Raw genomic sequence first — 72089 nt, 5'->3', positions numbered from 1 at the left:
TCCACTGTATCTTCTTCTTCCCAATCTTCAAAATCACTTTCTTCTTCAGCTTCAAATAACCCATCTTTATCTTCCTGAGCTGGTTCAGTGGGAATGTCAAAAATATCGAAGTCATCCTGTTCTCCACTGTAGTAGGCATCATCAGCCTTTCCTTTATCTCCAGCAGAAGTATCTTTTTCTTTCCCTTTGGAACTACTCCCTCCTTTCTTCTCCCCCTTAGTTGAGGGATCCTCTACAGACTTTCCTTTGAAACCTCCACCACTTCCAGAGCCTGATCCTCCACCAGACGGTCCTTCAAAATAAGCTCTTTGTTCTTCATTAGGGCAATGAGAATTCTTGATCATGTAATATAAGTGCTTCATGCCTTCATTCAGATGTTCCATGCCCGTCTCTATCTTTAGAAATCTTGAGTTGTCTAGTGAATGATTCATCTCAACGAGGTCTTCAAGAGAAGTCATTCTTGTATGTAGGGAGCAGAAGTTGGATATGTCATCAGCTGATAAGTTTGGAGTGTCCTGAATAGAATTTAGCTTTGGTATTACAGTAGTCTTTAAATCTGAGATGTCATTCCTTATGATTGCAAGCTGATTGTCGACAGAGGTGGAAGAAGAAGACCGTTCAACCACTTGTGCTTTGAATGCTTGAGCTTCAGCTTGACTTTTGGCAAGTTCTTCTTTCAGGGCAGCAATCTGAGCTAACAGGTTGACAGTATCAGTGTCTGTGTGTGCTCTCACCTGAAGTTCACTCGTATTTGGTTCACTCATCTCACGTGCATGTGTTTCTCTCAATATGATTGCTCGTGAGGAGTCTTCCAATTGCTGTTCTTGTGTACCTGCATAAAAAATCACCCTAGCCTCTTCAAGAGAGGTCAGTGGTGGTGCAATGGGAATTCGCGAGTCCCGATCCTCAGTCAATGCTATCAAATCTTTTGGAATAGATGTCTGAATTGCTTCAGGGATAGATTGACCGAGTTGCCCTCCACTTTCTCCAGATAAATCTGCGAGTGGAGAATCCCATAAGGGAGCCAGAGGTGTTTGATCTGGGAGGGGAGAAAATGACTCTATTAAAGATGGCGGAGAGTCATATTTTCCCTCTGAAGCATGTGAATGCTCTTCTGCCGTAACTATGGCAGGCACTGTAACCGACTCGACGTGCACTCCTCGCTGGGTGTCCTGAGTATTATCTGGGGAAGTGTATGGTTCCATTGTGAGTAATGGAATTGTGCTTGACTCAGTACAGGATGCCATGGCCCGATGGTGAATTTCAATAGATGCATCCTGTTGAGAGGATGCCTCTAGTAACTGTTCATTGGCCATTTCAAAGTCCATGTCCTGTTGGGAGGACAAGGATGGGCTTTCAGATGCCTCAGAATAGGTTTTTCTTTTCTTAGGAGGAGGCAGAGCTGAGGGTTCACTCAAATTTGACATTTTACTACTTCCTAATAATCTTCTGGGTAACATTTTTGACAGTGGGGGAGAGGGTGAGATAGAATGAGACTCTGTGTTTGGCTCTATGACCTGGGATTGAAGCTGTGGTTCTACAACTTCATGATCAGCCCTATCAACCACTGAGGGTCTGTTAACAGAAGTAGGAAGAGAGTGAGAGAGAGGAATTACTACCTGTAATGGAAGAGTCTGGGTGGCTTGTACCACTGGAGGTTGAGGTTGCTGTTCATGGCCGGGTAGATTAAAAATAGGTAATGGAATATAATTGGCCATGAAAGCAGATACAAGTACTGGTACTTGCATAAATTTGAAGGTTGTGTCTTGGCGAGTGTAAATCTTTTTGCTAACTGGTGGGGGTTCAGTTACAGCAGAGTTAGCAAAAAGTGATTTGTGTTCAGGGGTGAGTAGATGATCTGCTATGAGCATAAGAAAACGAGCATAGTAACATGATACCCTACGATTTGTCGAATGATCACGTAAAGCAGAAGTTAGACGTCTCAGGAGAATGGGAAAAAGTAGTTTGCCAAAATTGATCCTTTGATTGAAAACAACCGCAAGACCAATATACTGCAGGGTGGAAGTAATGTTATGAAAATTAGATTTTGTGCAGTTGGCAAACACTTTGGAAAGTGTATCGAAGAATATATCCCATTCAGACACCAAATTTGATTTAGAAAGTTTGGTTAAATTGATCACCCCCTGATAGTGAATGGCATTGAAAAAATTTGTGATATCATTTTCAGAGGGTAAATTACAGAAATTGTCTAGTGGAAAATTTAAAGCACGATTGACGACTGTTTCATCAACTACATACTGTGTGTTTGCGATGGTGAATGAAAAAGATTTTGAATCATCGGCCACAGTAGAAGTTGTGCAAATCAGTCTAAGAAGATCGACGTTTAAAATCACATTTGATTTAATAGCAGAGCTAACAATCGAATGATCATTTAAAAATCTAATCCACGGCTTAAATATTTCAACATCACATTTTTCCGGATTAAAATAACCAACTTGATTATGTGCGACAATTTGGAAATTGAGAGCCATTTTTTTAAAGAAAAATAATAAGACACAAGCTTTTCAGAATTTTAAGAATAATATTAAGAAAATTCGAATTAATTAAATTAATTTAATAATTCGAATTAAATTAATTATAATCGAAAAATTTAGACCGAAATGTATCTCGTTAAAATTCTTAACTCACAAGCACAATTTTGATACACCAAAAGACACAAGTAAGAAATTAAAATTAAAATGGAATTTGAAGGGGCAACTTGATTTTAATTTGATTTTTGCGTTTTTTATAATAATTTTTTATATATTTTTTTTTTAAGAAAATTTCAGCAGCACTTCTTTATGTATATACTTGTATGTATATATCACAAAGTGATGATTAAGTGTGCTGAGTAAAAACTCGAGCAAAGAAATGACTCAGATTTTTGGTTTGGTTTTGATCTTGTTCGAGGAGAGAGAAGAGAGTAAAAGAGGAGAGAAAACTGTTAGAAATTCTTTGAAATGAACTGCTATGTTGAAAATGATTCAAAACAAAACACAGCACATGCCTTTATATAACAGCTGGTATGACAATCCGGGATTGTCATACCGATTGTCATACCAGGCAAAAAGAAGGAAATGAAACAAATAAAATAAGTATTAAAAATATAACTGGTATGACAATCTGATAGTCATACCGATTGTCATACCAGTACAAAATAATTCTGATATTAATTTTATTACTGGCATGAAATAGACATAACGGATTTATATTTTCATTTATACTGAAATGATTTTCAGCAAGACAATTTTAATTGTCTTGCCGATAGTCTTTGCAGTATTAAAATAAAATGAATATGTACAGACATCTAATTAAGTACTGAACCTTCATTTCAAAACAGTAAAACTGAAATAAAAACTTATAATTTTTACAGAAACAAAGATAATATATCAGAATTAATTATTTTTATTCCAAAAATAGATTTCTGTTGAATTTTAGCAAATAAAATTCATAGAAAAATATTTTTAGAGGAAATAAAATATTCTGAGATATTTTAAATTAACAAGTAGAGTAAATAACATAGATAAGATAATATATATTACATAGAAATAAGCAAGAAATATGATAAACTGATAAAATAAATTTGCAAATGAATTTTTCATTTATGAAAAATTTATTTGTAAATTCATTCAAGAACAGATTCCAGATATTAATTAAATTAATCACTAAAACTATTTAACATGCCCAATTTACCAACTAATCTGGTAAATGTGGATTCGTCAAGTGGTTTAGTGAAAATATCTGCTATTTGTTCTTCTGTTGGAACAAAAAATAGTTCAACAGTACCATTCATGACGTGCTCTCTAATAAAATGATACCTGATGTCAATGTGCTTTGTCCTCGAGTGCTGCACAGGGTTGTTGGTGATGGCTATTGCACTTGTATTGTCACATAAAATAGGAATCTTGTTCAATACAGAGCCATAGTCTCGTAGTTGATTCCTAATCCACAAGATCTGAGCACAGCAGCTTCCAGCAGCAATATATTCAGCCTCGGCCGTTGAGTTGGAAACTGTTTGCTGTTTCTTGCTGTACCATGAGACTAGCCTGCTTCCTAGGAATTGACAACTTCCTGAGGTGCTTTTCCTATCAACAACACTTCCTGCGTAATCTGAATCTGTATATCCAACAAGGTTAAAACCAGATTCTTTAGGGTACCAAATACCTAGATTTGGTGTTCCCTTAAGATATCTTAAGATTCGTTTAACAGCAACGAGATGAATATCTCTAGGATCCGCTTGGAACCTTGCACATAAACATGTAGCATACATAATATCTGGTCTACTTGCAGTAAGATAGAGTAACGAGCCAATCATACCTCTGTAGCTTGTGACATCTACCTTAATGGAGTTTTCACATGGTCCAAGCTTGACAGCTGTAGTTGATGGAGTTCTTGCTGATGCAGAATCCTCTAGATTGTACTTTTTGAGGAGTTCCTTGAGATACTTGGATTGACAAATAAATGTTCCATCTAACCTTTGATTTAGTTGTAATCCAAGAAAGAACTTCAGCTCTCCCATCATGCTCATTTCAAACTTGCTGTGCATTAACTTAGCAAATCTCTTACAGAGATTATCATTAGTAGACCCAAATATTATATCATCCACATAGACTTGGACTAATATAGTATCATTCTTATGTTTCTTAGAAAAGAGAGTTTTGTCTATGACACCTCTAATAAAGCTATTTTCAATAAGAAATTCAGAGAGAGTGTCATACCATTTTCTTGGTGACTGTTTTAGCCCATAGATAGCCTTGAAAAGAAAGAAGACAAAATCCATATGATCTGGATCTTCAAAACCAGGAGGTTGCTCTACATATACCTCTTCATCCAACTTTCCATTCAGAAAGGCGCTCTTGACATCCATTTGATAAACTTTAAAGTTTGAAAATGCTGCGAATGCCAGAAATATCCTGATGGCCTCAAGTCTAGCCACTGGAGCATAGGTTTCATCATAATCAATACCTTCAGCTTGAGAATACCCTTTAGCTACCAGTCTTGCCTTGTTTCTTGTAACCACACCATCTTCATCTAGTTTATTCCTGAATACCCACCTTGTACCAACAGCTTTCTTGTGTACAGGCCTAGGTACCAGTTTCCAGACTTGTTGACTTTCAAACTGATTGAGTTCATCTTGCATAGCAATCACCCAATCTGGATCAGTTAGTGCTTCTTCAATTTTCTTAGGTTCCATCTCAGAAAGAAATCCTGAGTACAGACACTCATTTTGAGTAGCACGTCTAGTTCTGACTCCAACATCTGGATCACCAATAATCAACTCAAAAGGGTGAGCTTTATTCCAGACTGTCTGTCTTGGAAGATTTGATCTTGATGATTCGCCTTGAAACTCATTGTGATGTTGTGTCCTTCTAGATGATCCTTCAGCATCTCCCCCTGAGTTGTTGCCATGTTGACTTGAAGATTCTCCGTCAGTAGCAGTGGTATCTCCATTGTTTCCAGAGTTTCCATCACTATTACCTTGAGTAATATCAGGATTAACAGGTTCTTCAACAGCAACAACCTCAGGTTCTTGACCATGTTCTGACTCTGAATCTGACATATCATCAAACTTCAGTTTCTCAGAAGGATCTTCAGTTTGGATACTAGGGAGTTTAGTGTCATCAAAAGTAACATTGACACTTTCAGTTACTTTGTGTTGATCAATGATATACACTCTATATGATCTTCTTCCATATCCAACAAAAATACCCTCATATGCCTTTGCCTCGAACTTACCACGACGATCATCTCCATCCTTGAGCACGAAGCATCTGGCACCAAATACATGAAAGTATTTCATAGAAGGTTTCTGTTCATTCAAAATCTCATAAGGAGTTTTCATGAAGTCTTTGTTGATTAGAGTTCGATTCTGAGTATAACATGCAGTATTGACAGCTTCAGCCCAAAAGTACATTGGAAGACCTGATTCATTTAACATCGTTCTTGCAGCTTCAATCAATGTACGATTCTTCCTTTCTACCACTCCATTTTGCTGAGGGGTTCTAGGAGCTGAAAATTGTCTGGTAATCCCTTTGTCTGTACAGAATCCATTTAGAAGTGCATTCTTGAATTCTGTTCCATTATCTGACCTTATTGCTCTAACAGGGACGTTAGAATCTAACTCAATCATCTTGATATGATCAATCACAACTTGTGGTGTTTCATCCTTAGAGTGAAGAAATAAAACCCACGTATACTTGGAATAGTCATCAACTATCACAAGACAGTAACACTTCTTTGACATAGAAAGGATATTAACTGGTCCAAATAAATCCATGTGCAATAATTGCAGAACACCAGTTATGGAAGATGTGTCAGTGCCTTTGTGACTTGCTTTCTTTGACTTTCCTTTCTGGCAAGCCTCACATAGTCCTTCTGGAGAGAATTCCAGCTGAGGCAGACCTCTTACCAGTTCTCTTTTGACAAGAGAATTCATTGTCTTGAAATTGAGATGGGAAAGTCTCTTGTGCCATAGCCAACTCTCATTTGACGATGCTTTTGCATAGAAACAATTGACTTCAAGATTGCTTCCAGAGTTCATGTCAGCTACGAACAGATTTCCTTTCCGTATTCCCATTAAAGAGGGTTTTTCACTTTTCTTGTGCAGAATCTGACACTTCAGCTTGTCGAATAAAACATTGTAGCCGTTGTCACAGAACTGACTAATGCTAAGCAGATTGTGTTCAAGTCCTTACACAAGATATACATTTTCAATGATAACATTTCCAGCTTGCAAACAGCCATATCCCTCCGTTAAACCTTTGCTGTTATCTCCAAAGGTAACCACTGGGCCAGCTTTCTCAACCACATTTGATAGCAGGGCTCTATCTCCGGTCATATGTCTTGACGATCCACTGTCAAGAATCCACACTACCGGTTGTACCTGTTTAATGCCCTGCAATACAAATGGATTAGAACTTCTTCGGAACCCAAGCTTGGCTGGGTCCGGCATACTTGTAAAATTGGCCTTTATCAGGCAAAACAACATTCTTAATTTCACTATTCTCAACATTCTCAATGACTGAACATTTGACCTTTAAAACAGCCTTATCAGATTTATGTTTAGGCTTAGGCACAAATGTCTCCTTTCTAACTTTAGGAGGACTAGCAGTCTTAGACCTATCATGCTTTCTATTATTCACATGCTGACGAGGAGTAGTCTTATCATTAGAAGCATGCTTACCATTAAAATAAGCAAACAACAGATTAAAAGCACAAGACATACAATCAGGAACACCACATGCTTTATGAGAAGGATTAACAATAGGCAACTTATGCATGGTAGACATGGCATTTGTGCTATCCAACTCATGTGTGTCTGAGTTAGTCTCAGTTGCTTTCACAACCTTGACTGGAACTTTTGACACACTTGACTTGGAGACAGTTTTCCCATTAGCATTATCTTCAGCACGAATTTCTTCTTGAATAATAAAAGAGGTCTCATCAAATGGTTCAGCAATTGATTCCTTATAGAGGGGTTCATCAACACCCTTAAGCACATGTGGTACTTCCCTGCCTTTAGCACATACATGAGGAGGGGAGTTTATGCCTAATTTTCCAATAGCAGCATTGTAATCATAACCTATTCCATGTGTTTGATTAACAGCTTGCTTATTGTAAAACTCTTTGGACTTCGAACAAGAATTAAAGTAAGCTTTAACCTTAGCCTCAAGACCAGTGATCTTGTCTTTGAGAATAGTTTCGAGTTGTCTATAACAGTCAACTCTATTCTCTAGAAAAGATACTTGGTCTTTAAGTTTATCTTGATTAATGTGCACAAGTCTTAATTCATTGACCTCTTTCTCAAGGTCTTTGATTTGTTGATTTAACAATTCATTATCACGACGAGCACAATCTAAGTTACCTCTTAGATGATAAACCATTTCAGCATCAGAAAGTTTTACCTCTTTTCTTGACGATGAGGTGCTTGCATCACTAGCCATGAGAGCAAGATTCCCAACTTCTTCATCTTCACTGTCAGTATCATCCCAACTTCTTCCCTTTGCCAGGTACGCCCTTTCAGATTTACTCTTCTGATTAGAATCATAAGAGTTCTTCCTTGCCTGTTTTGGCTTTCTGCATTCTGTGGCAAAGTGTCCCAACTCATTACAGTTGAAGCATCGGATGGTGCTTCGATCAACCATCCCTGTTTTATACCCACCACTGCTGGTGTTAGAGGATGAAGATCCACCTTTCTGGAATCTGTTGTAGTTGGACTTGTACTTGAACTTGGGATTCCTTTTGAATCTGACATTTGAGAATCTCTTGACAATCAGGGCCATTGACTCATCCTCCAATTGCTCCAGTTCTTCCAAGGAATAATAATCATCTCCTGATTGATTGGTAGTAGGAGAATCAAATTCTGCTACTATAACATTGTCTTCAACCTTGGAAGACTGTACCATTCTGTCTGACTGTTGAGATTGTTGTTGATATAGTGGTTGTTGTTGTTGTTGTTCATCAGCTACCAGAGCAGTAGACGTGCTGACCACCCTTCCTTTCCCGTAAACCTCCTTCTGCTGAATCTGCTCCAACTCATAAGTCTTTAACACACCATAGAGCCTTTCCAAAGAAATCTCACTCAGATCTCTTGCTTCTCTTATGGCAGTGATTCTATGTTCGAGATGAGTTGGCAGTGTCAAAAGGAACTTTTTGTTGACCTCCCTGATGGAATAGTATTTACCATTAATATTCAGGTTATTGATCAATGCATTGTACCTCTCAAACACTTCAGTGATTCCTTCTCCTGGATTGGATTTAAAGTATTCATACTCAGAGGTTAGGATTTCTAGTTTGTTCTCCCTAACTTCCTCTGTGCCTTCATTAATAATCTCAATAGTTTCCCAGATATGTTTGGAATCTTTACAATTCATCACATGTCTATTCATTAGGGGATTAAGGGAATCTACTAAGATTAATTGAAGGCTAGCATCCAGGGAAGATTCTTCTATTTCAGCAGGAGAGAAGTCCTCAGGATCCTTCACATAAGTTCTCGCTTTGGTGATCACCACATCATTCTCTATTACCTCTGGTTCAATAACCATAGGTATTTTTGGACCCTTCTTCAACACTTGCAAATATTTGGGATTAGCAACCTGTAAAAACAGTAGCATCTTCTTCTTCCACATCACATAATTTTCTTTATCGAAAAGTGGAATTTTAACGGTTCCAACTTTTTGTGTAGTCATTATGAATTTTTGAGTGAATAAAAATTCAAGAAGTGAAAGAAACACAAAAGTCTAGGATCTAGATTTGTACGTTAATCAGAAGGCTCGGATACCAATTGTTAGGTCCCAATTTGTTTGTAGAAGGGGGGTTGAATGCAAACAATACCGTTTCTTCGAATAAAATGCGGAATAAAATTGTGAAACAAACTTCAAGTTAAATAAAACTTTTATTAAACTTGAAAGGTGTTACAGCTACGGTATCGATTACAAGGGTTTAATCTCAAATCAATTATTACAAATTTAGAATAAATTCGACATGAACTTTTTCTATTTTTGTAATTAAAAGATCAAATGCTAAAAGCGATTTGAGATTAAGCTCTAGGGATTTTAATCCGCTAGATTGATATACAAGAACAAGATAAGTAATTCTAGTGGTTTGGATTTAACATTAACAAGCTAGAATATTTGATCTTGAATAAGCAGATGGAAGATGAAATATTTTTCTTTTGTTCTCTGCTTTTTCTTGTTCTGTGTCTTAATTTTCTTTTGTTCTCTGCTTTTTCTTGTTCTGTGTCTTGCTGCTCTGTATTTGATCAATATTAATATGAGATAGTGTCTTCTGCTTCTTTTAAACAATCACAGCCGAAGTTGTTGAGAACTGGTGTGACAATCCATTTGAGCTTGAATGACTTTCGGTGAGACAATCTAATAGAGCTAGGAAGACAATTAAAATGAACTAGCAAGACTTTCGGTATGACTATTGATTGTCATACCGATTGTCATATTAGTTCAAATGAAATTGTTTTTCTGAATACATAATTGAATTTAATCTAAGTAAAAATTCTATCAAAACAATTAACTGAATTAGTAAGACATTCGGTATGACTATCAATTGTCATACCGATTGTCATACTAGTACAATCAGTTGTCTTTTTAGAATTATCACAGATTTTAATCAATTAATATTCTGAAAATCCTCATTATTAATTCTAAATTAATTAATCAATTTAATTCAATTAATCAATAAATTAATCCTTGCAGAGTTAATTTATTTTCTTAATTAAATTATATGACTTAATTAATTAATAGAGAATTAATACTAACCCTGAGCAGCATCCATTCTTCAGACAATCTTCGAGACTTATGAATCAATTCCGTCACTTCAATGCTGACACTCGATGTACTGTCTGGTTCATGAGTGACTAACTTTCGTGACGTTTCTTCATGTCTTGACTTTGTTGTTCTGATTGAATCCTTGTAATAAATGATACCTTGACGAGATCTCTGTCACTTGATTAATTCCACGATCTTGATTTATATCACTGAGGCATGATCAACTTCTTGAACTTCTTCCAGTGAATCTTCAAGACTGCAGATGAACAATGTTTCTTTATTCTTTGACAGATGTTACTTTGTGAGATCTCTCTGATGCTTGATCCACTATTTACTTATTACATTCTTATTTGAGTTGAGTTAAATACTCGAATAAACGAGTAGGCTATGACATATGCCTTTCAAGAACTGATGGGCAAGAATAGTGGAGAAAATCAGTTACAAGTGATTACGTTGAGGGAGCCAAAAAATTTGGAACTTTTGAATGATAGGCGGGAAAAGGATTATACTGAAGTAGAAACAAATGGGCCTAGTACTGATGGGCTTACTATCATAATTCCGAAAAGACGTAGACTTGAGGACCCCAAAGAAGATGGGCTGGGTGATGAAAATAACACAGACACGGACATGACAGAGGAGGATAATTTAACGAGTTTGATTCCAAAAAACTTGATTATGGCGGGCACTGCTATGCAGTCCCACCCATCATTATGAATACTTTAAGCTGGAACTGCCGAGGGTTGGGCCTCCCTTGGAATATTCAGTTCCTATCGGACGTAGTTCGTCAAGAAAAGCCCATGGTTATATTCTTGTGTGAAACGATAGCTAAGAAATCAAAAATGGAGTGGGTACAGCTGAAGTTAGGGTATCAAGGCTTGTTTGTGGTTGAACCCATAGGTAGAAGCGGGGGTTTAGCTTTACTGTGGAAAGAAAGTGATCAAGTGGAGTTACTGGGTTTCTCTCAGAGTCATATAGATGTGAAAGTAAACATGGAGAATGGAGAGGCATGGCGTTTAACTGGTCTTTATGGTGAGCCCAACAGAGCGTTAAGGAGAAGAACCTGGGACTTAATTCGAAATCTAGCCAGGGACTCAAATTTACCTTGGTGTGTTATAGGGGATGTTAATAATGTGGTGAATGTTAGTGATAAAGTGGGAGGTTCTCAGTATCCTAACAACTTAATAGAGGGGTTCAATGAAGCATTACAAGATGCAGGTCTCATTGATATGGATTTAGTGGGTCATCAATACACATGGGAACGCGGAAGGGACACTGATAGCATGATGGAAGTTCGTTTAGACAGGGCAATGACAAACTCGGACTGGCTAAGTATGTTTCCTATGGCAAAGCTGTATAACTTGGAAGGCTCCTCGAGTGATCATAGTCTCATTTTGTTAATTTCACAAGTTAGTCCAAGTCTGAATACTCAGTTCTGGTTTAAATTCGAAAATGCATGGATGTCTGAGCCAATGTGCGAGGTAATTGTTAGAGATGGCTGGTCAGGGGAGGTGGATAATAACATTTTGCAGAAAATTAAAACGTGCAGTCAGAACTTAGTAGTATGGGGGAAGGAAATAACTGGAAATTTTAGTGAAAGGATCAAGGCGTGTAAGGCAGAGATGAAACAGTTTAGAGGGGGGGAGATGATATGTCCATGAAAAGGTTTAGAGAAGCCAAATCGGAGCTTACAAAAATTCTGCATCAAAGAGAAATTTTCTGGAGGCAGCGATCCAAGCAATTGTGGTTGCAAGCGGGAGACCATAATAGCAAGTATTTTCATAATTTTGCCTCTACCAGAAGGAGAAATAATCACATTAATAAGCTCAAAAATGAAGATGGTCAATGGCTGGAATGGGATAGTGGACTTGCAGAGCTGATATCTAATCATTTCTCCAATCTGTTCACAGCCTCAGAGGTGGATTGGCAGGAGGTAATTAGCTACATTCCTACAACTGTTACGAGGGCTCAAAATGACATGTTATTGCAATCTGTTACGGGGGAGGAGGTGAAACAGGCGCTTTTTCAAATGAACCCGGATAAGGCACCTAGTCCAGACGGAATGACTCCGGGTTTTTATCAGAAATATTGGCATATTGTGAGTCGTGATGTAGTGACTTTGGTAAATAATTTTTTCAACAGTGGTTCGATTTTGGAGGAGTTGAATAGGACAAACGTTGTTCTGATCCCTAAGAAGAAATGCCCAGAAATGGTTGGTGACTTAAGACCAATCTCGTTGTGTAATATTTTAGTTATGGTTGTTACAAAGGTGATCGCAAATAGACTCAAAGAGGTTCTTGATCAGGTAATCTCTGAAAATCAAAGTGCATTTATGTTTGGCCGTCTTATTTTGGATAATGTAATGATAGCATATGAAGTGATGCACATGCTAAAGAGGAAACGAAGGGGGAGGGAGGCTTATATAGCGTTAAAATTGGATATGAGCAAGGCCTACGATCGGATTGAATGGGGCTACCTTAAAGCTATTCTCATCAAGATGGGTTTCGACGAATGGTGGGTTCAGCTGATATTACAAAGTGTCACAACAGTCTCATACACTATAGTCCATGCTCGAAGAGAAGTTGGTCCCATTGTGCCAACTCGCGGGCTTCGCCAAGGTGATTCACTTTCTCCTTATTTATTCATACTGTGCGCAGAAGGACTCTCAGCAATGCTTCACCAATTTGAAAGAAGGAAACTGATTCAGGGGGTTAAAGTGTGCAAGCAGGCGCCAAGTATTACTCATATGTTATTTGCGGATGATTCTTATCTATATTGTAAGGTGGGTGATTGTGAAGCTCAACAGATGATGGATGTTCTTGCAAAATTCGAAGGGGCTTCAGGCCAAAAGGTTAACAGATCAAAATCTTCGATTTTCTTTAGTACGAACACAGATACAGAAAGGAGACAACACGTATGTCATATGTTTCAAATGGAGGAAGCGGGAGAGAACTGCAAGTATCTGGGACTGCCAAATATGATGCAGAGAAGTAAGACAGCGACTTTAGGCTATTTAAAGGATCAAGTGAGGAGAAAAACATCAAGCTGGGATGGCAAAGTCATTTCTAAGGGAGGGAAAGAAGTGCTAGTGAAGGCAGTAATTCAGTCGTTACCAACGTACGCGATGAGCGTTTTCTTGTTTCCTCTAGAAATTATAAAGGACTTTGAAAGAAGCATTGCGAGGTTCTGGTGGAACACGAAGAAGAGTGATAGTAGGAGTATCCATTGGATGAGCTGGGAGCGTTTAAGTTTACATAAGTCTCGAGGGGGAATGGGTTTCAGGGACTTTAGAGATTTTAACATTTCTATGCTTGGGAAGCAGGGATGGCGGTTTATTACAAACCAAAACAGTTTGGTGAGCAAAGTTTTTAAGGCACGACATTTTCCAGAATGTAATTTCCTGGAAGCAGAATTAGTAGCATCTGGGAAGCAAAACACGTAATTTTGGCTGGAATGAGGTGGAAAATTGGATCAGGCAACTCAGTAAACATCATCGGACAACCGTGGTTACTGGACGACAATAATCCCTTTGTTACTTCGAGTTCTCAGGGGCTGGAAAACAGGATAGTCAGTGCTCTAATGGCTATGGACTACAGGGGTTGGGATGAGGAAATCCTAAGGGATATGTTCAATACACGTGACCAACAGTGTATTAGGCGTATAGCTTTGAGTGCTAACACAAATGAGGATGAAATTTACTGGGGTAAAGAGACATCGGGTCATTATACAGTGCGTAGTGCTTACAGAATGCTGCAGGAGCAAAAGAATTTATGGCGTCAAGAAGATCAAATAAGCACTTGGCGAAAGACTTGGAGGATCAAAGCCCCGTCAAAGGTTCTAAACCTCATATGGAGAGCTCTGTCGAATTGTCTGCCTACAATGGTAATGTTAAGGCAAAAGAACGTCAATGCGGACTCATTGTGTCAGGTGTGCAGGCTGGGGGAGGAAACGGTGGAGCATATATTGTGGAAATGCGGGTTTGCAAATCAATGTTGGCAACTAATTATTCCACAGGTGCAGTGTAATGAAGACAGCTCTTTCTTTCAATGGTGGGAAAAAGTTTTGGAAATGTGTGATGCTGAGAAAAGAGCTGAAGTTGTGACAGTTTGTTGGTCGTTATGGAGAGCTAGAAATGAGCTTATTTGGAACAAGAAATATACTCGGTTGAATATAGTAATAGCGAATGCCAAACAATATCTTCTACAATGGAGAATGGCCCAAAAGACTACAGCACAATCCCGTTATCCTTCCTTTGTTAAGGGAGATGGATTGGAAGGATGGGTAGCACCACAGACTGATTTTATGAAGATATCGGTAGACGCAGCAACTTTCTCTGAGTATAATGCTTATGGTTTAGGACTGATAGCGAGGGACGACAAGGGTGAGCTCTTAACAGCGAAATCAAAGTGTAGCTTTGGCATGGTTTCTGCTCATATGGCTGAAGCACTTGCAATAAAGGAGGCTCTTAGTTGGATACAGGATAGAGGATGGAGTAAGGTGGTGGTGGAGTCAGATTGTCTCACAACCATCCAAGCAATCAGAAGCAAGGTGTCAATGAGGTCACCTTTTGGCAATGTTATCCATAGTTGTAGAAATATGTTGGAGAGTTTGAACACAGTGTCACTGTTTTTTGTTAAACGATCTGCTAATATGGCAGCACACCAGTTAGCTCGCATGTCGTATTCTTTTCCAGATCGAGTTTTCGATAGGATGTCTGTTCCTATTGGAGTCAAGAACGTATTGAGAAGTGAATTTTTTCCTTAATAAAATATATTGTTCGTCAAAAAAAACTATGCATTTTGTTAGGAGTTCAAACTATCCAACTTTTTGTTTAGTCCATTTATTTTATGGTGTTAGTTCGGAAGTTTATTACGGCTGTTTTCCAGTTTTATGATCAATGCATTGAATTTTGTTTGCCAAAAAAAACAATAAAAAAAATCTAGAAAGATGGCCAAAATGTAGGAGGGACAAACACGGAGGTATGACAAAAAAATAGGAGTTTTATGTGCCGGTTTGAACAAACTTAGATTATGTTAAATAATTTCCAAAACGAAGATGTTCCTTGCAGACAAACAAAGTCCTAAAGGACCAATGTGTTAGTAACTCAGCAATTTTATAAGTTCCATAAAGCATGCATCTTTTTTTCGTGATACTAAAGATAATGTATAAAAGTAAATTGATTCTGTCTGTTTAGATTACAAATGTTTGAGAAGCATCAGGATTATTCCAACTTGGCTCAACAGCTATACTCTATTTGCAGAATCACAAGCAGCATGTACCATGTAGTATATCAACCTTTCCCCGGTTAACGAGGTACTCTTACTTCTAAGAATATAGCGAGTGCCAACTAGAACCAATCACACAGTACAAAGGCCTATAGAATCTGGGTGCGGCAATTCTATAAAGGTAACCATGATTTCAATGCATATCCCACATGTGACTGGATTAACCGAGTCTACTGAAATGCAGGAATATCAACTTGAATACATACATTTTTCTAATAGAATCATAAACAAGGGTTTCAAGAGTTCACAGCAAGCAGAATCAATCATTTAATTGTAAAGATAGATATATAAGCTTCGACTGACTAGGGATTAAGAACAGAGGAGAACTCAGGTCACGGGCTAATTAAAATTTATGCTCCATCTAGCTGGACAAAGGGGTTTGCAATCTCGTCGGTCCCATCAGTAGGAGAAACCAGCATCACCGCTGTTCCTCTGCAAACCTGCAGCAGGGAATTTTTCTCAGAAAATAAACTTTCTACACAATGTTCTTAAAGTTTAGCTTGCATTTAATTGCAGGCTAATAGGCTATTACATATATATAAATTATAACAAACATTCCAAAGCCCAAAGAACATGCTCCTCAATTTCATTTTGGCCGTCTATTTTGAAAGAAGATAGAAAGATAATCATGTTTTTACAGTCAAGAGACCATAGTATGAAAACTGAAGTATCCCACAATTTTAGAAACCATTTATGTTCATAGCTGGAACATATCCCACAATTGCATATGATTTACGTTCAATCTAGTAAGTGTGGCAACATTTCAGAAACCATGGGAAAAAGCTGACAACTATGTTTTACCGTTCAGTAGCAAGTCTTTAGTCTTCTGCAAAAACAATTTAATTTATTTTGATGCGACTACAAATATCCACTACTTACTATAAGCATTAGAATTACCAAACCCTTGTAACAAACTATGCACTTTGTTAGGAGTTTAAAGTATATTAAAAAACTACAAAAAGAAACCTCACTTTTCTGTGCTCCTGGTAAAAATCTAACAGTCAGCAAATTACACTACCCGGATACAATATAGACTACTTACTGTTGAACACGCACAAGAATAATTTAACATTATATTTCAAACCACGAAAGCATGGTACTCAAGCACTTAATGATAAAGAGTACAAACATATATGATGTATTTATATTAATACAGTGAGAAAAACATACAATCAAGCCTAGGCGCCTGGTCTGATCAGTTGTTTTCAGTGGATCATCTGCATCTGAAGCACATGAATAGAATGTGATTATCTCAAAAAATTAGTTAGACATGTAATCAACTTATACAAATACTATCTGGAATATACAATGATACATAATGATTAAGAAACAAGTTCCCCAAATGACACAATTAATGCCACTAAATAAATTATCATTATTCTGGAGTATCATGGAGAGAGCAACCCTGATACATAGAGAGCACCATTAGTTACTGTTCTGTACTACAAAACAGTAACTAATTGCTTCACATAGTAGAAAATGGAGATCCGAATTTTATGACCTCTCATGCTCTACTATGGAAGAAGTTGCGGGTATGAAGGGCAATGAGTTTGAAATTTTAAACTGCAATGAGTTTCGCAGATTTAACCTGTTTCTAGTTTCCCATAATATTTTTTAAGAAAAATAATTTCGCAAATAAGATAGTTATTTTAAGATTAAAAACAAACTGTTCACCGTACCAAAGAAAAGGAAATAGTTTCAACTGCTTTTGAGTATGGATAATTTCTATTAAAATGGGGAACCATATTTAAGAAAAACATCATTTTTATTGTCCAGAGTTCCCAGATTCGCATGTAGAATTGTAGATTTGACTAACAAAATGCACATACATTTGCATGAAAAATTACTGCATTAACTTTTTACCTCTAAGATACTCTACAGCTTCATCCAACACGAGGTTCAATAATTGATCATATCCTTTAAGTGTTCCTGTCACTGTAAGAAAAATAAAGTAAAGGGGGTTATCATTAGGAAAAGTGAATGCAATTGCACTTCTCAAAATAAAAAAAATTAAATATATAATCAATATCCCGTGAAACCATTTCATAGAAGTTCATTGATATCTTCTTTTTATAAAGCAAATCGCAGTAACAAGGGACCAAGTTTCGCAAACGAATCAGTTACACATCTCCAATGCAATACTAAACTTGGTTCTAAAATTAAAAAAAATGTGTAGATGTTGCTTTAGAACCAAGATGTTGCTATCATTGCCACATATTCATGCAAGTGATAAAATAGAGACAAATAAATAAATAAAGCAATACTTACCAAGTATTTGTCCATTCAAAGTTTAGGTAGTTGAAATATAACTAGATTTAGACTTACTTGGTACCATTTTTAAACTATCCATTAAACTATAAATTCTATTTTAACATCAATAATCACTTTTTGGTTTCATAATATAGCAATAGCTTTACGTATTTTAGTACTAGAATTAAACATGCTCTTATAGTTACATAATCTGTAGTTTTGAGACACATCATTATGTGCAGTATATATTACTCCCCCCGTCCCAACCATTTCTTAACATATTCCTTATTGGGATGTCCCTTACATTTCTTAACATTTCTAGAAATAGTATAATTTTGGTAATTTAAAATTCCAATTCATTTGACTTTTCAAATGTTTACTATTATAACACAGTAGTGCTGTACTTTAAAACACAATTCTACCACTGCATAACAGTCGTCCATTTGCTTTAATATTTTTTAAATCAGTTTCTTGGTCTCCGTGCAAAACACATATGTTAAGAACTCACAGGGACAAGAGAGAATATAGAAATATAGGATCAGTAACAGTAGCCATATACATGTGTGTTGCATACAAAATATTGGTAGCATTAAACTTAATAGTTCTGCATCAATACTAGTGTTGAACTTAATTTATGCCTACCCTTACCGAAGCCATGGCTCTAATGACACCATAACATATTTTTAAGAACCTCTTACTGGAGCTAAAGATCTTGAACATGGTACACGAGTCGCAAGGTTGTAATGGATGAGAAAAAGGCAGATCAACTAAGGGAACTGAAAGAGTTCCGAGTTCATGTAGTGTTAAATTAAGAGTCAGAGAGGTTAGGTAGTCCCACGCACAGGTCAAACAAGTTGTTTGTGTTAATGATTTTCACCCATATAATATTTAAATTGTCATAACCAAACCCGTAACCTGTTTCTGCCAGCCCTAAGCCCTGAAGCAACCATTTACATGCATATACAACATGTCGGGAAGGTAGCCCATGTATTAAACAATTTTGAATTCCCCATGTATTAAACAATTTTGAACTCGAATTGCTCATATGCATCTACTTAATATTAAGTGAACATATGGTCGATCTGTCTTTTTCCTTCATGGTGATGGGTGTAATTTTTCAGTAATTGAAATATCACGGTGCCATCACAAAAATTAAACCTGTAGCCTATCAATGTGGACTCATTTTTCAACATACCCCTTCAATTGTTTTATAAAAATAAAAATAAACAAGATTCACAAACTCTTGCAGTTATGCCATGTGTGTATTTTTATTTTCTAGTCATTCCTACTCAGAATGTTATCACTCTATTCTCGACTATATATAGACATGTCTCCTCGACTAAATTTATGTATGTTGTTTCACTTTAGTGTCACTTGCATAAAACTAATTATTAGAAAATTTAACTACAAACAGATTCAGAGCTTAAACACATGTCACGATTTTCAAATGTTTAAACTCGTCAATGTATTAAAAAATTTAACTTGCATTATTTCAATTCCCACGCGCACATAGCAAATGAGCTGCTCACGAATTTGCAATCAAGATAAACAATATGTTCGTAAATAAAATAGATAAGCACTTAGCGAACAAAGCTTGAAAATATTTAACAAACAGTTAAAGCAACTAGGGAACAACTCACTTAATCCCGAAAATCCGATTATTCTAAATTTCAATTAAGCTACTGTCCATAACCATAGAATTTACGAAATTTTCTTCTAAAGTAAGCAAAAGGAGTCTGGAGTCCTAAATCTCGCAATCAAAATATGTGTTTTCAAAACAAACATAGCGTCATAAGAGTAGTGCTACAACAATTAAATATTTATGTACATATATAAAGAGTGAAGTAGAGTAGAGAACCTTGTCTACCACCAGTAAGCTTGACTTGAACACCCTTGTCAACAAACTTGGCTAAATCCAAAACTGTTTCTTTTCTACCTGACTGAAAAACACACATATATACACACAAATTACATACAAATTATGATATGTTAAGATGTTTGGATTGAGGGAGGGAGGGAGGGAGGGAGGGAGAGAGAGAGAGAGAGAGCGCGAGGGAGAGAGAGAGGGAGAGAGAGAGAGAGAGAGAGAGGGAGAGAGAGGGAGGGAGGGAGGGAGGGAGAGAGAGAGAGGGAGAGAGATTTACCATGATTGATTGATGATACAGATCGACCAGGTATGAAGTGAAGTGAAGTATGTGTGCCCTAATATTTTTGAAAAAGGTATTGAAACAAAGGCAGCGAACGGATGCTGAAACCCCCAAATTCACACACCCTTCGAAACTGTAAGAGTTTTTAGAAATTAGAACAATAAGTTACAAAAAATTACATGAAATGCCCGTTTGGGAAATCTTAAAATAAGTAATTTATGACTTAAGTGTGAAATAAGTGATAAGTTGATAAATATTTATAAGTTCTATAAGTGTTTGGATAAATTTACTTATAAGTCAGAAGTTTTTTTACTTAAATGAATTAAAATAAATAATTATTAAATACAATTATTTTAGTTCATGAATCTTAAATTAGAAAATATTTAAAAAATTATATTTTAAAATCAAAACTTTAGAAAAAAGTGAAAAAATGAAAATAAGTTGGAAAAAAGTATGTCACTGCCAACTTTCCACTTATCAGCTTATAAGTTTGAATTCAAGTTATAAGTTGGGTCGACAAACAGTCATCAATAAGTTGTCACGAGCTTATAAGCCAATAAGAAGCTAGTAGCCAAGCAGGCCCGAAGTTAAAGTTTGTTAAATAAATTACATGAAGTTAATAAAAGTTTTTCTTAATAAATTTTATATAATTTGTGAAATTGATATAGTTTTTATATTAAGGGCGAATGAACTCGTGATGTATAATAATTTTATTAATACAGAGTAGGCCTGAACAATTAAATTTAATTTATTTGATATAACTCAACCTCATTTGGAATTGCTAATGTTCAATTATCTTTGTGCTATTTATATTACTTTCAGAATTTAACAAAATATATAACTACAAAATTTATTATTAAACTTTCGTCCAATTATCATGTTTCCATAAAAAGGTATACAATTTTTAAATTTTTATTATTATACAACTTTTTAAAAATATACAACTGTCGCCCAATTTATTATTGGTATAAATAAATTTTATAATTATTTCCTGATATAAACTAATCTGTAATTCAAATTTCCAGATTATTCAACATTTATCCTTTTTCTTATGCTGAAAATCAAATTATACAATGAGAGAGTATCATCCGGTAACCTTTTTTAATAGATAATTAAGTAAATATTTGTTATATCTAAAAAAAATAACTAGCCTTGGATTAAATGTTACCAGCCTAACATATCTTGTCATGTATCTAATTAAAATAACTGTCAGGTTATTTTTGTTTTTCTTTTCTCCTCAGATTTATTTTCCTTACTATGTTGTCTTTGTATTTTACATACTTTTTCTTGATTAAAATTTCTATTTTTCCTTCATGTTGTACTCAAGTTTAAAAAAAATTAAAAAACCAAGTTAGAAGAAACACCGCAATAAATAAAAATGAACAACATGACAATAAAGAAATTACCTAATACAAATCCTTTTCAACATTATACAACAACGTGTTGAACATAAAAGTAGTATAGGGTGTACAAAAATTTGTAAAACGCAAAATTAATAGTCCATAAAATTACAAAACACGAAAAAATAAATTCTCAAAATAAAAAATTGTAGTCCACAAAAAATAGTATAAACAATTTTATTTTTCAAAAATCTAACAAAATTGTAGTTCAAGAAAAATGTAGATTTAAAATAATAATAATATTAATAATAATAATAATAATAATACCCAAAAAAACATTAAACAGTATTGCTTCACGCTCAAAAACATTTATGACAGGGTGAGCTGGGATTACCTTAGATACAAAATGCAGGTAATGGGCTTCTCGGAGAAGTGGGATCAAGTGGGTTATGATGTCTGTTACAACTGTGTCATACTCTATATTGTTTCAGGGTTCTATGATAGAACCTATAATTCTATCTCGTGGGTTTCGCCAGGGGATCCCCTGTCACCATACATTTTTCTGATATGTGTAGAAGGATTGTCTTTGGCATTAAAAGAAGCTGCTGATAGTGGTAGAATGCATGGTTGCCGTATATGTGACTTAGCTCCCTCAATAACTCACTTATTATTTGCTGACGACAGTTTCTTGTTTTTTAAAGCAAACACAGCTGAAGCTTTAACAGTTAAAGGGATTTTGAATGATTACGAGACAGTATCAGGTCAAGCAGTCAATTACCAGAAATCGGCAATCTTTTTCAGTTCGAATGTAAGGAGGGACAAACAAGGAGAGATCAAACAGTCACTTGGTGTTCATAAGGATATAGGTGAAAGTAAATATCTTGGGCTTCTGTCACTAGTTGGTAGATCGAAGAAAAACGTTTTTAAATATTTAAAGGAGAAGGTTATTCAGAAAATTAAAGGTTGGAGTTCAAGGATGCTTTCTCGAGCTGGAAAATTAGTGATGTTAAAAAATGTGGTTCAGTCAATACCTGCATATGCAATGTCCTGCTTTTTGATTCTGAAATCACTATGTCAGGAAATTCAAAGGATTATGAATGACATTTTCTGGAAAAACCAGTCATCAACCAGCAAAGGTCTAAGGTGGATAGGGTGGGAAAAAATGTGTATGTCGAAAGGAGAAGGGGGTCTAGGCTTCAGAGACATTAAAGGTTTCAACATAGCAATTCTGGGAAAACAATGTTGGAAGCTAGTGAATGATCCTAATGCATTACTGTCAAGGTTACTGAAGGCAAAATACTATCTGAATAGCCATTTCTTGGAAGCTAAAAGATCAGGTGGAGTCAGTTATACTTGGTCAGGGTTGTGGGAGGCAAAAGAAGAAATGAAGAAAGGATTGAGATGGGTTGTGGGTGATGGAGAGTCAATCAATGTGGCGTTTGACAGATGGTTAAAAATGAAGGAGGACTTTTACATAAACAAAGAACAAACATCTAGTCAAGGGCTACGGTGGAGAGTCTGTGATTTTGTTTCTTGAAAATAGGAGAGTATGTGATGCAGACAGAATAAGACTTCATTTTAACGAGGAAGATGCAGAGGCCATTTTGCATATTCGAATCCCACCAGTGAGTACTAGAGACAGGGTTGCCTGGATCCATTCAAAGGATGGAAAGTACACGGTGAGATCAGGGTATCATCAATGGTGTCGAAATCAACGAGTTAACGAAGGCGTGCAACAGTCAAAAGGTTGGGGGAGATTGTGGAACCTGGACATGCCTCATAAGATGAGAGTTTTTCTGCGGAGATACTGCAAAAATACTCTACCAGTCATAATGAGATTGAGAAGTAAAGGTATTATAGTCCCAATGACTTGCTCAGGATGTGTGGGAGACATTGAGCATCTGAGACACATGTTTTCGAGTGCAAGTTTGCTAAAGAGTGTTGGCAGCTGAATGGTATTGATTCTGCAGAATGGGATATGGAGTATAGTCATGAATGGTTGTTGCAGACCATAGCTAAAGAGCCTACTGAAGTTCTGATCAAGATATCAAAAGTGCTCTGGGGGGTGTGGTTTGCGAGAAACAAACGTATTTTTGAAGAGAAGAACATGACACCAGCAGTAGCAATGTCTTGGAGTGGGAAACAGATTCTGGACTGGTAAGTGATAAACAGGCGTCATGTTGCTGCGACTAGTCAGGAAGGTGAACAACTAAGAAGTGATAATAAGTGGATACCTCCAGAAGATGGGTGTTTGAAGATCAACGTGGATGCATCAGTGTTCGAAGGGCAAGATTCCTTTATAGTTGACATGGTTCTCAGAGACTATCGAGGAAGTTATCTAAGAGGAAAAGTAAAGCGAATTGGAGGGAAGGTCTCGGTCTGGGAAGCTGAATTAATAGGTGTCATCGAAGCTTTAGGCTGGGCACAAGAAGTAGCGACAGGACCGGTGGTGATAGAGAGTGATTCGTTGATCAGTGTGCGAGCAATAAATCAGGGCATTCAGAACTTGCTAGAGATTGGACATCTTATAAGTTATGGCCATAGAATTCTTAGAAGTAGTGCACGTTTGTCAGTTAGTTTTTTTCGGAAACAAACGAACAAGGTTGCTCATAGCATAGCTAGAATACCTTGTGACTTACATAGTCTTGTTGTAATCTCGTCTCCTCCGATTTATTTGTTGGAGACAATATTATCTGAAAGTTTGATGGCTTAATGAATTACACTTATTTCAAAAAAAAAAATAGAGCAAGTGGGGGTTTCAATGAGACAATTTAATCAAGTAAAATGACTGTTATGCCCCCTAAGATGTAAAAAGACATTTTAACACCATCCTATTTATTTCGGAATAATACCTCCATTATTATAAGATATTTAATTCTCTACGCATTAATAACTAATTTTTATTAAAACATACTTAGCTAATTAATCTATTAACTACTATATATATATAATACAACAAGCGAGTTTGTTGAGTAAATTAATTTATATGACTATTATGCCCCTACTTAATATCTATATAATATTTATTTTACACTTATTCTCACAATTAATATTTATTAGTTGACTATTAATACATATATAAAATTTGTTGCTCATAATTAATATATTTTAATTGACGCGTCATTAATATGCTTCACCATTGTGTACTTATATATTAACGTAAATGTAAAATTTATTTAACTAATTAATCATTTGTTAAAATTTATTAATTTTACATGATTAGTATACACATTTACATATTCATATATACATAGATACATAGATATACACATATATATACACACACACATGTATATGTACTTATTCGAACCAGAATAACATTTTAAAAGCGAATACTCGAATTTAATACTCGGTCGGACTACTAATTTTTACTCATCAATCACATTTTTTACACAAAAAATAATCTAAACGCAATTATAATATAAACACATAAAATAATCTAAAAAAATCAACGAATTATACATATTTTCATGTCCGTTCATAATTTAATGATATTTATTTCAGATTTATTCTTTCAATTAATGCACCATTAATATTTATATTTTTAAATATCACTGAAATATATATCAAAAACTACTTATTTTGACTTGGATTTATGTTTGGTTAATAAGTTCATATATACATATATTTTGTCAATAATATTATTCATAATAATATATCATCCAATACTTATACGTGAGAAACATATCAAACATAAACCTAATTCAAATTAAGTACTTTTTGATATTTCGGTGAAATTTAAAATTCTAAATATATACATTTATAATTCACGTATTTATATTATAAATTTGATAATTAATAACATATGAGTTATATGTCAACTAAAAAAACTACGTATCGAGCATACATATGTGCATTGAACTATTTATGCATCTAATTAGATCAATTATATATAATATTGTCACTTTAAACTATTTTATTTTTATGGTACAAATAAATTCGAATTTAGACAAAGATTAAGGAACATTCATATATATATATATGTACAAATCAATATTTTATACATATTTAGAGAATGTCCGTGCATCACACTGGATAAAGATTATGTTACGTATAAGTAATCGAACTCCAAGATATCTTGTTATTATTCTCTTTAATCGTCCAAAGTGAGTTATATACCATTCTATTTCTCATGTATTATTTTGTTTGAAATGTATGGTAGAAAATGAATATAGACACACATATAATTTTTGGCTTATAGCCTTCATTAAACATATGATCGTGTTGGTTTATATTGATGTTTAGTTGCAATCTTACACGTCACAACTTGAAAGAACGACAACGACTGAAACAAATAATCTTAGTAATGTTTTTGTATCAAATGAAACCAGAAGAAGTCTAACAAGTTCAGAAGTATGTATTTGTTAATATTAAATGAGAGATGTGAAAAGTTATTGAGGTCAAGAATAAATATTCAAATAACAATCAAAAATAAAATTATAAATGTACAAACTACTATATTTTGCAATATTCTCAAATAAGCACAAACTCCTTTACAGCAACCCTCATGGATCACCTTTAGCAGTGGACAACAAGAAATACCACAGATATTTTTAAACAACCCACGTGGATCGCCATTAACAGTGGACAACAAGAAATACCACTTCTGACCTATATTATTTCAATCAAATTTTCAAGAATACGTTCAACCCAAATATCACTACATACAAGAATTAACTCATAAATATTCAAACAAATACCTATTCAATCCATCGGGCAACGACATGTATATATTTTCAATAATTGTAATTAAAACAAATAATCGCAACAACATTGTAATCCATACCACATATACTCATGCTCACATACACAAATATATATATCATTCATCCATCGGAAAATAACATAAATATACTATTAGCGATTGTAATTATAAAATAAAATTGAATTAACACAATATAGAGCATGTTCGTGCATTGCACGGGTTATAGAGCTAGTTATATCATAAGAAATGATGTTTAATATATTTTAATATGTATTTTTCAGTTTTTGAAAATAATGAAAAAATAAATTTTATTTACGGTCAAAATTGAGTTAATTTAACCATTTACGGTGATAAATTGGGACGGAGAGAGTACTAAACAACTACAATTTGACTTCCCAGTGACGAAAGTAGCCGAAGGAATTAAATTTCCAAAATGATTTGATCTACAATGATGTTCCAGAAACAATAGTGCATTTGTTTAGGATGAAGAAGGGTGAACACATGGACACACGGATATGTGCCAAATGCCAATGAAGATATTGATTTACTAGGCAAATGATGAGGCGTTCAGTTGTTCTGTTTTCTTTCACTCCTTGTGATACGTACAGTATGTTGTGTGGACAAGAGACAATCTGTGTACAGGTTCCATCTCCATCTGAGAGTTCTGGGGAATGCATAGGTGGTTCCGAATGGTCATTCGAGGATGAATTATGCGTACTGTAACTCTCAATGTTACACTTAATCGACTTTGCAGAACGGATTGACAGGTAACAAGCTTCGAGGGAAGATCCGTTCAAATATGCCAACAAAGAGTTAGTACAGTGATTGAGCTCTTATTTTTTGGCAAATCGCAAAGTCATGGTTATATTTTTCTTATTCTTTGCATAAATGTTCAATATTGTTGGACTTCCAATTTGGTAACCATATTCCAAATTTCTACAATTTTACCAGGCAAATTTTTTTTACTACATGTGGGAGGCAATAATATAACGCGAAAACAGTTAGAAAAGTACAAGTAGATAAATAAAAAGGCAGAGAGGATCACATGGGAACATGCATTGTTCTGCCTGCAGGGAGGGACTTGATCTATGTCCTGGATCTCCTTCAGCTACCAACAATACTATTCCTCATCTCTTTTTCTTTAATGCTTTCATTCTCACAAGTAGCAGGATTATAATGGACCAACAATATAGTACTAGTAATGTTACTAATATTGGATGCTACTAACTTCATAAAAAAGAAGATCTGGCCAAATTATGCCATCACATTATCACACACAACCCATGGAAAATTCAGAACTCTAAAAAATTCGAGTTATTCGGTGCATTCAAACCGCGGATCACCACTAAAAGTATGAATCATTGCCTTGGCCCATAACATTGCGGAATCATAACTCTAAAATACTCTGAGTTATTTTGTGCATTCAAACCGCGGATCACCACTAAAAGTATGAATCATTGCCCGGCCCATAACATTGCGGAATTGTAACTCTAAAATACTCTAGTTATTTTGTACATTCAAACCGCGGATTACCGGTAAATAAAAGCATGAATTATTGCATTGGCCCATGACAGTAGATAATGGAGGGTACTTCCATCAGTGGCACATACAGAAAACCCCACTCTTTAGTCAGGCTTGCAACTTGCAACCACAAAAGGTAGAAATCTGTGATCTATTTATCTACTATGATTCTTTTAACTTTTTAAAAGCAACACCACAATCAACTGCATCAAGAACTAATATAGAAATTGCATCTCCTTTATTGATTTCTGCAATGTATAATAAAATGCATCTATATATCTACCTTTTAGTTTGTTCCCCTTTCACTTGCAAACCTTACATACAAATACTCCATATTCAACAAACACATCATCAACAACAAAAAAAAAGCATAATGAAAATTTTATAATTGAGCAGCGAAACTTACAGTTCACAATTACAAATAAACCCTGGATTTTTAACCCAATAGTAAAAAAAAACACCTTCATTTTCCGATAATTTTCAAATCCTACAATCATTATCCGCAAACGACGATGCATCAAGATGATCAAACGGTATACCATTCGGGATAACGCCACAAAGATGATTATGACTTAGATCCAAGTGTCCAACATACATAGCCTTTGATAACGATTTAGGAATAGATCCTCTTAAATTATTATACGATAGATCAATAGCCGCAAAATAAGTTTTCGAGTGAAAGACATCAGGGAGATATCCTGATAGCCCATTGTGGCTCAAGTTAACGATATTTATACCCGTATTGCTCAATATACCCGATGGAATTTCACCCGTAATCTGATTACTGTCCAAATAAAGAGTAGAAAGTACCGGCATTGAACCGAGTTGTGCTGGGATCGAACCAGATATCCGATTCATTGACAGATCTAAATCCGCAAGCCGACGAATGTTAGCAACTGAACACGGAATCGAACCAGTAAGTTGGTTCTTACTGAGCAAAGCTCGACTCATCATTTTGAGATTTCCGATATCAGCTGGAAGCTCACCGGAGAGTTGATTACTACTAAGATCGAGATGCATAAGACTAGCCAAGTTAACAATAGACCCTGGAATGCAGCCTGAAATCGCATTGTCCGCTAGATTAAGAACCTTGAGCCTGTTCAAGTTACCGATATCAACTGGAATTTCACCAGAGAGTTTGTTTCCAATAAGATCGAGAATACGGAGTTTAGGTAGGGAAGTAAGACAAGCTGGAATGTCTCCAGAGATCGCTTTCCAGTCTGCAATAACAAGTGTGGTAAGCTGGTCGAGTGAGCAAATAGACTTGGAAATTGTACCAGTCATGTACCCTGATCGACCTGCTTTTTCGAAGATAGGATCTTCAGACTCACCGCGTAGAGAAATGTCAGTAACACGGTTAGTTGTAGGATCACAACCAATACCGTACCATTGGTTACAACAGTTGTCTCCGGTCCATGAGCTGAAAATGCCTAGGTAAGGCTCTGTTAATGCAGCTTTGAAAGACAGTAGAGCTGACCGATCAGCTGGCGAGCAGGCATTAGCGAGTACTAGTTGGACTAAGATGGAGAGTAGAACTACCGCAGGCAGTCTGATCACCGACATCTATAAAATGCTTGTATGTACAGATAATTTGAGTCTTTGGGAGTGTTAGTGAGTGAAGAGTCTGATGGTGATGAATGTAGTTAAATGGGGAAGGGAATGGGAAAGAAATAGGGCTGGGAGAGAAGGGAGTTATTTACTGAGGAAGGTGGGGAACAAAGTGGCAAGTAAGGGTATTAAATATGGAGGTAAGGGAAGCATGTGATGTGCTGCTCCATTGTGTCTTGTGCTCTTCCACAGACTGGTATGGCCCTAGTTCCTTTTTTCCGAATATGGAGTATCACAATACGTTAAAAACACAAAAAACTAAGCACAGGCCGCGTAAAACAATTCGAGAAATAACACGCAGGTAAGAAGCAACGAACACGTAACAAACTAAACAAAACCAAACATACTCGGTATATCCCGCTTAGGGCCTGAGTAAGGTAAAATCTACACATGCCCCTATTCCGAAGGCTATTTCCGTGAAACCCAGCTTAGTGTAAAACAAAAACCCAGCTTAGTGTAAAACAAGATACATGTCATGGCTGATGCCTGAGCCCATTGTTTTTATCACATGAGACTTTCCCACGAGTGATCACTGAAGATCTTCCTCGCAAAAGCAAAACCGATCGAGGAGAAGCATATATTGATGTTATCAATATGAGTATTTTGTTATAGCTGACACACTAATCAAATTCACAATCCTGTAACAAAGACGGAGAAAAACGTTTTGACTAAAAACCTTCGATTTTTTTTTCATGTAAGCCTATAATTTGCCGGAGAAGTTACTTCTACTTGATTTTAACCGGAACTTATGAGTAAAGATTAATTATGTCATGATGATCAAGATAGCATATTCTTCGGTTACAATACCCACAAAGATAGGACGTGCCTGAGAAAATTCTTAGACATCACAAAAAATTCAAAAACACAATTAAACGAGATCCACAATGCACACATTGCATTCGAGTTAACTATCCTCCCATGAATTCGACCGACAATCTATAGTTTTGCCTACACTTTTGGATCATTGATCTGTAACATTTGTTTGTGTCCAGGTTATGTGGGGAGTGGGGGCGTATGCTGAAATCAGGGCCTTCAAATATCTCAACCACTCCACCGTTCGTCATACTACGTAGGAATGATACAGTTCAAAAGATAAGTAGGGTTTTTTCATCACTTTTTATAATTTATTTTATTTTTTATCATAGGTAACCCGCAGCCGATTGTAAACCACGCAATAGTCTGCAAACCACGTGAACTAAGGTAAACTGCTCTATTACGGGAGATAAGAGGTATACAACATGATGGATTAGATTAATTTCCTACCTACAAGTCAAGAACAGTACCACAACATTAAATAAAATGGTAAATATGTCGTAAGATTGATAAAATACGCGTACGAAATATGCATATCATGATGACACAAATGGTAGCAGGTACCCCCAGACCCAGTTACCCTCATCCCTGGCTGGCTATCTTTTAAACCTCTCTAACTACAAAATGAAGAAGTACTCGTAATTGCTAGTTTGATTCGTAGTTACAAATGAAGAGAATGTTATTTAAAATGACCACCCATGTTGCGCACCCAATCACTTATTGCATTATTGATTGTCATAATAAATTTGAACTGTATTGGTCGGGCAATTACAGGAGTATATTGGATTATATTTGCAGCAATTAAACCTCATTGATATTCATTATTATAGGTTACGAAATACAGACACTCCCAGCTCATCAGCAGCTTCATGCATTTATGTCCTTAAAGTCACACACAAAACAAATGAAAATGAAGTAAATACTTGGCATTGTGTATTAGTACTAGATCTCTGCCTGTTTTCAGTGTCTGCTATTGTCTTCTAGGTAAAGTTAAATACAGGACCGTTTTCTAATTTCCTCAACAACTCATATCAACAGCCAAGACAAGATAATAAGATATACCCCTTTCTGGTTTGAAGATTTAAAAAACTAGTAAAATAATTAAAATTACTTACCCTAACAAAGTAATCTTTTCTAATTAAGGTACAAGTTCGAATAGGCTCTTTCTCAGGTTCTGGGACTTACAGTTTTTGCAATGATATGCTTTGCATTCGGTATCCAAGTGAAACAATATTTATAGAACCTATTTAGGCTGTAAGGGTTTAGGTGAATGAATCTCAAATTTTAGATCTTTAGCATCATAAGTATACGAATGGCAGAATATATTATAGGTCTATAGCGTGGAATCTCTAATTTACATGTAAACATTGTACTTCAATATAATAGTACACAGTCTGACATTAAGTTGGCCCTTGAATACAGAAGACTGGACCATGGTTATTGAAAACCTATCAAAGTTGTTCCCTGAATATTTCCAACCCAAGTACCTATCAAGATAACAAAGTCCGTGAAATGGCTACTAGTAATAGCAACAACAAATCACTTCTATGGTAACTACTTTTCCTGATTAAGTCAAACCTTGAGGTATCCAGTGTCAAAGGTCCAGGTCTAGTAATTGAATTAAGAATCAAAGGGTGATAAAACTATCTCTTAGATTTATCATCCAAGCAACAAATATGCATCAGTATCATGCCATAAGTCAAAAGTATAGCTAATAAACCTAATTTGGGGTTCATATGTCTGAGGTATCCATTCACATACGTACAAGTAATTTAGGCAAACACATCTTCACTTACAAATGATTTCTGGTTATCAATATAAGGTTCTGTTGGACTTTGCAGCTGCTCATAGTTAAGTTGTCGGCATGCTTCATACAAAGAAATCCCAACACTTACTGACAAATTAAGGCATCTAACATAAGTATCTACCATTGGAATACGGATTGTGCCACCACCAAGTGGTTCATTTTTACAATCAAGCAAGGCTTCAGCTGGGAGTCCAAAAGTTTCTGCCCCAAATACAAGCCAGTCACCTCTTCTGTATGAGAAGTCCTGCATCATTGTGAATGATACTGCAGTGTTATTTTTATTTCCTTTACGATTCAAATGATGAATTTATTGGGTTAGTCTGAACACTTGTATAATTGTATTAATTGAGTTTTGTCTAACGATTCAAATGATGAATTAATTGGGGTTTTCTGAACACAAGTATTATTTGAATAACAGGTGCCAACTGTTACACTTTTTCCTTAATTGACCTTGTAGGATTTAGCCCATTTATTGTTCAGATGCATTTTAGAACAGAGGCTGCAAATTTTAGCCATTATGCAATTACATAGGTCACATTTTGTTTGCACTAAAGAGCTTCCTAGTTTGAAACAGCAATTGAGACCTAGTACTTAACCGAGTTACCGTATCACCTAGTCCCAAGTCCTCTGTGTATCAAACAGTCTTATTACCAGAAAGGGTTGAAAGAAACATTATGACATTCAAATTTCGCAAAACCCCCATGGATGATGCCTAAAGATAAATAGATGTTCTGCCAACTGTAAAAGCGACTGCCAGAACACCAAAAGTGCAAAATCTCAACAAGCCCCATAAAAAGTGATACCCGTACTCTTCTTGCACACACCATAAATATAACCAGAATTTTCTAAAACGTCTTCACTAAGGAATACTCTAAAGAGTCCATTGATGATTTTCACTAAACGATTAATAGGAAGGCATCCTAACACCGTATAGCATGAATTTATTTGATGAAAATGTAGAGGGGTAAAAAATAAAGTGAGCAAGGAAATTGACCTGACAAAGTGACAAATAAACATCACCACCAAGACAAGGCTCATTAGTTCAAGTAGCCACATAATACATGACCACTATAAAAGAGTACTCTGTTCTTTACTTTCTACTACTAGAGAAACATTTATATTGCACCTCTTATAGACAGCTTTAACTTTCTAAACACATCCTTAACGTTCGCTCTATGTAGTACAAGTCAACTTGAGCTGACCAGATTAACAACTACAAGTCTGCCATATTTATAGTCTGAAAGAAGTACGTGTCAACAACGTAATACATGACCACTATAAAAGAGTACTCTGTTCTTTACTTTCTACTACTAGAGAAACATTTATATTGCACCTCTTATAGACAGCTTTAACTTTCTAAACACATCCTTAACGTTCGCTCTATGTAGTACAAGTCAACTTGAGCTGACCAGATTAACAACTACAAGTCTGCCATATTTATAGTCTGAAAGAAGTACGTGTCAACAACGTAGCAAGAGACCAAAGAGAATGTAACAAAGGATGTTATATATATGCTTCTAATATAAAATAAATAGGCAACTTACTGAATGTATGCTTGTTCCTCTCTTTGTAAACGCAAGCAGTCGTTTTTCTCCTTTCTGTACAATGTAAAAGTAGATACACCTTAAGTAAGAAAGAAAGCAAAAAACTAAAACACATCCCTTGAAGAAGTAACTACCTGTTGTCTAAAATATTCTCGAAATTCTTCCCAGGAGCTATGCACTTTTACGACAACATATCTAATATGAACAGATAAGAGTTGACCTAATATAAACAGTTAAGAGTTGACCCGGTATGGTTTTATAGCAGTGAAGAAGACTTAATCAATCAAAGATAACAGGATAAAAGGAACTGGAACTGAAAGAAAATGAGGAAAATTATTAACACGATCACAGAGCTTCATGATTTGAACCAGAAAACGAGGTGAAAGATTAAGAAACAAAAGTTGGCAGTTTCAAATCAGCAAAACAGGCCAATTACATATTATACGTTGAGACATAGTTAATGCACCACTCAGCAGACTATCCAAGAAGAAAAATCTATTTAGAGAGCTGACTATTATACATGAAAGCTCAATAGCATAGTTCTTAGTCATTAGCAAGATAAATTCAAGGACATGTAAGATATGGATGAAAACAGACAGAGATGGGAACCAAACAAAAAAGATAATATCTTAAAAACCAATACGAAGGATACGGCCAATAATCCAATCCAGCACGTTTTAGTTTTGTGTCGTCCACTTGAAACCCTAAAGGCTAAACAAGAAATAATATAGGAAATCATAGTTAACAATGCAAGCTAAGCAATAGAGGAAAACATAATGAATTTTCTTTTCGAAAGACAGAAACATTTTAACCCTTTTTCCAAATATAATTGAAGCCACACTGAAATTAAAAATGTTAATTGTTTCATTCTATAGTTGCACATAATAAACAGTTTCTTATCAAAAGAAAACAGATAGTGTGTACCTCAACCAGGTGTAGCCCAACAGCTGATGCCGCACAAGTCCTGGCGATGCATCCAGTGTTTCCAGGAATCTGCCGAGCACAATACAAATTTAGGTTGTTTACGGCCCAAGCCAAAATAAAGTTATTTTAGATTTCTTCCCATCACTTTTACAGTAAACAAAAATAGTGTACCAACACTAAAATTAAAAGAAGGTAGCATATTTTCAATAGCATTCAAATAATAAAATTATGGGATCAAAAATAGTTACAAGATTCTCATCATGATCAAATGTACAAATTAGCACAAAATATACACTCATATTATTTCACAGCTTATATAGTGTACTTGCATAATTATACAAAAAATGTAGCACGATTTAAGTAGCACAACAATAATATAAGTATTCGATCAAAAGTAGTTGAAGCAGTGTTGTTAAAAGCGCGCATATGCGAGATGCGATCCGATGCGAGGCTGAAGCGCTTCGATTCAATTATGCAATGCAACTTTACTGAAGCGCGCAATTTTGTGTGCTTCTTGCGTTTAAACGAGATGCAAGTTGCAAGAAGTGCAAAAAACGTGTTTTAAAATTTTGTTGACTTCGCTGTTGACTGATCTATTGACTGGGCCATTGACCGGGTTTTTTTTAAAGAAAAGGGTCATAAAAAACCTAAAAGAGACCGACACACATCATACAAACGATAGACCTAGAAAAGACATACACTCAAGCAACTGAACGAGATCTGTGGTGGATTATCTCCTTTCTGGAGCAGCAGAGCCTCCTTATAATTCTAGGTAAAATGATAAAAAAAATGTTGAGCTCTTGTACCCCCTTGCGGGAGGTCAGGAGTTCGACTCTCTGCGTGTGCGTGTGTAATTAATTAGCAAAAAAAATGATAAAAAGAATCTAATAATTAATTCATTTCCATACAGTTTCCTTTTGGGACGTCCATCTCAATTCTATACATTCCAAAATAGTAAAGTTTTTGTCATACACCAGGCCCAAAGCCCAGTAACTAAGGTCTATAGACGTAGCAGGCCCAAGGACAAAAGAGTCATTTAACTAATAGCTGGTTGTATTAGGGTAGAGGGGAAGAGGGAAAGAGGTACCGATTATCTTGTATCTGAAATTAAGGGTTGGGAGAGGCTGGCATCTCGGAAGTCCAGTTAATCATTTTGTACTCGTTTTATCCTATACTCAAACAATGTTCTTTCATTTATAAAATCAGTATCATCTTTGTTGTTAGCTGGTGTCTTGGTTGCTAGCTGGTGTCAATCGTTTGAGAAATAACAAAATCCATTAAAAGTAGTAAGCTACCTTGCTGAAACGGGATGCAGTGTTGGATCACCAACAAACATTGGTTCGGCGACCTTATGAGAAATTAGCTGTGAAGTTTTATGGCGCTTTTGAAGTGTTGGAACGCATGGGCAGATTGTGTATAGATTAAAGCTTCCTGAGATAAGTAAATTCCATCATGTTTTCCACATATCTCAGCTCAAACGAGTTACTGGGCCTTTACCAACAAGTCCAACAATTCCAGGTCAGTTTACTGCAGAATTGGAATTAGTGGCTGAGCCAGAAGTGCGCATAGATATTAGACAGCGGCAACAAGGCTCACAGAATGTTGTTGAGGTGTTAATTAAGTGGAAGGGACTACCACTTTTCGAGGCAACCTGGGAGGACACCATGTCTATTGCGGCACGATTCCCATACTTTCACCTTGAGGACAAGCAATATTATATGCCTGCTACAAGAGAATTATCACAGTTAAGTCGGGTATTATGGGAAACTCTAGTTATTCAATATTTTTCCGAAATGATTTCGGGAATAACAACTATTAGGTGTTTTGACCAATACTCAAGATTTCAGCCAACATATATGAAAATAGTGGATGTGTATTCTCGCCCTGAGTTCCAAGTTGCTGCTACAATGAAATGGCTAGTGATGCGGTTGGATGCATTCTCTGGTGTTACATTTACCTTCCTTTTGGTTTTCTCAATGTATTTTAGAGATAGCATCAATCCTGCATGCAAGGTTGGCTGTAACATATGGTGTTTATACCTTTTGGAAACCAAAATGAAATCATTAGAGAGAATTTTTCAATACATGACCATTCCTAGTGAAGCGCCCCTTATCATACATGAAAATAGACCAGATAGTTCTTGGCCATTAAGAGGAGAAATTGATAATCATAATTTGCAGGTTCGCTATGCTCCACATTTACCCCTTATTCTACATGGCGTAACATGCACTTTTCCGGCAGAAATGAAAATTGAAATTGTTGAAAGAACCAGGAGGTGGGAAATCACTTCTAATACAAGCACTTTTCTGGGTAGTTGAACCTACAGCTGGTTGTATTATCATTGATGGCATTGATATTTCATCCATTAGACCCCAAAACTTGAGGTCAAGGCTTAGTATTATGCCTCAGGATCCAACCATGTTTGAAAGAACTATACGAAGCAATTTAGACCCGCTTGAGCAGTGCGTCGATGCACAAATATGGGATATTTTAGAAAAATGTCAACTTGGAGACGAGGACAGGAAGATGGATAGAGATTTGGATTCTAATGTTCATGAGAATAGGGAGAACTGGACCACGGGTCAGGGACAACTTATTTGTCTCGGGAGAGTTCTACTCAAGAAGACTAAGGTGTTGGTATTTGAAGAAGCAACCGGTTCAACTAACACAGACACTAATAATCTCATTCAGCAAACTCTCAGGAATCACTTTTCTGATTATACTCTTGTCACCATTGCGCATCATATCACTTCAGTTCTTGACAACGACATGGGCTTGTTTCTTAATCATGGCGTTGCAAAGGAATATGATCCCCATCATCAAGGTTGTTACAGAACAAGTCTTCTTCTTCTCCTCAAAGCAACTACAAGTGAGATTCATCCGGTGTTTCATGTTTCCCGGCTCAAAAGGTGTATGGGAACAGATCCTGCCTCTGCTCAGATTCCAATTCCAGCACAACTCACATCTGCTGGAATTAGAAGCTGAACCTGAATTTGTGCTGGGTGTTAGAAAAGTGCAGATTGGGAACTCCATTCGAGAGGAAGTTTTAATTCAATGAAAAGGATTACCAGCATTTGAGGCGACAAAGGAGGATGTCACACTGACTAACCAGAGCGTTCCTTCTTTCCACCTTGAGGACAAGGTGACACTTGCAGGGGGCGGTAGTGTCATACACCAGCCCCAAAGCCCAGTAACTAAGGTCTATAGACGTAGCAGGCTCAAGGAAAAAAGAGTCATTTAACTAATAGCTAGTTGTATTAGGGTAGAGAGCAAGAGGAAAAGAGGTATCGATTATCTTGTATCTGAAATTAAGGGTTGGGAGAGGCTGGCATCTCGAAAGTCCAGTTAATCATTTTGTGCTCGTTTTATCCTATAATCAAACAAAGTTCTTCTTTCATTTATAAAATCAGTATCATCTTTGTTGTTAGCTGGTGTCTTGGTTGCTAGCTGGTGTCAATCGTTTGAGTAATAAAAAAATCCATTACAGTTTTATAATATAAAAAATAACTACATTCACTTACATCCACTACTTTATTCCACTATACTCACTTCATACATTAAATAGTAATTGGTCCCACCACTTTACCCACTTTCCTTACATTTTACCACTAAATTACACTTTTTCTTCAGTGCCACTCTCCCTATGTATACTACTCAATGGACGGAGGGAGTAATTAATTTACATATTTATTATTTAAGTATAATGTACTTATTATATATGTATATTATCATTAGTATAGGCCCTCGGAAGCACCGAAACTTCAAAAAGGCTTCCCTATGAGTGTCGGACACGGCCGACACGGCGACTCGGCACTGTACGTGTCTGACACGCCATGTGGCGTGTCGACAGAAAAAGGGGACCGACACATGACCGACACAGCCCACCGACTCGGCCCATATAGAAAAAGCTCAAAATCATTTTAAAATAGCCCAAACCATCTTATATTACCCTAATTTCACGTCTCTCTATTTTTTATAACATCCCTCTTCATCATTCATCTGATAAAATACATGTGCCTATATATTTACAATCAAACATAGACATACATCTATATATATATATATATATGTATCACATATATCTATACAAATTTCTCTTGTTTGAAGGAAAGTTGTTCTGTTCTTTTTACACAAGATGATCATTTGAATATATCTGAATAAAAATATAAAATAGATCTTACAGTAGTTTATCACTTATTATGAAAGAAACTCTATTTTTATTATGAATGCAGTTGTTCAATATTTTACATATACAAATCTTATATTTTTTATATTTTTATTACTTTTTTTTGCCGTGTCCCGTATCCATGACACTATGATAATCGACGAATCCCCGTGTCCGGTGTCTCGTGTCGCCGTATCAGTGTCGATGCTTCCTAGTATAGGTCAAATACAACCCGTGGCAACAAAATGGGAAAAAACATTGAAATTTATCATCTAAAAGGCGTTTAATGGATGAAAATGAAGACAATGAAGATGAAATTGAATTTGACAAGGGGGGTAAAACTCTTGACCATGACAGTGAAGATGAAGATTTCGAAAATCTTTAGGAAGGTGAAGAGCCTGATGATGATGATTTTTAGTTTATATTGATGATTTTTAGTTTTTGTCAAGTTATCAACTATTAAGAAGTCCTGGCCTAGTTTATGGGACTTTTAGTTGATTCTCTATCTCTATTTTATTCCAAAGACTTCATATTTTTTCCTTCAATTTGAATCTGGTTATTATTAACATATTTTATGACAATTTAATTTATTGGTTACATGTTAAATTTATTGTTGTACATTTTTTCAAACTTTTGTTTATGTGTATATATATATTCAAGTTCTGGTGCGTGCGACTTTTTTTTCGACTAGTAACCGATGCTCCTTATTAATTTGGATTATTGATATACTTTTCTGATAATAATCGGAATGAATTTGTGTAAAACTGTGATTGTTTGTAGTGTAATTCTTATGTATTTATTGGTATAAGTGTTGTTCGTAGTAGGAAGATTCTAGGAGAGAGAATTTCAGACACGGATACGATTACGTAGTGTCGTTACTTAAAAATTTAAAAATGATTTTTTCCAATTTTATTGTTTGTGTGACTTCATTTTTGATGTTATCGTTTAGTGTGTAGGAATGTTTTGGCTTCATATCTATGGAAAAGCTAGCAATGCCATTTCCCTACCGATAAGCTAACAAAGACGTGATAGTATTAGATTAGGCATGCATGAAGGCATGTGGGAAAATCACATATACAGAGTGCAAACAGTAAATATAAATTATGTACATGTACTGATTAAACTAAATAATGAGACCAATTTATATAGGTGGGTTATTGACTAAATGATTGTGAGAAAAAAATATAACAAGACAAGAGACAACCTAACCAGCAGATACAAGAAAAGAACGCATGTGAACACGCCAAGACAGAAACCAGGCCAAACTGAAGAGAGAAAACCGCGTGTAGATCGAAATTGCCAAGTGCTTTGATACCATTTTTAGAAATTAATTGTTTAGAAAAAATTGAGGAGTTTCGGGTGAGTATTGAACAAGTTTTCTATATGTACAATACTTCATACTTTGGAAGAGATCACCATGTACAGGCTTTCTTACACCCCTCCATTCCTAAAAAGTAAAAAGTAACCGCCTAATTAAATAGAAACCAATGTCATAATGTGCATATACGTAACCTACACCCATAAGTACACAACATTCACAATCAATGTGATTTGATTATTCATATCTATCAAATATATAATATATAATTTATGTATTTGACAAAATGAAGTCAAAATATAACATGTTGTAATACAGTAACGATGGTGGTTTTTGGTGGATTAACAGGCAATTCACTTTCACGAACTTTCAGAACGAATATATCTGTGATTTTTCAGGATTTCGGCTCAGATGCCATTTGATGAAGGACAAATTTAGAAACGATGTAATTATTGAATAAAAACGATAGGAAAGATAAGCTCTGGTGGATAAATAAGATGGACTGGAATTGGCATCTCAACAAAAAGACCCAATTTAACAATCAGCTACATTTCCATAACCAAGTTTTCATTATTAATAAATGATATTATCATATATCAAATACTTAAAAAACTACTACTGCCACTTAAGCAGCTCGAATACACCTCCAATTTTGCTGTACAAGTTATCCGTTTATCCAGAACACGATAGAGCCTTACTTATAGGTACATTTATGCAGTTACATTATATATTCAAAAATTCAATTTCATTCGAAACATGGAAGAGGGTCAAATTGAGTACCTGCGGAGAAACTAAAACAACCTGAAGAATCTTTTCAACCGACCCTTGTTTCACTGCTTCACCAGCTCCATTTGGCAAACAATTACCTCCCGCAATTTCAGCTGAAAACTTACAAAACACATATAAATAAATACATAAAAAAAACAAGAAAGAAGCTAAACAAAATAATCGAAAAGGGGTTTGTGAGAAATTACAAGAGCAGCAACGGGCAGAAAGTGAAGAAGGGTTGAATAATTTGTTGGTGGTTAAATAAAATGGGCGAAACATTGATGAAAAGGGTGTTAAATTGTTGGGTTTTTTAGTAATGAAATCTAAAGTTAGGGTTTTAAGACTCACTGAGGCCTCCATTTTCTTAACTCAATTTCCTCTGTTTTCTTATCTTTATTTGGAAATTGTGACGAATGAAAATGCGTGCATTCTATTTAGGGTGTTTTTTTGGATTTTAAGAAATCCGGTTTACTGATTTTATAACTGAATTTACTGGATTTTGTTTTGTCTTAAATGTAGGATATTTATTAGTATTCAATGTCATTGTTTAATTTTTCACATTTTTAAATTGTTTTCTCTTTGTAATGCAGGGGCACGGTAAAACTCAATCAAAATAAGTTAATTTTTTTATATTTTATATTTATTGTGTGTTACGTGAATACCATAAAAATGTTATTTCTAAATATTGTAAATGACTCATTAATTACTTAAGTGAATTGAAAATGGAAATTATATACTAATTTTTAAATTAAAAGTATAGAATTTAGATTTATTTTAAAAAAAAGTTATAAATGTATATTGATATTTTAATATTGTAATGGTTGTACCCAAGTGTTGCACATATTTTATATCGTGATATGGTACTATTTTATAACTAAATAAAAATTTAAAAACAATATTTATGGGTACTAAAAATTGTTATCAAATGAATGAATATGATAGTATGGAAAAATGAATTGAGCTGACAATATGAAATAATTTAAATGGAGTTATTTGTGTGAACGTATCATTGTCATTAGCAAATAAAAATTTAACATTTTGTAATTATTTTGTGAATACCCTTAATATTTTTCATACTAATATATTATTATTTCTTTTTCAATTATATTTTTAACACATTTCTTATCAAAATTTACATCAATATTTATCACTTGAATTACCAAATTATTCATATAAAAATATAATTAAAAAACAAATATGAAAGTACATATTATTAGTATAATAAATTTATTTCTATTTTGAGACCGTCTTAAAAATTGCTAGCACATTTAAACCTTCAACAAGTAGCCCAGCAAAAATGTCTCTTTAGCACTATAAGCCCATTTTTATCGAAAAACGAAGGAAGCATCGGTCCAAGTAACCCCAATTGAGTGTTAAATTGCAACCACAAAAAAAAAAAAAAAAAGTTTTGAATAATGATCCTTAGCCTCAAATTTAGTGCCCCACTCAGAATCAACCTCCGTCGGTCCCCACATTTAGATTAGGTCTGACGTGTTAACGTTATAAAATGGCAGTATCGTAATTATCCCCCATCACAAACTTCAACTATCGAAAACTACATTGCTCAAATCCCCTGCTTGTACCAGTTACTTTCTTAACATACAAACAATCTCATTTTTAAACATCTCATCTCAATATCTAAATTTTGTACAAACACATTACATATTTCTACAATTTGATCATGTATAACGCTAGAGAAATGGATAGTCTTTTGTTCTCATCGAATTTCAGGTATGCAACAGCACCAGACTTCACAAAAACTAAAGTTATCATGCAAAACAATTGCAGAGGCAATGATTACGAGACCACGGAATTTAAGGAACTGTCGAAAGACTCGAAACTGGAACTGCAGAGCTGTGACTTGACAGGGTATCAGTCCGGTCCAAGTACGACGTCTTTCTTGGATAATCATTGTACTGAAACTGTTGGTGGATTTGGTGGTGCTGAGTACTTGGACAAGAACACTTTGAATATCGAGGAGATGGATTTTAACGCGAGATTTGGTTTCGGTGATGCTGACATCAAAGGAAGCAAGGAGGAAGTAGCAAGGAATAATTCTGCTGATTTGGTTTATGAGGCAGATGGTGATGTGGTTACTAGTGGCACAGGGAATATGTTAAGGAACAATATGAATGAAGCAAAAATTAAGAAGAATATTAGTAGTGCAAATTGCTCGAATTTGATTCGACAGAGCAGTTCTCCTGCTGGATTTTTCTCATATTTAGCTAATGAAATTGGTAAATCTCAAATTGCTACTGTTATTTCTAAATATGCATCTATCAGTGGTGGTTTAATTTAGAAAACTCGTATCTGCGTGTTATGGTTTTGTTCAGATTGTTGTTTTTTTGCCTTCTATAGTACTAACAAGTGGGAAATTGAACAAACTTCATCTGTAATTTTTTTGTTTATTTAAATTATTTTGACCTTTTATAGTCTTAAATTGTTTAATTATTTGAGAATATAAATTATATGGCTTTTTTTAGTCATTTGATATGGTTTGTTTTTCTGCTCTGTTGTACCTAACAATTCTGTTACTACTTTTAAGTATATGTTCTGTTTCTTTTCGGCAACTGGACACTGAGTTTCTATTTCACAATTGGTTGTTTTAGCTATACAGAATATGTCATGCTTTATTGTTAACAAAAGCAGACTATGAAAACAGAAAGTGCCACATAGATTGTTCTGATAGGGATTGCAATTCATGGTTTCTTTGTGGATAAAAAAAAACAGATTACTAATTTTCTGTTTTGAACTTGGAGTGAGTTGAAAATTCAGGTTTCGAGTTTTGCTGATACTTAGATATCTTTGATGAGTGTAGTTGTATCTTTTGTTGTCTGTATGCTGTTCTCAGTGTCCGTTTGAATTGTACTCGGTTGCAACTTAATTCAGGTATTGTATGTATTACAATGACTCCACGTAGGCTGATAAGTATTTAATGCTTGATATCAGGATTCACTGAGACGAACGATGTTGGAAATTTTAGATCTGGTAGTAAGACCATTACAGAATTAAATTCCACATCCAGTAGGTTGGGTAATTATATTGACATCTCATCTGGACTCTCCTCTCACTCAAGGTTTATGCCTCAAATTGCTGAAACGTTAAACGAGAACATTAAAAGTAGTGATGGGTACTTGGGCAACCGACAGGATGGTGGAATTTCTAATAGGCCTTGCGTCCCCAACTTTCTCAATGATTCTACCTGCAACAGCTTAAAGAGAAACAGAGATGGTGAAGTGAAGATGTTATCTAATTTGAATGAACTGGATACCCAGGTACTAATTAACAACATGATTATTGATTAAGAGCAAAGTTCTATGAAGACCGTGATTTTATTCACATTTAATTTTAGGCTTATCAGAATGATGATTCCAAGCATTACACTTCTGGTTTAGTTCACCAACTGAGTTTGCCAAATACTTTTGCTGAAATGGCAACAATGGAGAACTTTATGAATTTTCAACAAGACTCCACCCCTTGTAAGATCCGGGCCAAAAGAGGCTTTGCCACTCACCCACGAAGCATTGCAGAGAGGGTAAAGTTCAAGTAACCCTTTTTTAAGGCTTCGATTCAAAATGTTCATGGATGTTCTTGTAATATCTTAATATCCAGGTATACTGTGACCTCTACAACTTGATACTCTTAATATAAAGTTTGGCTTATGGTTTGCAGGTGAGACGAACACGGATAAGTGCACGAATGAAAAAGCTCCAAGATCTTTTCCCAAACATGGACAAGGTAATTACAAATGATGCACTACAAAATTTTCTTCTAAGATTTATGAAGTTGACTAGTCACATTATTCTTGTCAACAGCAAGCAAATACAGCTGATATGTTGGACGTGGCTGTTGTCTGCATCAAGGACCTCCAAAAAGAAGTGCAGGTAAATCTGAAAGTTCTATCTCATTCATAAAACACCTACAAGTTTTGTTAAACAACTAATTATTCATTTCTTGCTCAGACTCTGAACGAGACTCGAGCCAAGTGTACGTGTCCGAGTCAAAGGAAGTAAAGCAGCACCTCTCGTCATTCATAGCTTATTAGAATTTGGAAGAATATGGAGTGTAAAAATAGAACCAGATGGCTTAAACTGTTAGTTTAAATGTTAAAGTTGTTCATTGTAATAGCTAGATTGATTCTTATAAAAATAAGAGCGCATAGCCTGGGAACAAACCTGTTTTACATACTTAAAGCAGCAAGTCATTTTCATATTTTACTGTGTACTTGAACTTCAATGACCTACTGCATCTCTGATCTTACGCAGCTATGAACCTCAGTACTCGCAACAACTCTTTTTTTTTTAATATGAATGTCATAATTTCTGCAAGCTTGATTACCAGATCTATCCAAATCAATAAATACAGGATAAAAATGGCTAGGGTAAAGATACACATCCAAAGTCTATTTAATCTCTCATCCACGAATCTCATTAAAATTAAAGTAAAGAGAGTTGTTTCTAAGAATTACATCGTCCAACAACCACTGATATCTTCCGGTCCTCCTTTATAACCCGTAGATCTGAACTCTTGTTTGTCGCATCATACAAGTCCTTTGCCATCATCTTCTCATCCCTGTTTGAAACTGGTAGATCTGAACTCTTGTTTATTGCATCATACAAGTCCTTTGCTGTTATCTTCTCGCCATTGTTTATAACCGGTAGACCTGTACGCTTGTTTGTCAAGTCATCATACAAGTCCTTTGCTTTTTGGATCAACCGTGTAGCTTCCATGTACTTCCTTGTTTCACGGATTGCGGCTATAGCCAACAAATATACTGGTACAGCCCAAAATATCAAATAGCAGGGTATGATGATGATCCACATGTACACTTTGTGTAATTGTTCAATCATAGAATATAGCGCAAATATAAAGCAAGTGCAGTTGAAAATCAAAAGCCCAAACCAGATGGAGAGTAAATATATTTTGCCATATCGGAACTTATCTACTGGTGCAACCACTTGTTTTGCAATGTTAGAGTCATCAACGTTCCCACTTTTTGCACCTAGCATGTAGTTTGTATTATCTTGTCTCAGAATAATAACTGGCTTTTCTTGTGTAGGTTAAGAACTTATAATGCAATGCTCTGGGTGCTAGGTTTAAACCCGAAATGTACGTTTGGAATCCGTAATACAAGGCATAATTGACATTTATTACCATATTTGGATTAGTTTGTTATGCAGCAAAAATGATTTGTATACTTAATTATTGGTGGGAGAAGCTCAAGTACAGTTAACACTCGATAAATAAATATTTAATTTACCAAAATTATTAGATAAGAAATGTATTATCTTATTTATGTTGAACCTGAAAATATTATTATTTAACAACCTGTGAGTGAATCATCATTTTCATATATATCATTAATTAAATACCGTCAAATAATTTTTTAAATAACTGAAATGATCAAGAGTTTATTGTCTCTGACACCTTGCCCTCGATTTCTTTACCATTATCATTTCGATAAACAACTTAACAACTTTTGCCCCACTTTCACACCAAAACACTCTCCACTAATTTACACACATTACACACACATACTCCACACATCACATACAAACAAATTCAAGCATCTCTCTCTTTTCTGTTACATTCCGACCCGATCTATAATCGATCGGGTAATTAAATATTTCAGAATGTCGAATTTTCACGGCGATTTCAACCAGAAGATCGATTACGTCTTCAAAATCGTGCTAATCGGCGACTCTGCCGTTGGTAAATCGCAATTACTGGCTCGTTTCTCGAAGAATCAGTTTAGTTTGGATTCGAAAGCGACGATCGGTGTGGAGTTTCAGACGCGAACGCTTGTGATTGATCAGAAAACTATTAAGGCTCAAATTTGGGATACTGCTGGTCAGGAAAGGTAGCATTCATGTGTGTGTGAGTGAGTTTATTTGTTTTCGAGAAATGTCGATGCTCCGATGAATTGATTGTTTGTTTATATTTGTGATGATATTTGGAGTGAATTTGTATGAAACTATAGGATTAGTTTTAGTGTAATTTGTGTATATATACTCAAGTTCTAGTGTGTGTGACTTGTTTTCGACGATGCTCCTTATTAATTGGATTATTTATATACTTTTCTGATGATAATTGGAATGAATTTGTGTGAAACTGTGATTGTTTGAAGTGTTTTTTTTTGTATTTTTTGGTTTAAGTTTTTCTCATAGTAGGAAGATTTTAGGATATAGAATTTCAGACACAGATACGAATACAGAGTGTTTTTACTTAATGATTTTTTTTACAATTTTATTGTTTGTGTGACTACATTTTCGATGTTACCGTTTAGTGTGTAGGATTGTTATATTTAGGAATGCAGGTAACGTTTTTGGCGTCGCACTACAATCAGACCTTAAGATGATGTAACAATGTGTCCTCCAAGTACATCTCATTAATATGGCAAATATATTTCAGACACCGTAATAACCACAGTAGTTGCGTTTTAACTTTTAAGATATATTTAACTTGCATTGAGGACATACCACACGTCCAAACCTCATTCTTGTGCTTCTTACATCATTGTTTACAAGGTTGTTGCTTGCCTATGGAGTAAAGGTTCTTATTGGTCTTTGAACTGTGTACAGTAGGCTCGGTAACTTAGGTGATTCCACAAACACAAGCATTACCATATACTACTGATTTTCGAATCGAATCAACTAAGTGTGTAGCTGGGAATTTTATAAACTAATTGGATTTCTGAATATAAAGCAATAATAAAATTAAAGAATTAATAATTAAATGTAAACTTTACTTTAATTGAACGGGAAAATTCTAGCAATCAGAAATATTAAGTGTTTCTTTATTTCTTATTTTATGAGTGTTTATCCCTATGAATTTCTGCTCTATTTATATAGTAGTACACCATTGATTTAAATAAAATACAAAATCAAATTCTAGAGTTTTTCAACAAAAATTCAAGTCGAGCCTTTATGGTCCATTTTGGGGCTGTTCAAAGTTGAAACCGGATTTGATGATGATCACACCCCGTCTTTGAATTGAAGATTTATTTAGTAGTTTCCCAATAGCTCTTGAACAATTTGAACTTAAAGTTTCAGAGCTAAAGTTATGATTCAATTTAGTAGTTATGATTCAGTATGCTGGATTTTGATAAGGCCCAGACCAAACTAAAATACCTCTCTGAATCGCTTTGATCATTTAGGTGTAACTTTCTTGGCTTTCTTTTGTTATGAAATCTGTAAATTAACTTATTAATCATATTCCTGTAGCTCCAGATTTTAGTTTAAATCTTCTTGTTTCCCATAATAAAACGGCCAGATCTGTAAAATGAGAATGCAATTTCAAATGAAACTGTTTAAAAATATAGGGGAAGTTATTAAATATTTCAACATAGTTCATTCTTTTTTCGTTGTTTCCGAGAGGTTGGGTTGCAGTGTTGCGTGGTTTAAGTGACTGTCAATTTGGATTGGCTAGATAATAAATTTGTTTCCTTTTTAAAAAAAAATCTCATTTCAATAGATGATTGGATTTGTTTCCAACCTTCGGTCATTAACGTTTTTTTTCAGAATGTGTATAAAATAAAGAGTGAGTAATTATATTGTGCCATAAATGTCTGGGAACTGTGAGTTCTACAAATTTAATTGCAGCTTTACTTTGCTGCTTCTGCTCGAATACCTTTTTCGGAAAAAGTTTTTCCTGTCCTGACCATTGACCGATTCTTGGTGATCTCAGATATCGGGCTGTCACCAGTGCATATTACCGAGGTGCAGTTGGGGCAATGCTGGTGTACGACATAACCAAACGTCCAACATTTGATCATGTGGCTAGGTGGTTAGATGAATTGCGAGGCCATGCTGACAAGAATATCGTAATCATGTTGGTGGGGAACAAAAGTGACCTAGGACACCTTCGAAATGTTACTAGTGAAGATGCCAAGGAATTTTCTGAAAGGGAAAATTTGTACTTCATGGAAACATCTGCCCTCGAAGCAACCAATGTCGAAACAGCTTTTAATACAGTCCTCACAGAGATATACCAAACTGTCAGTAAAAAGGCCCTTGTTGCGAATGAAGCAGACTCTGGTGGGAATACATCACTTCTCAAGGGAAGCAATATAGTTGTACCCAGTGCTGAGCCATTATCGGGAGGGAACAAATATAGTTGTTGTTCATCATCTTAAAATAGAATGACATTTGACTGAGGTGTTGGAATTGCTTAGGTAATGCTTCTACCCATTTCTCACAACTGATTTTTCTTTAAAAAAAATTCTTTATACGTTTATACACGCCTCATATAATAATTTATTTTCCTTTTTTTTAGGAAATGGTGGCATCCAACCAGGAATCTATCTCCTTGCAAAAGTTAGTTGCTGATCTGCATTGTAGACTTTTTGTAGCCCACATAGCTGTCTCAGATTGCACATTCCATGTAAAACTAGTGGATTTGACATGTGATCTATAGAATATCTTCACCTATTCCATTGGCTGTAGAGTGTGCTACAGAACCATGCACCTCTTATAATTATGTTAAAAATATTTACTGATCGAAAGCTTTCTGTTTGTACAAATTCTGTAGTCAACAGTGAACGCCTTTTGGCATGATACTCTGACCTACCTTGCAGTAAATTGAAGAACTGATTCTAAAGTTCCAGATCTTTCATAGTTATAATATACAGAGGTGTTTGTATGTATGTAGAAACAGTGTGCAATTTATAAAGTGTGAACATAAACATTGATTTTTCCGACTTCCTTTAACTTCTGCCTAATTAAACCTTTTGTTTTCCATCTGATCACTTGCATACATTTACATAGGACTTGTACAGACTTAAAAAAATACTTATTTGACGAGGTTATTCTTTTATCAAAAATTCATTTATCAAGGTTATAATGTTCTATACTTGGCTATGATCCTTATAGTTTTAATTCACCAACGTACAAGCTCATTCATGCCATATGGCGATCATAGCACTCCGTAACACATTTAGTGTTACTTTATGAAATTTATTCTAGTACCTTACTTATGACTTAAGAGCTCTCTGTGTAAGCTTTGCCCCACATTCAGTGTACATGGTACTCAACCAACAATTAGCTTTCTTTACAAATATCATAGCAAACGGTACTTCTCCTTTGAACAGAGTCGTATACTAATGATACCAATCCATCATTTCACATTTCAGAATGTCAAATTGTCAAGGCATTCCATGTCTAGAAATGAGATTTTTCATCTTAACTTGCACAATGACACGGATGAACTACTCTTACTCAAATGAAACTACCTTGAAAAAACTATTAACATCCCATTCAGTTTCAGCAATTTTCGCTTGAAATGAAGCAGAGCACCCCGCCACGGAAAAACAAGTATTTCCCAAAAAAAAAACCATCAATTATAAAAACCATAGTGAAATAAAAGAGAACATGATAAAAGTTTATAATATTTTATTTGCTGCTATCCATCAGAGATGGGAATCACGCCATAGTAAAGGATTTCACAAGTTCAAAGTTTTTATCCCACTGAGACAATCAGCTTTGTTCTAGTGTTGCATAGTCTCGAACTATAATTATAACGAATCCTTATTATTGTTGTTTCCTAAGCAATCTATATCACTTAATTCTTGGATAGGAGGGCATCAATCTTACGTTCAACATGAGCCTCATGGTCTTCAAGGCGACCTTTGATCTCATCGTTCTCCCAAAGGATTAATGTAGGAACGCCTTTCAGCTTAAACTGTGAGTCAATCCTTAGAGGATGCTGAGAGTTTCTCCATGTGGGCCTATCACCAACATAAGCTTTCAGAAGTGCAACATCATCGGAACTTGCTTCCAACTTCTTGTAGATTACAGGTTCAGCTCTCACGCAGTCTAAAAACAGCAAAGTAACAAGGCAAGACACGCACATATATACAAACAGAGAAAGGCAGTTTAGAAAACTGAAAAGGCACAACATATGGGAAATGGGTGTGCTTCTTTAGCAATTCGGTCGATTTGCTAATTAGAGAGTACACTCAATTAAAAATGTGCATGATCCCTGTATGCTAATTGCATAAACTCATCAAATGCCAAACCATGTCCAAAAAAATGCAAGCACAAGAGAAATCATAAAAACATATTCAGCAATGCTTCAGCATCTCCTTACAATGCAGTGTTTAAACTTACAAAAGGGAGGCTCAATACTCAATTGCTTAAAACAAAATGTAATCTAGTCAAAATATTTTCACCAATTAAATATCGAAATCAATTCTAAACTAATCACTAATCAATTATAAGCTTCACCAATTAATCAATCTGTAGTTAGTTCAGCATAAAGTATATAAAACATTTAAAAGTGGAAATAAAAGGGCATATATGTATAGTGACAAATAGTTACAGACTTCTTGGTTCGAGCCTGTAACTCTCTCGCTTTCTTTACGGGATGTCGAGAGTTTGAACCTCGTCGAAAACAAGGCGGTTGAGTGAGTGTGTCTTACTATATTGAAAAGAGATTTAAATAGTGGCGAGGGTAGTTACCAGGGCACCAGCTTTGAGAAGTAGCAGGGTCGATGTCAGCCAAGAAAAGGATGAAATTAGCTTTGTTTTTAGGGGCTTCTAATTTGAACTTGTCAAACACCCCATTAAATGTTGACATTGTAGCTTCCAACACTTTCAATGGCATCTTCGATTTTCTAGGGCTTTTCTCTGCACTGAACACTGGTTTTAAATTCCCCTTTTTGCTGATACAAATAAAATGGCGTATGTGAGATATCAAGATATGGTGCTCGTTTCAAGAATAATTGGGCTTATTCACGTATGAGCCAACAAGTAAATTGGGTTTACTTGAACTTGGGTTTGAGAGCAATTCCACTCCTAACACTATTTTGGTGTAATTTTTATATCAAGATAGAATGAAAATTATGTTATTTTTAAATTTAACTCCTATTTATTTATACTAAATTTTACATCATTCATATATTAGATAAATTATTATATTATTAAAATAAAAAAATAAAGTTAAAAATAATAAAATTTGGGTTAAATATTAAAACAGTCACTAATTTAGGATCATATATCACTTAAGTTACAAATCTCAACAGTTATCATTTAAATTACTAAAATTATAATAAATATTAAACATATATCCCTAAACATATACTCGAGAATTAAAAAAAAATTAAGAAGTTTTCTATATTTTTTTATGAATGCTACAATAACCAAATGAATAGTCATGTATTCTAATATTTTAGATAATATATTTAGATTTGTTTAACCCGGATATAAAAAAAATATATTTGTTCAAATAAAGAAGTACAAGAATAATATCAGGATATAAAAAAAATCTAAAAATTTAGTCTGACTATAACATCAAAATGATGTAATTTTTAGAATCGTGTTGAATAAGAGTTTTAAACCCAAATGGTCTAAAAGTACGTATGTAAATTTGAGTTAAAGATGGTCTTAGTACAACGTCCATTGCAATATAGACTTAAAAATTGAGTTTTAGAAAAAAAATTCTTTCCATTTTTCTTTGAAATAATTTGTTTTTTAACCATAGACTTAAACCGTACTCCATAAAAATTAAATAATTTCACTCGAATCTGATTATAAGCTCTCGAGTTCTCGAATTTAATTATAAGCCCGAATTCGAGAAACCATTTGAACTTGAAAAAAAAAATTGAATTGATCCAAATGTGATGAGACCAATTTGAGCTTGATACTTGATGTATAACTCGAGTTCGGGCAAATATTTGAACTTGAAGTAAAAATTGAATTAATCCAAATTTTTATGACTCGAATTTGTACAAGATATTACATGCCTAGATTGGTTTCTCAGTTCAAAATTAACAATATAAATTTCTATGAAATGTAATGAATCTTATTAAAAAATCTTTTGAGTTGTTTATTTTACAATTTCAAGGCATTTCTCCTAATTCGAGCACCAAATGCTATAGCTCGATTTTTAGGTTTAAACTTGAAATTGATCGGTAGTATTGTGAAAGACATGCCTATATAATAACAAGACTAAGTCATATTGACAATACTAAGATTAAGTTGCTTGATAATCAATATTTGTATTCTGTAGTTGTATTTCTTTAGTTTGTAAAAATGTTTAGTAGATTAGACGGGGGAATTTTTTTGTGAACAGTTTCAAGCTAATGAATAAACTCTGAAAAAAAATCAAGTCATGATCATGTCTCAGAGAAGAGATGTAGAAGTTTGGAGTTAAATAATGTTGTTCTATGAAAAATATTCTAGGTCAAGATATTGACAAGTCACAGATCAAGGTATATCAAGAAGTCAGTCGAGAAGTCCAAAATGACTTGTAGAGAAGTCCCAAGAGATATCGACAAGTCATTTTCGCGTGTAGAGATCTCAGAGATATCGACAAGTCAAATGAAGATATAGAGAACTGGAGATATCGACAAGTCAATACCTCATGTAGAGATTTCAGAGATATCGATAAGTCAAATTTCTCATGTAGAGAACTCAAGATGTCGACAAGTCAAAAACCTATATAGAGAACTGGAGATGTCGACAAGTCATTCTGCATGTAGAGAACTGGAGACCTCGACAAGTCAAATATACCTATAAAGAACTCAAGATATCGATAAGTCATTATACTTATCGATATGTCACTTCTCTACAAAACAAAAGAAGATCTCGACACACTATCTCAAATTCAGAATACATACAAGTTCAAGATTCAAGATTATCAGTCAACAAACAATTCATTCACTGAATTGAAAAGTCTACAAAAGCAGTTTGAAGAATACAAGATCAAAGACCTAGATTTTCTGGACAAAGGATGGTCACAGACCTGCAAGATTCTGCACAGATTTGCTAACACCAGATAAGGAAATAAACAATGTTGTTTTAAAAAATTGGTTTAGTACATTTTAGGGCAAGTTTTGTAAACCCATATTGCTAGTCTATAAAGCATGCACGGGTCCTTAGTTTAGAGGTAACAAAAACAGATCTAAAAATATTGTATTCTCTTAAGATATAAGTTGAGTTCTTACTATTCAAGAACACGGATTTGTAACAAGGCAAACTTAATTAATATAATTAAGTGAGTTTTTGATATTGTGTCTTGTGTGTTTTACTGTCAAGCATTTTCTCTCTACAATTTTTAACTGCTTTGTTCACCATTATTCCACTCAAGTTTAAAAGGCCAAATATAATTCAAGAAACACATTCACCCCCTTGTGTTACATTTCTTTGCATTCAATATCTAACAAGTGGTATCATAGTAATATCTGAAAGTAAATATATAAATATCTTGGAAGAATGAGTGCTCAGAAATTGAAAAGCATCAAGATACCAGCTTTTGACAAGATCAATTACACAATATGGAAAAAGAAAATGATATTGTTCATTAGGATGGCCAACCTTATGTACATTCAGATTCTCAATAATAGACCGTTCATCCCTATGAAAAGAGTTTCTGATTACTGTAGCATAGGCCTTCGCCACTTCAAACGGGCGCTTCGCCCCCCCTGTTTTTTATTAGAAAGAGCGGGGCCTTAATTATTCAGGGGGGATGAAAAAAAGGATCCGCGGGCTTTATGATCGGAGAAAGAGAGGGGGCGTGGTTGGTATGTCACTGGGTCGGTGGGGAAACCCGTAGGAAGGGGTGATGACCCGCCGAATTCACATCAGAAATCGCCAACATGAACACAAACGAAATCTTTAATTGCGTATAGAAACAAAACGAACCACTTCTATTCTCGGAGCTGAGAGAATGGCTTTTTGGTCCCTTTCGTCCAGTGGTTAGGACATCGTCTTTTCATGTCGAAGACACGGGTTCGATTCCCGTAAGGGATAGGTACTCATTCCCGGCCGCTTTCAGATACAAATGGAGACATGGTCATATCAACACATTATACACCCAAAGCCCCCCTTAACCTACACATAGCCTGAAAAGGAAAAGGTTACACTAGCTAGCAGTTTACAACTCATATTAATTGAGTCTTTTGATAATGTAATGTATAACAACATTATCAACTTTGATTCTGCTAAACAGATTTGGGAGAAAATTGAGATACTGTTTAGGGAACAAAAGAAGTTAGATATAACCAAATGAGGATCTTGGTGTCACAGTATGAGGGTTTTATGGATAGACCTAAGGAAAGTAAAACTGATGTTTTTGAAAGATTCAATATGCTGATAAATGACTTGCAGCTTCATGACAAATACTATGAAGCTGAAAAGGCCAACCTAAAATTATTTCTCACTCTTCCTGACCTTTTGGAACAAAAAATATCTACTATTAGAGAAGGAAAAGACTTAAAAAGAATGACACTGGAAGTCTTGTATGGAATCTTGAAGACTTATGAGATGGAAATATTACAAAGAAAGTCATTGAGAGCTGATCAAGGACATGTTGTTGATAGAACTAGTGCCTTAGTTGCCAATGACTGTAAGTCATTTGATGATGAACTAGAAGCTCAAACTCCAGTTGTTCAAACTATTGGGCAGAAGAAAGTCATACTGAAAATAGAGGAGAATGAATTCTACACCCTTGATAAATTGGATGAGATGGACCAGTCAATGGCTTACCTTGCAAGAAAATTCTCTAACATAAGGGTTAAGAAGCCAAAGTTTTTTAAGGGCAAGGGCCAGACATCCAACAAAAACAACAATTGGAAAGGAAAAATACAGTTCAACTCAGATAGCAAAGGAGGCTACAGAACGGGCTTTGTTGACAAATCAAAGATAAGATATTACAATTATGATGAGTTAGGTCACTTTGCTACTGAATGTAGAAGGCCAAAGAAGTTGAAAAAAAATAAAGCTTATTTGAAATTGGAAGCAAAGTATGAAGCTCTCTTGAGAAAGCAACAGGGAAATACTTATATTGCAGAAGGCAAGAGTTGGGATGATACACATGAAGATGATGATAATGAAGAATCTGAGAATTATGCTCTCATGGCTCTAAAGAAAGGAGAATCATCTGCATCTAAATCAGAGGTACCAACTCTAACCACAATTAATTTAAATGTAAGTCAATATAAAGAAACTGTTGAAAAGATGAGTGTAGATATGTTTCATATCCATACAAGCATGATGGCAGCTACTGAGGAAGTGAGTAGACTATCAAAAATTAATGAGAATCTTGAGATAGAGAAATAGGAATTGGAGCTGCAGCTTGTTGGTCTTGAGACAGTCAAACATGAAAATGAATATTTTAAGAACAAGCTAAAGTGTGCTAGTGAAGTGGAAGCAGTGTTGAGAGAAAGATTGGAGAATAATGTTTTGAAGCTCAAATTATAGAAAAATACATCTCAGTTGGTTGGACAATATCATGAGAAAAACAAACCATGTGCTAAAATAGCTATTGGCTTGGACCATGAGGCATTGAATTCTCACAAGAAAGGTGAAGCTATCAAGGGAAAAGAAACAGTGAACCATGATGTTCCTGTGATGCTAAATAAAGTTAATGCACCTCTATTCAAAGGTTGTGAGGTTGATTTCAGTGAAGTTGAGTTGATCATCAAGCAAGAAATTTGCAGATGAAGATATTGAGAAGAACAATGCAGAAACCACTTCTACTGCTGAAAATAAAAAGAAGCCCATAGTAAATCAAACTGCAAAGACATGAACCATGGAAGTCAAAAATGAGAATGCTGGGGAAAAGAAAAAGAATATAAATGGAAAAATAGGTGTAAAAAAGAGCAACTATTATTCCTATGTTGCAGATGCTCCAAATAAGCAATGTCAAAAGTGTGGTTCAACAAATCACCTAACTCATCTTTGTAGAAAGGTTGTTAGTGAGCCAAAAGTGGTAGCATGCAAACGTAATGAGGCATTGGCTGAAGATCCCTATTCATACTGTGACAAGTTTGATTGCATTTCTTATAATATGAAGGTTATGACAAGCTGTCATAAATTAAGAAAAGATCTCAAGAAAGTAAATCTTGGATCTTCAGTTAAAAAGGATAATGCTAATCAAACAATGAATGATGTTCTTTTTGAAAGCTCAAACTCTATTTCTGCAACTTCTGTGAAAAGAAATAAAGTATCCAACACTGCCTGGGTAGCTAAACACACTTAATTCTCATTGTGTGCAGGGGAAAAGAATAAAGTCATACGGATCATTGACAGTGGATATTGCAGGCATATGACAAGTGATAAAGCCCTACTATCACAATTTGAGAAGATGGTTGGCCCATTGGTGTCTTTTGAAGACAACAACAAAGGATTCACAATGGGATATGCCAAGTTAATTTCTGGGAATATTGTCATTGAAGATGTAGCACTGGTTACTGGTCTTGAAGTAAATCTTCTAAGTGTCAGCCAATTTACAGACAAAGGGTTCAAGGTGATATTTGACAAAGAAGACTGCTCAATCACTAGCAAGAAAACTGGTGAAGTTGCTTTGAAAGGAGCAAGAAAAGGGAGCATGTTTGTTGCATATCTAAATTCAGCAAACAAGGATGGAATTTTTGCTTCTACACCAAGGCATCCATTGAGCAAAGCAAGTTGTGACATAAGAAACTCTCTCATCTGAATTACAAAGTAATTAATACCTTGGTGAAAAAGGAATTAGTGAGAGACATGCCAAATCTGACAATTGCTCAAGATGAAGTTTGTGAGGCTTGTCAGAAAGGCAAAATGAAGAGGTCTAGTCATAAGAGCAAGACTGTAAATTCAATAAATGCATCATTGGAGCTTATTCACATGTACCTGTTTGGACCAGTTAATGTTTTGTCTATTTCAAGAAATAAATATGCACTGGTGATGGTGGATGACTACTCAAGATACATTTGGGTGAAATTTATGCATTCAAAAGATGAAACTCCACACATCATTATTGAACACATAAAGAAAATAAAGATGCGGACTGAAGATCAAAAGTGTGTTAAAATATTGAGAAGTGATAATGACACAGAATTCAGGAATGCAGATTTAAGTGAATTCTGAAAAGACGAGTACATTGTTCAAGAGTTCTCAACTGCAAGAACACCCCTGCAAAATGTTGTGGTTGAAAGAAAAAATATAACTCTAGTTAAAGCTGTAAGAACAATGCTGCAAGATGCCAATTTTCCAACTAGTTTTTGGGAAGAAGCTGTCAACACTGCATGCTATACTCAAAACAAATATCTACACCTTACTCAATTTTATCAGAAAGAAAGCCTACTGTGAAACATCTGCATGTGTTTGGAAGCAAATGTTTTGTGCTCAAAGACAACTCTAAATATGTTGAAAAATTTGTCACTAAAGTTTTTGAAGCTATTTTTCTGGGATATTCATTAGAAAGGACTGTCTACGGAGTTTATGTGCTTGAGCAAAAGAAAATTATGGAAAGCACTAATTTGACCTTTAATGATGAAAAATGTCCAGGCTTGGAATGCCTTGATGAAAATGAAGCTGAAGCCCTAAATTTTATCTCAACATTGACAATAATTCTGAAAATGTTGCTGAGATCAACACAGTCAACAGGATGGAGGAGGAAGCAAATGATCCAGTGAACCATGGAAATGAGGATTCTTCTCAAAGTAGAAGCTCACCTGAATTTGATGGCACAAACTTAGGGGGAGAAATAGATGAAATTTCTATAAGTCATGCCAATAATGAAGAAAATGCAGGCAAATCTATTCAACAAGATCATACTAGAAAATGGGATAGAAGTCACACAAGAGATGCAATAATTGGTGATCCAAATGCTGGAGTGAGGACTAGGGGTGCAACTAGGAATGAATGCTTGCATGCATGCTTTCTTTCACAAATTGAGCCTAAGAAAACTGAGGAAGCTCTACTTGATCCTAATTGGATAACTGTCAGAATTCTTACTCAAACGTGGATTTACAAGAGTTACAATTGATGAAATTATATTCTACAAGCAGCATGGTGGTGATATATCCTAGTTCAAATCTATGTGGATGATATCATTTTTTGTTCGACAAATGAAAAGCTATGTCAAAGATATCCTGAACTCATGCAGAGTGAGTATGAGATGAGCATGATGGGAGAATTAAGTTACTTCCTTGACCTCCAAATTAGCCAAATAAGTGATGGAATTTTTATCAGTCAAACTAAGTATGTCAAAGATTTATTGAAGAAATTTGGAATGATTGAATGCTCACCTGCATCAACACTTATGTCTACAGCTACTAAGTTGGATGAAGATAAGAAAGAAAAAGGTGTAGACATTTCAGGTTATAAAGGAATGATTGAATCTTTATTGTACTTAACTGTTAGTAGACCAGGCATCATCTTTGTAACATGTATGTGTGCTAGATTTCAAGCAAATCCCAAAGAATCATATTTGATGGCTATCAAGAGGATTTTCAGATAATTGAAGGGGACACCAAACTTGAGATTGTGGTATCATAAGGGAACTGGATTGGAAGCTGTTGGATACACAGATGCAGATTTTGCTGGATGCAGGGTAGACAGGAAGAGTACAAGTGGAAGCTGTCAATTTGTTTTGGTCAAAGACTTGTATCATGGTATAGTAAGAAATAACCCGTGTCAACTTCCACAGCCGAGGCTGAATATATAGCTGTTGGAAGTTGTTGTGCTCAAGTGCTTTGGATTTGAAATCAATTAATGGATTATGGCCCAGTGTTACACAAAATTCCAATTATGTGTGATAATACTAGTTCCATATCTATTCTTGCTAATCCAGTTAATCATTCTAGAACTAAGCACATTGATGTAAGACACCATTTTATTAGAGAACATGTTGCAAAGGGTACCATTGAGCTTATTTTTGTTTCAACAGAAAAACAATTAGCTGATATTTTTACTAAACCTTTGGATGAAGCAACTTTCAGTAGACTTGTAGGTAAAATTGGTATGCTAAATTCTTCATCCTAAAGGCAAGAACTCGGCTATTGTGTTGTAGCAGATTAATTTTTGATAAATCAAAATTAATTTGATTTAATTGAAAATTAACTAGAATATGATTTATAAATATTTCAGAATTCTCTGTATAATTATTTTTCAAAACTTAAAATTCAACTTGGAATTTTTCAAATTCTGAGAAAAACTGTTCAGCTGTTAATTTACAATTTAAATATGTGAAATTAATATAAGGCATAACTGAAAGAGAACAAAAGTATATAGAGAACTGAGTTCTCGATAAATCTAAATGACTTCTCGACAAGTCATTTTGAGACTTCTCGATAGCGTGCTCGATAAGTCTATTTCATGACTTCTCGAAGGACTTATCGACAAGCCTCATTATGACTTCTCGACAAGTGTTGTAGAGATCTTGATATATGTTTATACATGGAGTTTTTTACAAGTATAAATTTTTAGACTTCTCGATAACTCAGAACTGAAATAATTTATTTTAATAAATTATTTTATTAAAATACTTTTGATATAAAATTATTCTAATTTTATATTGATTAATTCAATGTAAATTGGAATATCAGTCCAATTAGGACAACTGTGTTAGGAATATATGTATTAGTTTGATGATAAGTTAAACAAAATACTTAAGTAGAAATCTAGTATTTGTAGCCTCAACGGATAAGACCATCTTGGCTATCCGTTGATGGAGTAGCTTTACTTAGAAATAAGTTTAGTATTGTAGCACATTTCAGTCTCTGTATTTAAGTTATAATTCTTAGAAGTTGTGGGAAATTATAAGTCATGTTGACTACTAGTGGATATGCAAATAGGAGGGCTAATTATAAATATTTCATGCCTTGTAATTTTGTGTAAATGAAGTAGTATCAACTGATAGATTAAAGGCCTTCAACGGATGAGAAACAAAGCTTCAACGGATGTCTCTAAAGCTTCAACGGATAACATCCATCAACGGATGAGTGCATCAACGGATAAAGCTTCAACTGCTAAAGCATCAACGGATAAAGCCATCAACGGATGAAAGCTTCAACGGATGCTCAGTTCAATAGCAGTTGATAGTGACAATTCATAAGCTGACAGAGGCACATGGGTTGACAGAGACAATTGGAATGTGGTAGCCTCTTGGAGGAATCAGGAAAAAGCAGCATTTCCATTCTGGTGCAAACAAGGATGTATTCAAAGATTCACAGATTATCTTAGATTGCATTGGATAGAGAAATGAAGAAGAAACATGTGAATAACTATTTTATAATTGTATTTTATCTTTGTCTTCACTTTTAAACTTGGTGATATATAAACCAAGTTGCAGCTAGTAATTAGATGTGAATTTTCCAGAGCTGTTTAGAAAAATATAGAGAGAAAATCATCTAGTTTGTACTAGGAAGCAGATGTGATCAATTCTTTGTATCACAGATTTTCTGAAATACACATCTCTGGTGGAACAACAAATCCACCAGAAAAGTTTTTAAAGCCTTTGTGTTCTTTACACTTGTGTCTTGAATATACATCTGTCTGCACCTGCTCAAAGCAATTCACACACATTTGTTCATCATAACACTTAGCTTTTGAAACTGCTCAAAACTTGAAAAAGTTTTGAGATTTACATTCAACCCCCTTCTGTAAATCTCATTGTTAGTTCCTTGGGAATAACAAACTGGGTATTTATTTTATTTCTTGATTAGTCACTATCTAGTTCTCGATAAGAGTTAGGATAGTGACATCTCGACATGAGTTTTCAAATTCACGTGACTTCTTGATAAGCAAATATCAACCGTTTATTCCCACTTCTCGATATATCACATCTCTAGCCTATAAATACCCAGACATCTCGACATAACCCCTCTTTATGCTATCGAGATCTCAATTGACCTAGCTTTTGCAAATATTCACCGTTCTCTCTCGTATCAAACTCTTTCTCTCCCAAATCTCTTACCCATTCAAACTCAAACACTCATAATAGCTGCAAACAATGTTAGAGCTGTTATTCCAAAGAATGGTACCAACTACTTGGCTTTTACAGATGCAAATCAGGCTCCTGACAATTTCAAATGCTTTGTCAAGTTTCTTTCTGAATCTTATCATACAGGAGCTTTAAATGCTAACTTTATTCTCTACATGGACATGCTCAATGAATTTTGGAACTCAGCTGTGGTGAATATAGTTGTGCATGAAAACCAGGCGGTTTCCTTGGTTGTGAATTGCTCAATTCAGGAAAGACATGTGGAGTTTGATGCCAATGATGTCAACAAAGCTTTGGGCATTCCTACAGATGGCATGGTGGAGGTACCTACAACACAAGAGCTAGCTGAGTTTATGGATTTCATAAACTATAGTGAGAAGATCAATCTTTCCAGTCTAAACAAGAAGCATCTAAGGAGGGAATGGTCCATTCTATTTGATTCTATTATGAGAGACTTCACATGCAGGAGGACTGGGTATGACAACATATCCAGTGTTGTACAGAAGTTGGTGTTCTCCGTGGCCTACAACAAGCCCATCAATGTTGGCCTATTGATCCTGGAAGAACTCAGCACCAAGCTCACAATGCCACTGATAAGTAGAGGTAAGGAAATTTTCTTCCCTAGATTCATAATATCTACTTTAAATTATAAAGTTGTAGACATTCTTATGATTGATGAAATTGATAGAAGTAAAATAGGCAATTGTAAACAGGTGTCCAAAATCTTATTTAGGTCACTCATTACAAAGAATCAGGTGAAGGTAGCCCTAAATGTCACTAACTTTATATTGGAGAGATTTAGGATCTACCCTTATCCTATGCCTAACATGAGGTCTAATGCAGGTTCTAGTTCAGTCGTGGTTCCTGTACATGTAACTGTACAAAACAGGATAACCAACATGAGCCTTCCCAAACTGAGATCCTTCCTTCAAAACCACCAGAAGCTAGGGAACCAACTACTTCAGCCTCCCAACAGGTTGGAGTTGGTAAAAAGAAGAGAAAATAAATATCATTAGTTACTATTTCTGAGAGTGGTGAGGACCAAACAGTTATTGACTCTAACCTGGTAAGAAAGTTAAAGAATTCTAGGAAGGTTGAGTTGACCACTCAAATAGCCGCCTCTGCATCTTCTAAAAAAGATGCAGTTGTAACAAAGGGGTTTGAATTGACTCTAGAGGCACCTTCTCAATAAGGTATCACTATTGAACAAAGCAGTCTCCCAACTGCATCCTGTAAAGAGTCTGCACCACCTCTTAAGCACTCTCAAGAGGTTGATAGAAGCAATTTGGATGGCACACATCATGAGAGCACATCTCTTGAAACTCCCTCATCCATTCAGGGGAGTTGCCAAAAATTAACTCTGAAATTTCAAATCTAATTTCTCATATTTCTTCTTTTTTTAATGAAAGGCTTGAATCTACTTCTCAAGCCTTGCCAAAATCAAGTGATACAATTCAAAAAACTATGATCACTACTCAGACACATCATTTAGATGGTGAGAGACTACATGCTAAGATAGACCTTGATGGCACCATCATAAACACAAGAGTTTCATCAGTTTTACTGAAGACCATGTAAATGTTACTCTAGCACCTTCATGTGCACCACAGTCTTCAAAGACTGCTAGGTTTGAGGGTGGTCCTCTTGAGGGGGAGCTACTCAAATCCTCACCAATTCAATTGGAGGTTTCTCAAGCAGGAACAACTCCCCTCACAACTCTGGCAGGAATTACCTTGTCAATTGAAGTTAGGAGTCCAATTTTCAATGATCCAGTCATTAAGGAGGCAAGTATAACACATTCAAGTGCCAATTTCTTGCAAGAGGAATAAGGGTTTGAGGTCATGGTACATGATAGTAACCCGGTCAAATCCCCTCCAATTCAAATGAGGTTCCCACTAGTGGTGAACAATACACTATCACAACCACAGCTCAAGTTATGAGTTTAATTGTGACTCATGTCACAGGTCCAGTTACTACCCCCATCCCAAACACATCAAACACAACAGACCAACCTTCTACTTCAATCACTACTCATCAACCCTCACACCTCATATCTCAATGGCTGCAAGATGTTCAATCACAACCCACTATTGTAAATGATCTTTTGGTTGACCAACTTGCAGGCCTAGCCAATATCACCAACAACTCCTAACTACTGATATGTCAAACCAAGACTATCAAACTATTCTACTTTCATACAAGGAGGATGTTGAGGAGCAACAAGAGAATATTACAGATGAAGCAGATGATAATGTGGATGCATGGCTTTTTAAGGACTACACAATAACAATAGAGAAGGCCTTAACAAAGTTTACAGAAAAATATGTGACAATTTTGGGAAGCAATGCTAAGGTCCTCACTCCCGAAGAGGTCTATGATGCGATGACAAATGTGTATAAAGCACAATCAAAGGCCTTTTATCACATTGGAAGAGCCATGGAACGTACCCTGGAAAAACATCAATTTGTTGTGAAGAAACTGATCAATGACATGATTGATGAACTGATGCCCATATTTACAGAAATAAAATCCAAGTTCAACAAGTTTTCTGAAAAACTTCAAGCTCTTTCTCTCACTTTAGTTGAAGAAAATATAGCCAAGTTGAGAGAGTCTTTCTTAGCCCTACTGTTAGTGTTTGTGCCCTAGATACAACACTATGCTGTTTTAGTTTAAGACATTTGGATTATTAATATTTATGTTCTATCGATTATTCCTTTATAATTTATTAATTCTTAATTTACTACAATATAAATGTTAAATTTATAAATGTACTTGGAATATGATATGAATTCTATATCTCTCAGTATGTGACTTAGAAATGAGATTATGAGAATAGTATCAATATTCCTAAAGGTCCCTAGTCAAGTATTATTATTAAGGGACAATAATAATGCATTAAGACTGGTGTGTTTATTGACCGATGATCACATCTCATTGATCATAGGTATTGTGATACTAAAGTAAAAAACACAGGCAAATGTAAATGTACATGGTGCTGGACAGACCTAATATGAGATTCTACATGTATGTTGTGTCATAAGTAATTCTCACTCTGATAATGATGTAATGGTCCTTAGACTTGAAATCAATATATTTTTATACGAGAATTAATGTACCTTGATTACATTAAAAGTTACCTTTGACCGGGTAATAATAAAAGTGTATTTCTGGTATATTATGAATCGTATGAGAAATATGAATGATCTAGAAATGATTTAACCCTCCCAATTTTAGGAGTGATATTATTGGCCTCTTGTGTGTGCTAGACTATGAAATGCGTGGCCATGCTCAAATGTTAATTTGATATGATAGTCTACTCATTGATCAAGGAAACCTGGATTAAATATTGATAAGGATGACACATTACATGCCTTTAGTTTAATCTATAATATGTGGTTAAAAGGATTATATTACATTGTACATTATTTATGAAAGGTTAAATCGACCACCGATTGAATTATTATTACTTGGGTAGAAATGATGTATTACTAGATGTCGCTCATTGTTTACGATTTAAAATTAGATTTAAAATTCGTTGCCAGCGTAATAATAACCTATAGGGTCACACACAAAAAATGTTTAAAGGATTATTCAATTTAAATTAGATTTAAACTAATTAAAATTATTTGTAATATTAATTAAGTATGACTTAATTAATTAGATAAATAATGATATTCGAATTTACTAATATTAATTATGAAATTATGTTGTTAAATAATTAAGTGTGACTTAATTATTAAACAAATAGGAATTTGAATTAATAATAACTCCTAATTAGTTAAGAGTTATAATTTGTTTTTTACTCTCTATATAATATCTCTTGTGACTGATTTTTAAGATAAAACTTTTACTAAAACCCTAGACACCAAGAGAGAAGATGGAGAAAGTAAGAAGAAAGGAGTTTGTGCTAGTACACATCCAATTCTTGAGTTCAAGCATTCGTGTGGAACTGATAGAGCGTAGATCGCGAAAGCGAGATGCGTGGTGATTGAACAATCTTTGGATCTCCATTATTCAACCAATTTGTAAAGCTTCTTAAGGTAAACAATCCGATCTACGAATTAAATATCTGTTTTTTGCATAGATCATGCGGTAGGTACACATCAGGATCAAAATTCAGTATCTTAGCAGACCCCGACAAATATCTATAAATGCAAAATTCAATATCTTTGCAGATATTAAATCTTTGAACAACTTATATTGGTGAGACTGCGTAGCTGTATGAACAGTTATGTGATAACTCAACACGTTAACAACACTAGAACATGACAGGTTAATAATACTACGTCTACACAAGAAATCAGGTGAATGAAGACAAGGCAAATACAAAGAATCAGAAGATTAGAAGAAAGCCTGAAGTCTGTCTACAGGTCACTGAAAGAAGTTCATTAATATGATCATGCCTCAGTGAAGAACAAAGGTTAAAGACTTTCAGGGTTTCAGAAATGTTGAAGATTCAGTATACAAGTGCCACCGGAAGATTTAAGTGTATTGGCAATGATTGAAGATAGACAGTGTTCGAAGCATAGAAATTTGAAGAATTGAAGACAAGGTATAGACAAAGGTTAATGAAGACATTGTCTAAAGTAACAGAAAGGATTTTTGTGAAAGTACAGTTGTTTACTGACAGTCAGTGTCTGAAGCAATAAAGTTGAGGCAAGCTTAACATTGTAATCAAGGCTATAATACGAAGACCTGAATCGGGGTTAGTCGTTTGTGAACCAGACTAGTTGCACCAGGCGTCAACAGCTCGTGAAAGGAATCTGGGTATTATTTATAGAAGGATTGTTAAGTTGAGGAACGTACTTGGATTGAACGTTTATCTGTTAAAGTACAAGAAGAGGTGCGCAGGGAATACAGCTCAACAACTCAGGGGATTGGCGAAGCTCAAAGTTTAATTGTTAAATTAAATAAATTATTTAATGGACTTTAATATAAATCATTTAATAAACTTAAATTGATTTATCTTATAAACTTTAAATAAGTTTATTTTATAAATCTAAATAAGTTTATTTATATAAGTTATATTTAAAGTTTATTTTATAAATTAATTTAATTACAATTTAAACTTGAAAAGAAAAAGAAAAAAAGGAAAGAGAAAAAGAAAAAGAAAACAAAAAAAGGGAAAAAGAAAACAAAAGAAAAAGAGAAAACAAAACAAAAAGAAAAAGAAACAAAAAGAAAAAGAAAAAAAAGAAAATCAAAATAATATAAGAACACCAGGGTGACATTAGGTCGCCATAGAAGGTGTAGTTTGTTTTGGTTTGTTTTATTAACTAAGTACTAAGTACATTTGCTGTACTAGTACACTCCCTGTCGCCACACAAATTAACCCCTCCCCCTTGTCGCCACACATGCTGATCGCCACCATAAGTATCTCCTTGTCGTCACAGAAAGCTGGTCGCCAAAGAAACCTCAGCCACACATTTTAGTGATAAAGTCTACACTTTGCAGCAGAAGATAATCAGCCATTCGTTCTGAATAAATTTATGTTCATCTTCTCTCCCAAGAGAGTAATGAAAATGGCAGCGGAGATTTACAGAGCAGTTCAAGCTACTTGAATATCCATTTAACTTCTCACCGGAGTAACGTTATAATGCCCGATTTAATTCTTGTATATTCTTAGGGCATTATAATCGTTACCCGGTAATTAAATCCTAGTACAAACAAAAGTTAGATTATTGTATAGGATTTGATTTGTAAATTTTTATAGTAGCTATGAACTTTTTTGTTCTTAGATTGTAGCCAGTTAATTTATTTACCGGAGTGTAGCAACACCCTCGAGGATTTATATACGAATATATATTTCCTCGAATATCTTGTGTTCCTTGTTTTTATCGTTCCAACCACTATTCCTCTCAAGAACACGAAACCACTAACCGAACACTAAATATTTTATCCGCTAAAGATTTGAAAGAATTTTTAATTTAGTGATTATCGTATTCAACCCCCCTTCTACGATAATTCGAGACCTAACAATTGGTATCAGAGCCGACTGATTGATACACAAATCAGGATCCTTAAAAATAATTTATTTTATTAATTTGCATTTACATAAGTTTATTTTGTAAATCTTATTTAGCAAATTTATTTTATAAATTTAATTTAAATAAGTTTATTATGAACTTAATTTAAATAAATTTATTTTATAAATTTAACTAAATTAATTTACTACTTTTAAATAAAAATTTTAACTTAATTTTTTTTGGTGTATTTTAGCTGCCAGTTTCGTGTTTAATTATCTGCCATTCTGCTTTGGTCTCGGTTCTAGTTTCTGTACACAGCTGCCATTTCCTTTCTCACAAAACATGTACATGTTATTAATAAAATAAGTACAAGAATTTTGGTTGCCAATTAAAAAGAAAGGGCAGCTGCTTTGGTACTGAACTCGCCTGGCTATTACGCGCCTTTTGACTACTCGCGCAAAGTACAACTGATCGCCACACAGCTTTCGCACGCGTGAGAGCTGCACGCGAGGCTTGTGTCGTCCAGCCACAGTATGTCGCAACCCAAGTTGTCGCCACAGCTACCTGTCTGCTGTTGTTTGAAGGCAAAGACGGCGCAGTCGTATCTCCAGGTGTCGCCACAGACTAATACAGGGATGGAAAGTATTTGCCATGGAAGTTCTAAATATTTTTTTTTGTCCTTATTTTATTTATTTATTTATTTTTTCGATAAAATTTAAAATTCTTAAATTTAAATTTTTCTTAGATAATAATTTACGTTTTATTTAATTTTTAAGAAAATTCGAAATTCTTGAAAATTAGATTTTATGTAAATATTTATTTTTGATTAATTTATTTACAATGAAAATTAAAAATATTGGAAATTTAAATTTTTCTTAAATATTAAATTAAGGGTACTTAAAAAGTATTGGTAGACTCAGGATTCCTCCGGGTTTTTAAAGTGAATTTTAATCTTTTGAAGAAAACGAAGACCATGTGTTATTCAGACGGAAAATTCCCGAATACGGAAATTGAAGATAATGGTTTTCTTACTCCGATGAAAATGATTTCAAGACCTACAAACGAAAGTTGTGGAACTTCCTCGAAGGCTTACTCCATAGGATACCATTGGGTTTTCAGACGTAGGGAATGAATGAAATTTCTACGGGAATTGTGGAGGTCAGAGAGAATAGTGGGGACAAACAAATATCTCACTTACATGCAGTAAAATTGGAACCTCGGGACAGAATATAGGAGTTACTATTAGTTGATTCAGAAGAAGCTCAGGTAGAAGTACTTGAGGGACTGGACATCAGGGCAGTGTTTCACTTGTCAGGGAAGCTTGGTCATATCATAATCACAAAGAGTACATAAGCTATATCCAAGGATCAAGCCTATCTATTCTGAAGCAGATGCTCTTACAAATTCATTTCAAGAGGTGGTTATAGACTGAGGTTGGGACATAAACAAGATTTGATAGCTACAAGTTTGCCAAGCAATATGTGTCTAGTAACTATCAAGGGTTTTGCTACAACAGAACATGAAGCTTGACAAACAAGGATGAGTAGGGATTCAGTTGAAGAGTTGAGACAAAGGTGGAATGTTTTCTTAGGGAAGCAACCAGTCAAAACTTATAGTGCACAGAAAAGAGTTGGGATGGATCAGAGGACGAGAATCATGAATATCTTGCTTTCATAGCAATCTCTGAAGATGGTCCAACTCACATATCTCAGGTTTCAATTTCTTGAACCACTGCAATATCTTGTTCTCAATATTCAATGCATGATAAGATCTTAATGTTTAAATGTTTAACACTCGCACAAGCATGATAGCATCACACATAGATAATGCTGAACTAGTTCACTAGATTATTTTCTGGTAACTAGGATTAATGTTTAACTTGTGCATGTTACTTTAGATGATCTTAAATATGTGTTTGAATATATGTTAAACATGATTAATTGCTTTAGTGAGGTATATGTTTTTCCAGCATATAAGACCTTTGTTAATGCTTACTCTCTGTATCCTATTACAATGTGATTTATTCATTTAATCTGAATTGTTTGTTAAAATGTATTAGTTTATATTTGGATTGAGATAGCTAGATGAGATACATCAACAGGATTGGACTAGATAGAATTAGTGATTTATTTGTTAATTCTGTTTGTTCCATATCATGCCTATCTTGCTTAATTCTTATGCGTAATGTTTTCGAATGAATGTCATGTATTCTTAATTCAATGCTTGCCTATTTCAATGCCATGAATGCATCTCTTAGTACTTGCATTAATTGTAGAAAAAGCATATTTAGAATTACAATAGGGCAAAGACTGCTAGTCCTTCTTATGTAAGGTTGGAACCATTTTCCCCTAGCCTAGAGACAAATCTGTCAAGGGTATTAAAATGGAGAAAATGGTCAGTCAAAGATAAGATTTAGAATGATAAGGTTGCATCTGTTGTTATCTTTATTTATAATAATATCTCTAATCCATCTGGACCCAAACTGATAAGTTGGGTACCAAGAACTGTTAATCCATTTGTGAGTGCAGGACATAACATGTCAATTGATTCATATGTATTCTTGGTAACTCATACTCAAGGCATATGATCAAAGAAAGAGCCTCACAATCAAATGTGATTGACATAAGCTATTCCGTCAATAATTTTTGGAGATGACAATAAAGGTTTTCATTACGGGATAAGCTATGCAGAAAAGGGATGTCATCATGAATTGAACAATTGGTATCACTGATAACAACCAATCATTGGAGTCACTGATAACAATTGAAGCAACTTCCTTGCTGGAGAATTAAGGCACAAATCCTCTTATCAGACAGTTCAACATCAATGGACAAAATGTCAATTCAATGAAAGATTAGTATCTCATCTAAAGCAGGAAAATTGAGAAGCTTGCTCTGATTAAGAGTAAGTTAAAAACTCTCACCCTTGAACATCAACACAAGGAACTCTTTTGTAAAAAGGGATTAATGAGAGGATTGCCTCATCTCAAATTTAGAAGGATGAAAAGTGTGAGGCATGTCAGGAAGAGAAGTCAAAGACAACATCACCTCAAAGTAAAGATATACCATAGTGGTGATTGATAACTACTCTTAACACAAAGTTGTTGTTCATGCGTTCTCAAGACAAGACATCACAGATGGTGATTGATCATATCAGGAGATCAAGCTGGAAGCAACTGTAAAAGAAATGATCTTGTGGTCAGATAAAGGGACTGAATTCAAGAAGCAGTTCTTATTACTATCTGTAACATCAAGAATATTTTGAGATATATTCAACACCGAGAGCTCCGTGTCAGAATGGAGTGGTACAAGGGAAGAACCATAACTTGATTAAAGCTACAAGAGAAATATCAAGCTAATCAAGACTTTCTAAATACCAAAGGACCGAAGAAGTCAAAACAGTTTGCAACAAGTAAGATCAAGCCTTGATCTGGATGTATACATGAAGACCACTAATGAGTTAATGGCCAATAGAAGCAAACACTGGATAACCTGAAAGTGTTTGAGGAGAATGTTCTACAAGGATCTTGGCATTTACAGCTAAGACTAGATAGGATATTTTCCATGGCTACTCAGTGGAGTCTACAACCTACAGGGCATTTATGGTTGATCAACTAAAGATGGTTGAAAGTCTAAGTGCACAGTTCAATAACTCCATGTTCCAAGCTGTTAAAGGAGAAATTAATGGTATTGATGATTCATATCCAAGCAGTGGAATGGCAGTGTATAATACAACTCATTATTTCAATAAAGCCAATCAGCAAGGGTAAAGATTTTCAGGAAATCCCAGCAACAGCTTAGGGGGAGCAATAGAAGGATCAACTAATCAGACACAACACCATATTGAAAATCAGAGGACACTACAAGAACATATCTGCTAAGACAAAGGGTTTGATGTCAATATTATTCCCAGAGTCTAGTTCTAAGTGATCCAGATGGTGGAGTAATGATTAGCAGGGCTACTGAGTATAAATGAGTATCTCTCTAGTTTTCTATCTGAAGAAGAAACTAAGAAAGTTACAGAAGCTCTGATAGATCTGAATTGATTGGGTGATTACAAAACAAGATGAACTTAATCAGTCAGCAAGCAGATTGTAGGGAAGCTGGTATCCAAACCAAATGACAACTTTGTAATTGGTACAAGGATAACCAGAAGTCAAACTGGATGACAAGGACATTGTTACGAGGGACAAGTCCAAACTGGATGCTAGGTTATTATCAGGAAGCAGTATCTGACAGATAGCACCAGTGACGAGACTTGAGGACATTATGACATATCAAGCACCTGATGCACATTCTACCTGGAATTGGACTCTGGTAAGTGTGTACAAGTGCACTCCTGGTTGGTGAGTCAAAGAGGAAGTCAATGCACCACAGTTCATGGACTTTGCAGTTGCAGATCTATTGGACTATGCATATATCTTCTTCACAATCTCACTTCAGGTTGGTATGTGTAGCGACTCGTATATTTTATTATTTAAATGTGTAATTATTCTATAATTAAATAATAAAATATGTGTATGGGTGGTGTCAGCAGTGTATTGTGTGTTATTATTTTTGTGTGTGACTGTGGATGCATATAATTATTTGTGTAATAAATATTGAGTGGTAGTGTTCTGTTTCACTTTAAAAAGTGGATTTAATTGCAGATTTATTTCCATAAATATTTGGATGATCTCTAAAATTGGTTTTATAATTTTATAATTTCAATAATTATTTTTAGGACTTTATAAAATTGAGAAATCAATATTTTGTTAATTATTTATTTTTAAATGATTTTCTGAGTGTGTTTAATGGTAAAATCCATATTTAATTATGGAAATCTTCAAAATTATGAAACTTATATTTTATTAAGTTCGTATTATTATGAGAATTTTAAAATTATTTTGGGAATTTTTAGAGTTAGTTTCACCCGCGCGTTGATTCGTTTAATTGATAAAAGCGGG

At 35.0% G+C, this 72089-nt stretch overlaps 6 protein-coding genes and 1 non-coding gene across 7 annotated transcripts; 3 read left to right on the top strand and 4 right to left on the bottom strand.

Annotated features, from left to right (window-relative positions):
- Positions 1–15436: 15436 nt before the first annotated feature.
- On the bottom strand, positions 15437–20111 carry LOC141698551 (sm-like protein LSM7). Its single transcript, XM_074503251.1, has 5 exons — positions 19957–20111; positions 19671–19752; positions 17426–17497; positions 16733–16785; positions 15437–16002 (listed from the first exon to the last, which is right to left on the bottom strand). Exons 1-5 carry the CDS (start codon positions 19957–19959, stop codon positions 15913–15915), a joined length of 300 nt encoding a protein of 99 aa, XP_074359352.1. The 5' UTR covers positions 19960–20111; the 3' UTR covers positions 15437–15912.
- Positions 20112–27889: 7778 nt separating this feature from the next.
- On the bottom strand, positions 27890–29304 carry LOC141697332 (uncharacterized). The gene has a single exon (XM_074501637.1). It carries the CDS (start codon positions 29086–29088, stop codon positions 28006–28008), a length of 1083 nt encoding a protein of 360 aa, XP_074357738.1. The 5' UTR covers positions 29089–29304; the 3' UTR covers positions 27890–28005.
- Positions 29305–31613: 2309 nt separating this feature from the next.
- LOC141698277 (uncharacterized) lies at positions 31614–40894 on the bottom strand. The gene is made up of 7 exons (XM_074502949.1): positions 40679–40894; positions 40485–40585; positions 34222–34290; positions 33950–34008; positions 33432–33492; positions 33298–33351; positions 31614–31997 (listed from the first exon to the last, which is right to left on the bottom strand). Exons 1-7 carry the CDS (start codon positions 40830–40832, stop codon positions 31719–31721), a joined length of 777 nt encoding a protein of 258 aa, XP_074359050.1. The 5' UTR covers positions 40833–40894; the 3' UTR covers positions 31614–31718.
- Positions 40895–42007: 1113 nt separating this feature from the next.
- Positions 42008–44684, top strand: LOC141698374 (transcription factor bHLH130-like). Its single transcript, XM_074503062.1, has 6 exons — positions 42008–42709; positions 43422–43747; positions 43825–44007; positions 44145–44210; positions 44288–44356; positions 44435–44684. Exons 1-6 carry the CDS (start codon positions 42154–42156, stop codon positions 44483–44485), a joined length of 1251 nt encoding a protein of 416 aa, XP_074359163.1. The 5' UTR covers positions 42008–42153; the 3' UTR covers positions 44486–44684.
- Positions 44685–45902: 1218 nt separating this feature from the next.
- LOC141698121 (ras-related protein RABA4d-like) lies at positions 45903–49070 on the top strand. Its single transcript, XM_074502738.1, has 3 exons — positions 45903–46332; positions 48159–48645; positions 48747–49070. Exons 1-2 carry the CDS (start codon positions 46106–46108, stop codon positions 48604–48606), a joined length of 675 nt encoding a protein of 224 aa, XP_074358839.1. The 5' UTR covers positions 45903–46105; the 3' UTR covers positions 48607–48645; positions 48747–49070.
- Positions 49071–49841: 771 nt separating this feature from the next.
- Positions 49842–51184, bottom strand: LOC141695037 (thioredoxin-like protein Clot). Its single transcript, XM_074499269.1, has 2 exons — positions 50930–51184; positions 49842–50284 (listed from the first exon to the last, which is right to left on the bottom strand). The coding sequence occupies exons 1-2, from the start codon at positions 51072–51074 to the stop codon at positions 50031–50033; spliced, it is 399 nt and encodes a 132-aa protein (XP_074355370.1). The 5' UTR covers positions 51075–51184; the 3' UTR covers positions 49842–50030.
- Positions 51185–54148: 2964 nt separating this feature from the next.
- Positions 54149–54220, top strand: TRNAE-UUC (transfer RNA glutamic acid (anticodon UUC)). Its single transcript has one exon. It is a non-coding gene; the product is annotated as a tRNA-Glu (tRNA).
- Positions 54221–72089: the final 17869 nt, after the last annotated feature.

The sequence above is a fragment of the Apium graveolens genome, chromosome 11, assembly GCF_009905375.1.
Source record: "Apium graveolens cultivar Ventura chromosome 11, ASM990537v1, whole genome shotgun sequence".
NCBI lineage: Eukaryota > Viridiplantae > Streptophyta > Magnoliopsida > Apiales > Apiaceae > Apium > Apium graveolens.
This window is presented reverse-complemented; position numbering and strand designations above follow the sequence as displayed.

Bases quoted from the DNA above. Each gene is read 5' to 3' on its own strand.
- LOC141698551 (XM_074503251.1), bottom strand. The intron at 16,786-17,425 runs GTAAAAAGTTAA...CATGTGCTTCAG, and splicing joins AGCTGTAGAGTATCTTAGAG to ATGCAGATGATCCACTGAAA. The intron at 16,003-16,732 runs GTATGTTTTTCT...TCCCTGCTGCAG, and splicing joins CCAGGCGCCTAGGCTTGATT to GTTTGCAGAGGAACAGCGGT.
- LOC141697332 (XM_074501637.1), bottom strand. From the start codon at position 29,088: ATGTCGGTGATCAGACTGCCTGCGGTAGTTCTACTCTCCATCTTAGTC.
- LOC141698277 (XM_074502949.1), bottom strand. From the start codon at position 40,832: ATGGAGGCCTCAGTGAGTCTTAAAACCCTAACTTTAGATTTCATTACT. The intron at 40,586-40,678 runs GTAATTTCTCAC...GTAAGTTTTCAG, and splicing joins TTCTGCCCGTTGCTGCTCTT to CTGAAATTGCGGGAGGTAAT. The intron at 34,009-34,221 runs GTACACACTATC...TTTCTTGTTTAG, and splicing joins TTGGGCTACACCTGGTTGAG to CCTTTAGGGTTTCAAGTGGA.
- LOC141698374 (XM_074503062.1), top strand. From the start codon at position 42,154: ATGTATAACGCTAGAGAAATGGATAGTCTTTTGTTCTCATCGAATTTC. The intron at 42,710-43,421 runs GTAAATCTCAAA...GCTTGATATCAG, and splicing joins ATATTTAGCTAATGAAATTG to GATTCACTGAGACGAACGAT. The intron at 44,008-44,144 runs GTAAAGTTCAAG...TATGGTTTGCAG, and splicing joins CACGAAGCATTGCAGAGAGG to GTGAGACGAACACGGATAAG.
- LOC141698121 (XM_074502738.1), top strand. From the start codon at position 46,106: ATGTCGAATTTTCACGGCGATTTCAACCAGAAGATCGATTACGTCTTC. The intron at 46,333-48,158 runs GTAGCATTCATG...TGGTGATCTCAG, and splicing joins GATACTGCTGGTCAGGAAAG to ATATCGGGCTGTCACCAGTG.
- LOC141695037 (XM_074499269.1), bottom strand. From the start codon at position 51,074: ATGCCATTGAAAGTGTTGGAAGCTACAATGTCAACATTTAATGGGGTG. The intron at 50,285-50,929 runs GTAACTACCCTC...TGCTGTTTTTAG, and splicing joins TTCTCAAAGCTGGTGCCCTG to ACTGCGTGAGAGCTGAACCT.